Here is a 72,089-nt window from a genome sequence, read left to right as displayed (position 1 = left end):
TTTGAACGAATATTGCATTATTAGTCCAGCTACCCGAATGATAACAGACACTTACTTTAAACTTCATCCACGTTCAAGTTCCATGGGCCAATGTTTGAATCAATAATAATATAGTGTTGTTGATATCAAACGATATCTATGTGTGTGGTTCACAATAATATTTTTGTAGCGCCAGTTTTGCCATAGGATACAATATTATTCCCAAGTACAAAAAAAAAATCCCGTCAAAAACTTTATCTATCGCACTTTCAAAGATGCCAATGTATTTGTGCTGATCTTTAACAAGACCATTTTCTTCACAACGATCATTTTCACGAAGTTTTATATCATTTTTAAGTGAATAAAATTTATAATCAATTAATTCTAATTGCCAGATATTGTAAATTTGTCCTACCTGGTAATTATATTGTAGCAAATGAAACACCCAATTCAGGTTGAAGGACATGTCAACGTATATTGCCGTACCCCTAAGGAATAAGTAAAATTGTTGACATGGGATTGCTACCGAAGGATATTATAAATCTGGTTATTGGTTAGCTGAAAATTAAATACCGAATTCAGGTTGAAGGACATGTCGACGTATATAAAAAAATAAATAAAAATGTAGACATTTATATAGCGCTTTATGCCGTAAACAGCCTCTAAGCGCTTTACATTTATTCGGCCGTCATTAGAATATGTCGGAACCACGTTTGCAGCCTACAAGTGGCGCAGGGTCCATCAGTACAACGACTGTGACTACCCCTAACAGCTTCCCATTGCACCTGGGTGGGGTGAGGCAAGCGAGGCAAACCGCCTTGCCCAAGGGCGCAACACGGTGGTGGGACGGGGAATCGAACCCACGCACGTCGAGCAAGCTCTCAGATTATGAGTCCAAGGCCGTAACCACTATATATTGCCGTACCCTTAAGGAATGAAATTGCTGACATGGGATTCTGTACCCAAGAGTGCACGGTATTTACAACAGTCTTCTATCACTAGGAGACAAAAATCTGTGATCGGTTGAAAAATCCGTGAAAAAATCTGTAATCCAATACAGATTTTTCACGGATATTTCAACCGGTCACAGATGGGTAAACGTGAGTAGAAACTGATAGAACGATATTATTTTAACAATGTTTAATATTTTGAACATTTCCATATTCATTATTTTTGTTAATATTTGTATAAGAACACTTATATTTCTTCTCTGTCAAACGATAGCCTTTAAACTGTGCAAGTTAATATAACTTGTTCAGATCTCTCAGGTATATACAAATTTGTAATAAATGTTATTTCACATTAATGTTCCACTTATGATCATGACAGGTGTCATATAAGATTTGGTCAGATCATATACTTGACACTCTACTGAGCCTAGAACCGTTAATAAACATGTAAAAAGCCAGAGGACACGGCATCTTCAATAGATAAACCAACACCGAGTTTAATAACCATGATATCGTGAGCAAATGCATACTTTTTTACATTGGTGTACAATATTTCTGTTTCCTTTTGGTTTTGATCATTTTACGGATATTGCGTTTTACAAACGTAAGAATAAGCACATTAGGGGCACCATAAACACGAAAACGCCTTGAAGATGTCCTTCCTTCCTTGCAGTGCTGACTTCTGCAAGTGAAGAACAACGCACTGCGGTTGAGAGCGTACTTCAATAGATGTGTTGCTGCCCAAAATACAAGTTCAAATTGTATATAGACAGTAGAGTGCTGGATAAAAATTACTGTGAGGGAGGCTGAAAACGTCACCACCCAAGGCATCAGGGATGGAGAACTGGCTGGGTCCGTCTTCAGAGCATTCCAATCACGACTGATTTGGAGAAAGAATGATAAACAGTACACATTGGTGTTACATCTTGGAACCCAGAATCCAGTGTTGTGACCTCTGGTATTGTATTAGGCTTCCAGTTTTAACATCAACGAGGTTTAATCTGATCTTGTCCAGCATCACAAGTCGGCTGTGGATAAGTACTATTATCAATGGAGGCTTAGCTGTTACACTACAGGTGCGGTCGTAGTTGCCAGTAGTTGCCAGTTGTAAGCAAAGTTTGACGTACAGACTTGACATTTCAGTATGGCAATTGTTTTGTTGCAAAATTCCACGACTGGTCTGGAAGGGGTCTGCATAAACCGCATGGGCTAAATATTAATTGGGGTGTGTCGGGAGATGGTGTAAAATAGTTGTTTGATAGAAAATGTGCTTTTCATGAGTTAACATTATGGTGCTCATAATGTAGTGAATATACCTATAATTGCGGATTTAGGGAATCTGAATTTGAGCTTTGTGGGAGACACAATTTCGGACTTTATGAAACATTGTTCTGTTATTGTAGGGGTTTGAGGTGATATTTCTTAAACCTCGTCAGCAATTGGAATTCATCACAGTTGAAATACACTTTCAATATACCAATAGAGGTTATCCGTGTTCTATAAGTTGCATATCCTATCAGCAACTGCTATACCTCGTTTAGGAAGAAGTACCTGCATGTGCAACCATGACTGCTTCAAAATAGCCCGCCAAAGTCATGCAGGTAACTCCGAGGTCGTGCATTAAATTGGTTTGAATAAGGAATACTACGGAAATCAGCGCCTTTTGTTAGAAGTCACGCTTGAGTAAAGTGGATAACCTCTATGTTTGGAAAATGAAAGGAGCTTAAAAATATGGCACTTAAAAGTGATACGTACTCAGAAAGTTTGAAGTCCCCCCTGGGGTCAAATGTTATAAATGTCATATCATAATTATATTATTCACTATCATTCTATTCTATATTCCCCCTCCCCCAGTATGAACCAGTATCATTTTGGAAGAGACTGTACGTTCCTTTCAGACTACATCTTGCAATAGAAATTTATAAAACAATGAAATCATGATCGTTTCAAAACAATTATGTTACGACTATGAAAATGAAACTAATTTTCCTGGGAGATACTATTATTGCATATTCAACATATATTCTGGTAACACTAATATATATACATAAATGTACGTACAAATATTTAAAACAAACAAAATGCCATTGTAATGATAAATATTTATGAAGTCTTTTTCGAGGACTGTTAAATATTAAAAATAAAAAATATATAATACATTTCTAATAATTTGCCATAAAATTTGTATTATATCGCGAATTTCAAAAATAAGAATTATTTGATATCAGAAGGATTCCCCGTATTCAGAATGCCATTTGGTGTGTCTGATGTGCACTCATGTCCCTAAAAAATACTGTGCAAACGTTGCTCTCCGATTCCTTAAGATAAATCAGAGGAATTTTTGCACCACTAGTTATTTTTGGAACAAAGACGTTCTTCTATCATTCTAATGAAATAGAGTGTGTCTTCTATTCCGTAATCTCTTACCCTCAGCAAAGAAAGTAATATGAACTCGATAAATATCCACAGGAGCAGAGATCAGCAAAGTGTAAAGCCCTGCAGATACTGTAGGAGTGCATTGAATTTCCAGATGATAACCTTCTCCTGGCAGTTTTTCACTATTTATCAATTTGACACGTTGACTGCTGGTTAGACTTCGATCTCTATGCGTCTGGTTGAAGTATTGTACACTTAGTAAGACCCACTCATGGACAGAAGTGTGGTGCTTTGATTGCTAAGTGTTTGCTTAAAATACGTGAGACATTATAAAAGTCAATATTTTTGTGTTTCATTTTGTAATTTTAATAATTGAATACCTTGGTGGTTTTTAAGCGTTTTCAAGAAAACGTGTCAACATTAGACAGGAAATAACCACAAAGATGGCCTTGAAATACACCAAAGGATAAATCAGATAAAAGTTCATAGCAAATGGTTTATTGCTTATTGCCGTAGACTGTTAGCTCTCTTTGGGCGTATCTAGAATAAAACCAGGTCGCGAAAATACAGGTTCTAACAAAATTGTATACAACTTAGAAAATAGTATTAGGCAAACATGTCACCTATTGATTGTATTAAATTTACTTGGTTGGTATGGTAATTTCTTAAGCTACTACATATGTTTTGTTAAATATAACAAAAAAATTGGTGGTCTACAAGCGAAGATTATGTACAATTGAGTAAAGTAGTCCTAAAACAGCTTGGACCACTTTCGTGTCTTTGTGTAGCAAAAGTGACTGAATTGAGTTGAATCGTCTGGTCGGTGCTCTTAAGATGGGTCATTTAAAAAAATTGGGCATTTGAGGTGGTACAAGGTGTCCCAAAAAGAGCCCCCTCATTGCGCCCTCTTTTTCTCCTATTTTTGAAAAGTTGATCAAATATATTTTGGTATGTAAAAAAACCTTGAGTCGTTAGCTTTAATAAACCAAAATTATATCAATCGGCTCATAACTTTTGAAGATATGCTCTTTTAAAGATGTGTACCCGTTTGTCACTCTGTCCACGGATAAGGTTTGGCTACTTCAAAGATTGAAAAGGAGTACACATACCATGCATGAATATCAAACATTCCTCAATGATAACTTTATAAAAATAACTTTATTTATGGAATGGGCTTTACCGGTGGGTTTATGGGCACTGGTTTTTGTTAATAGTGTCATTAATTTGTGGGTAAAATGGATGCCGAATGGGACTTCTTTTGCTTTACTTGCAATTACTTATTTTTTCTTGGCCTTTTTGTTTTATTATGTTTCTTACTTTCTTACTTTGTTGTTTCTTGCTTTTTTTAATTTTTATTTACAACATAAGTCATTTCTCTTTTTAGGATAAAAGGTAGCCCTAAAAGGCTGTTTGGTTTGTCTTTGGTTCTTTTAAAGTGAGTTTACTGTGCTGCTCTGCCCTCTACCTGGTTGCCTCCTTGGCGAATACAGGTTTCAGCCTTGGTCCTCATTGCATCAATTGCGTTGCGTACCATCCATGTGCGCCGGATACTTGCGAATGCATTCAGTAATACGTTTGCGAAGATCTTGGATTTTGCCACAAAGAAAAAAAATCAAGTGGTGTGAGGTCTGGTGATCGTGCAGGCCACTCCTCAGCATGAGCTATCCCAACCACTCTGTTTGCTATCCGTGGACAGAGTGCAAAACGGGTACTTTTTTTCAAAAGAGCATATCTTCAAAAGCTGTGAACCGATTGAAATAATTGTTTTGGTTTATTACAGCTAACGATTAAAGGTTTCTTTGCATACCAAAATATATTTAATAAACTTTTCAGAAATTGGAGAAAAAGAGGGCGCAATGAGTGGCCTCTTTTTTTTTTGGGACACCCTATATTTTAATTTATAATTTTGAAATAAATATCATATTATTTATTTACTAATGTCAATTAAGTGAAAGAAAAACATGACAAACCTTTGCTTTTGTTCTGAAATCTTTGACGATAAGCACGAGAGTTCATGTTACGCTGTACAAACTTGATATGCAAAATGGGCAAAAGTGGCCTAACTCGGGCGATTAAGTAAAATCGGGCATATCGTTTGAACCTGAACTAGAAAAGACACCAAGTAAAGTATCTATTTGATGCAGCTTTTTTTTCATCCAAAATTAATGTCCGATGAGGCGACCTTGATATTCTGCGATTTGTTTGTCTCAAAGTACTCCGATTGTTAAAAAATGCTTTATTGGGAAAAAGTGACATCGATAAAGTAGACGATGAGTGTAATAGAAAAATATTGTAAGAAACAGTGAATTAAACCACTCCTTTAATAGATTTAACCTTCTCTAGACAATCTGAATGGCATCACAATGTGATTGAGTGTATCATGTTCTCACATATGTTACAGGCAACTCGACACGCATATGAAATCGTATACAAGTAGATTACTTGAGGCAAATAGAACATGAGCAACTGACAACTGAATTCTCAACGGAATTTCAGATTACGTTCAAAACACCTTTAAAGCCTTTTGTAATGCCAAAACTAAGTTGCTGAAAATTGAAGCGGTTCACTTAGTGTAAATACCGCTTTTCAAATTGCAATTACACTATCTGAGGAGCTGTTATCATGACATCATGGATGTTAGAAATCGTTAGAGTGCCGGATTTAGAACCGATGTTTTGCCGTAGCTTTTAAGTTACGGGAAAGTACTGATTTGTTTATATCTGTTGGGTATTAAGGCCGAAGGTAAATCTGAGACACAGTGTTCGAGTAATTAAAAGCACATACGTTCCATCTCCCTTTTATTTCTCGCCAAAAAAGTATCCTTACACATGGGAAAATAATCTGGCGTTAAATGGGTGCTGAAAATGAAAGCGTCTATATTTTTTCACAAGGAAAATAGCTTAGGCTGATTGGATTGTCTAAACCACGCTTTTAAATGTAGATTAACATGCTCGATTTCTCTGCTGGTGAATATTGCACTGCGAGATTTAAACACTTGTTTGGTATACTTAGATCATGTAAATTTAAATCAAGCGATTATGTTGTTCACACGATTATGTAACAAACTGAAATGAAAACTGAAACTCCTTGCACAAGTTTAAGTTTCTACCAACGGGTACAAACAAAGATATCGATAATGATGTTAATAAAGAGCTTATACAGGATAATAGGAAACCACGTGACCAAAAACAAAAACAATACTAAAACTCAATATTTGAAACGACCGACAGTAATAGCTAAAAACAACATCTTATGGTGTAACTTTTTAACTTTTAGTCCAAACAACAACAATAAAAAACATTATCTTCAGTCCAGTAGGAACCAAACATTCAGTTTATATTTACTTCTGAACTAGTTGCATCTATTGAATAGCATTTAATTTAGTAAACTTAGATCTCTGAATCGTAGGAAATGTCGGCAAATAGTTTAAAAAGTCTAACACACGTGTTTATATTTTACAGATTTTTAATTTCTTTTCATTTCAAAAAAGTGATTTATTCTAGATCATCCGATTGTCTTCACATTTCTGGGCCCTCTTTTAAAATTAACCTCTTTCCAGCAGTTAACTGCCACGATTAATTTTGCATGACTAATTGTTAACAAAACAATTTATTTAGGTAATGTTATTACTCGCCAATAACAAAGTTATGCAAAGTTCAGGTTCATTTCAGTCGTAATTGGTTTTCTATTTGGGTTATCTCCATGTCGCTTGTTTTGATGTTCAAAGTGACGAGGTGACGAGGTGGGCTCATTGAATTACAACGATTACCTTTCTCAAACACATTGTGTTAATGACATCGAGTTTAAATTACATTTAACCTTACTTGCTGGTGTTACGCTCCTGATGATTCCCATGTTTGTATACGAGTTTTTGTTCTCTTAAAATCAAGAAGAAGTCCTACTTAAGGGGGACTACTAACACCCCTCGATAAATTTGTGTCTATTTTTGCATTTTTCCTCAAAAACTAATAACACACACAGTGGTAACAAAAGTTATGTATATTATAGGGGCAAGGAATCAATTACTACACTGGAATTTCAGTGACCCAAGACAAGCGGTTCGTTATTTATGATAAGAAATAAGGTACCTATCATATATACTGAACCGCTTGTCTTGAGTCACTAAAATTTCAGTGTAGTAATAACACACTGGTGATAACATAATCACAAACATAGGAGCTCCACAGGGAGATTGTGCTAGTGCAATACTTTTCACTTTTATCGAGCTAAATCCCTACAAGCTGAGAGAGATGCAGATGATACTGAACATAATTATGCCATACCAAGAGAAGTCTCCAATGATACTCTACCATCACATATACAGGATCACTCCTATTTCAAATCCAGCCCAGATCAAACATTTCAAATTGATCAACAATATGCAGATGATATAAGCTGGATAACAACAAATACTGGACAAATCACCAAAATAAGAAAAACAGTACCACCAAAACTAAAAAAGAGAAATCTAACAATAAATCAAGACAAAACAGAACAATACAAAGTACACAAAGATGGTCCATCAGAAAAAAAAAAATGTAAATACCTAGGAACATTACTAGATACTAACGAAGATATAAAAAGGAGAAAATGTCTAGCAATAGCATCATATAATCAACTCAAACATTTCCTGCAAAGCAAAAGAGGAAACATTACAACAAAAATGAGAATTTTTAATGCGTATGTAGGATCCATTTTTCTATACAATAGTGAATTATGGATATTGACAACAAAACTTGAACACAAAATAGATGTATTTCAAAGAACTCTACTTAGAAGAACAATATCCATCACAAAACTAGACAAAATGACAAATGCTTATCTATATACAAACACAAATGCTGAACCATGGAGCAAAACCATCAAAAGAAGAAGACTAAACTGGGTGGGTCATCTATACAGACTCCCAGAAGAAACTCCAGCACGTCAAGCCCTAGCTGAATTTCAAAGAAAAACTAAGCGTCCTGTCGGACGCCCAAAACCAACGTGGGTGGCGCAAATGCAGATAGAAGTAGATGAACAAACTCTTACACAGACCAATGACAGAATAGCCTGGAGAGCAGTAGTAGCGTGCGCAATGGCAACATAGCCGGAAAGCGTCTACGATGATGATGAATTGGATTCCTTGCCCAAATAATATACATAACTTTTGTTACCAGTGTGTTATTATTTTTTGAGAAAAATTCAAAAATAATCACATGTTTACCACAGGGGTGTAGTACCCCCTTAAATCCGTTTTTATTTACCGACTGTCTGGAGTGTGTGTTGAAGTTTGCCGAACGTAATGAGGCAATAAACGATAAACAGTCGAATAATGATTATAAAGTATAAGCGTTGCTCACATATTCCAGAAGAATAAGGATCTGTTCCTGTTGTAAATAGATGACCAATTAGAACAAACTCTTTTGTTTGGCCTGCAAGTGTGGAGATATTTGGTGTACTGTAATAACAGATGGCGTACTCAAGAACTTAATATTAAAACTACTTAAGGGAAGGGGTATGAACGTTTGGATAGTATTTATTGTGGGACATCAGAGCACATCAGACATATCGAATTGCATTCTGAATACGAAGAATGTCCTTCTGATATCAAATAATTTAGATTTTTTGAAATTCGCAATGTAATACACATTTTATGGCAAATCATTCAAAATTGATATTTTTGATATTTAACAGTACTAGAAGTAAACTTGATAAATCTGATGATTTATACTTAGAGTGTATGTAGGTGGGATAGAAAGCCGACGATCAATTGAAAGTTTTGACCTTGAAGATTGAAGATATGGATTTCTTTTCCCAAAACAGCAACAACAAAAAAGGTCTTTTGGGGGAAAAATCCATATCTTCAATATGAAAGGTCAAAATTTTCAATTGATCGTCGGCTTTTCCTCCCAAATACATACACTTTGAGAATATATCATTAGATTTAATGTACTTCGAGGACTGTTATATATCGAACATTTGAAAAATATCAAATTTTAATAATTTGTCATAAAATTTGTATTATATCGTGAATTTCAAAAAATTCAAATTATTTGATATCAGAAAGACATGCTTCGTATTCAGAATGCAATTCGATACGTCTGAGGTGTTCTCATGTCCCACAAAAAATACTGTCGAAACGCTCAAAACGCTCATTCCAGATCCCTTAATGGTGTTAAAAATAATTGGTCAAATGTGAAGAGCACTGAAAATCACCAAGTTCATGAAGTCATCAAGAACCACTTATTCCCACTTTACATATCAACATTATTTCTCTAATGCGTTAGCAACATGTATCCAAAATTTTAACGAAATCCGTTGATAGTAAGCTTTCCAAAATGAAGTGAATTTAAAAACATCGGTGATGTACCACCTTTTGGCTTCTGCCTGTAAAAGCATGTAAGCTACGTTGATACCGATGCCACCAATAGAACGAGAAGATTTGCCCCTTCATTTTGCATACCACTTTGTCCAATTTTTTTCTCATTTCTTCACAAAATGCAAAAAACAGCAAAAAAAAAATGCAATTGGTGTAATACCCCCTTAATTGTGTTAAAATTGGCTAAAATCATCTCCGTGACTTCAAAGCAATATGCCGTCCACAGGCTGGACAAATAGGTTTCGCTCTCTGGCTGCTGTGTGGCTCATATATATATTTTTTGATCGGTGTAGTAGTTTACTTTTATCGTAAGTGGACTTGGCGTGTAATGGGGCTAACTTACGGCAGTTACATATGTTGAACGTAGATGTATTGCTTTGGGCTAAAAGGGATAATAGAATGTGATTGATCTGAAAATATTGCTGGAAGGAATTATACAAATCAATGAGATGTGGGTGACAATATTCAGGTCATCTGGCATCCGCTTTGCATAATATAATTTCTCGCCTAAAGAGATAATGAAATCTCTGATCAATAAATGATACCACAATTGAAGATACATTAGTCTTCATTAGAATGATCAAAGTACATCTTCCGTCTACATTCCTAAAGAAATTGACACCGAGTTATCGTGTTATTCTGCTCGCTGAATTTGGACCTTTGGGCTAATGTGTTGTACGTCTTTGTACCTGGAATAAGATAATAATTGTAAACTGAGTACATTCAACATTTGGAAATCAATTTGACACAGTTACAGTGTATCCCAGTTAATCCGTTAAATTCCTGATGGCTGTAGTTTGACTTTGGACTGTTACATAATTATAGTTAATATTTTACATGTAACTGGGACTTAATACAAGGATCTCTGATGATAAAGTTTTAAGCATCTTAGCAGTAAGTAAAATATCAGTTGGTTTTGTCAAAATTGTGCACAAAATGATATTGTTGGGGGAATACGGTAGTATTTGTTTCCTCTTATTTAAACTAAAACACAGACTGCCCTGACTAAAATTTACAATAATTATTGCAATCAAAAGTTACGGCGACAAAAACTTTCGAAGGACAGACATGACATATTTCAGACTGTTTGGCAGTTAATACACATCAGTCATCCATCACTGTCATAGCATCTGTCCTGAAAAGTTGATATCGATATATTGTCCAGAAATCCACTTAAGACCGAAAAGTCTGGTCATAAAATGTCTTGGTCTGTCCGCAAATATCGTGATCAACGAAGTCTACAGGTGTGTTACAAAACTTGCTTAGTAACACCATAGTTTTAATACTTTATATATTTAGAACATTGATTCTAAACATTACATTCAAATTTCATGGTTAAACGCAACGAATCACCCAAGTAAATGTTTATAAATATTTCATTATTAGAAGCATGTTTTCCATTATAGGTGAAAGAAATGCTTTATACATTCACAGAAATGTTACTTGTCCCTTTTAATATGTTATGAGTGAAAACCTGTCTATATAGAAATAAAGGATTGAGCTGTTTTGACATTGATATCATGTCTCTTGCGTGAACATGAAAATAAGGTAATTTCGACTTTATGGTGTATTTGTATTTCCATTCTGTAAAGTGCTTTTGCAAAAACAAAACAAACCCGCATACTATCACATAGATTGTTATAGATTCGTGTATGGAATTAAGTCGCTTGAACTATTTCAGGAGTCCCTTAAATCCTTTCAAAAGTAAATGCGATGGATTGATGTTCTATTGGTGTACCTTTTTTTTCATAATAAATTAAGTGGAACCACTTCCATCAAGGAATTACGCAGCTTACTGAAAAGACTTTTAATACGTTCCTTAATTTAAAAATTCCACACGATTGTGCTTACCAGCATCAACAATAACCTATTTTCTGTGACAAACCGCATTCTTACAATAGTAAAAATTAAACCTAATCAACAATAGTGACAATTGATGGCATGTAGGTTTGCAATGTAGCTTAAATAATAATTATTTAAACATAATAGTATCAACAGTGATCAAATTTGTCCTTTTGGGGGGCTGAACTGATCACTTTTGATACCCAACGAAAGAATTAATTTTCACTTGACTTTAGTCTTGTTGAGAAACAGCTTTGTGGGTTACAAAACGAATGGTAGAAAGATTTTTATAAAGTAAATTCAAACTTAAAAAAGATCTTTTATATACTTCCAGTAATGTATTGTAATTCCTTCAAATCTTGATATGACTGACCTATCATGATACTGATATTCGTGTGTATAAAATATTGTTTTACCAAACCCAGCTGCTTCACTTGATTCGATCAAGTTAATATATGTTTTAAGCCAATCTGCATCCGCAAATCGTCTGCGAACTTTTACGCAAACTTGCTGGCTGGAACGCGATTCTTTCAAAATAGAACCAGTCTATATCAAAGTGATACTTTATGCCAACATTTAAAGCATATGTCGGGACAAAATAATAAACAACTTCACTTTTTTCTTTATCTCCAGGACAAACTGACACTAACATATTGTATTATTTGTAATTACACCACCCTGACAAAATATTGCACGTCACTACATGTACAAAGATAGCAATTTGTCGGGGCAATTTGCCCAACCGTATTGACCTGATTTAAAAAAATTTGGTTTCGTTAGCCGCAAGGGGCAAGACAAATGGTAACAGAGCAATCTCGCAATTGACACCTGTGGCTCTATAAAGATGGAAATCGCAAAATGTGTCTTCGGTAATGTTATACATATCCTGAGTGTCCAGGTTATGTGGGTATACTCTCATTTATTGTGCCTTCTTGGTCAAAACATAACGTCAGCAATTATTGCTTATGCACGACAGAGAATTCTGTGCACAAACACTCTTTTAGTGAAAATTGGCAAATGAGCTGAACCCATGTGTACTTTCTGTTAAGAGGCAAATGAGAGTATACGTATAACTGGTCTTTTCTTTAAAGGCATACATTGGAATAACAGATGTGGAAATAGGAGTATAAACTGACCAGTAGATACAAGTTGTAGTGTACTGTATATGGCATATTGGATGGCCTAGGGGAAAGTTAATCCATATTTGCAAGACTAACCTTGCCTTCAAGGTGAAACAAACCTACTCATTTTACCCTCTGGCCATGGGCTGGCCTGGTATCAGATCTTACCCAGGGAAAGATGACATTCCAATGTATGCCTTTAAGTGTGATTTTATTCTCAAAATGTTTGAAAGAACTTCCAGAATTGTTTTAATAGCTATATGATTACAAATATTGTGCTGGTAAAAGCTGTGGCCCTGTTGGGAAATTCTGACATAAAGATTATGTGGCTAAATGTTAACTAATAAAATTAAAATTGTCAATATCCCCTGTTACCGTTGGAGTTCGATCAGGGATTCAGGGGGTGGCCCCAAGATTAACGTAAGTCAATTCATAGCTATTTTAGTGTTTTAGTGCACAGGTAGTAAAATTATTCGTAAGCGAAAGTTATATGGTACATTTATATTTTCTCTGTGTTTTTTTGTTTCTTGGAATTTTATACAAAGCTGTTTATAATTTAAATCTGACTAGCAATCTTGAATTTCAGGCCAAGATACATCTGATAAAACAAACGATTCTAACAAATATGCAATACTTCTGAACTAATTGCATTTAATTTAGTAAAAACTAGACCTCCAAATCGTAGGAAATGTCGGCAAACAGTTTAAGAATTCTAACACATGTGTGTATATTGTACAGGTTCCGCTGTTTCTTTTCATTTCAAAAGAGCTTTATTCCGAACATTTTCATATTTCTGGTGCTCTCTTTCAAAAGTTACCTCTTTCCAGCAGTTAATTGCCACTATTAATTTTGTTTGACTAATTGTGAACAAAACAACTTATTTACATAATATTATTACTCGTCAATAACAAAGTTGTGCTATGTGCCGGTTCCATTTCAGTCGTAATTGGCTTTCTATTTGGGTTGTCTATGTGTCGCTTGTTTAGATGTTCAAAGTGATGAGGTGACGAAAACAAGAGTGAAGATTTGAATTAAGGGACCGTTCATAAATACTTTGGTGGGGGGCTGGGCACTTGGAAATTTTTGGAGTCAAACTTTTTTGACCCCCCCTTCCAGAGAGCCTAAAACTTTTTGTCCCCCCTCTTTAGACATACAAAACTTTTTTTTACCCCCCCCCCCCCTCTTCCAAGAGGTTAAAAAACAGTCTGGGGGAGGGGGCATACTCCATTTGTGCAAACTCAGTCACAATTATAGGCCTACATGTTTGTTGGTATTCCGAAAAACATGAAAGTTGAAGGTGTTTTTCACATGCTGTGACTTGTATGAAGTTTAATTTCAATTTATGCATTCTAATTCTAAATACATTATGTTTCATTCTTAAACCCAATAATTAAATAAATAAAAGTAACACAAAAAGGGAAATTGACAGTGGCGTGGCTTGTGGCACCCAGGGCTAAGGATAGGTGTCGCTCCCGATTCTTGAAATAATTATTGCGCCCGGAGCACAAATAGGGCCTACCACTAATTAATTTTGGTTATAATGAAGTTGAATATCGGTCTTAAATTGATATTTCAAATGACTTTGTCCTGAAATGCGCGAAGCGCGCAAAATTTTGACTTTCATCGCTTAGAGGGGCGCAGAATCAATGCTGAATTGGTCAATTTGGCGCCCCCTAAGAGTGGCGCCCATGGCACATGCCCCCACCTATCAGGGGCATAGCCAGCTTTCTTGGTCAGGGGGGAAAATATAAATTTCGGGGCAAAGACAAAAATAAAAAGGCTGGTTGCATCATTTTGACCCGGTATTATCATTGGGATTATGGGATACATACATATACCCTTTTCTTATAGTGACTGTAGAATACATGTCAAAAGTCTTTGAGATTCCAAAAAGGCTTTAATGGGATACCGGTAATGAGCGCGTGTAGCGCTTCAAAAATTGTATTTTATACTATTTCGGGCCATAATCGGGGTAAAAAAGGGGCTTTATTGGTACAAAATTTTTTGTATGCTCTTGTTCTTTTGGTATTTTCTTGTTTGAAATTTTTGACCCCCCCCTCCTTTAGTAACCAAAACTTTTTGGTCCCCCCCTTTGTGCAACTCAAAACTTTTTGTGTCCCCCCCCCCCCCCACACACTTTGCCCAGTCCTCCCCACCAAAGTATTTATGAACGGTCCCTAAATTATAAATTATACACACACAACTTTGGCTCATTGAATTACAACGATTGCCGTTCTCAAACACACTGTGTTAATGATATCGAGCTTGAATTACATTTAACCTTGCTTGCTGGTGACACGTTCCAGATGATCCGCATGTTTGTATATGGGTTTTCGTTCAAATACATTTGTTTTTCTCTTACAAACAAGAGTAAATCCTACTTAAATCCGTTTTTATTTGACGACTGTCTGATGTATGTGTTGAAGTTTGCCGAAAGTAATGAGGCAATAAACGATAAACAGCCGAATAATAATTATAAGTATAAGCTTTGCTCACATAATTATTACAGAAGAAAACGGTAGTGGGCAGAGTGGGAGAATATGTGCAGAATAGTAGAAATGATCGGTTGCTGTTGTAAATAGATGACCAATTAGAAAAAACTCTTTTGTTCAACTCTTTTGTTTTGTGCTAGTGTGGAGATATTTGGTTGGTGTACTGTGATAACAGATGACGTACTCGTAGAAAGAACGTAATATTAAAACTACTTAAGGGATCTGGAATGAGCGTTTTGAGCGTTTCGACAGTATTTTGTGGGACATGAGAGCACATCAGACATATCAAATTGCATTCTGAATACGAAGAATGTCTTTCTGATATCAAATAATTTTAATTTTTTGAAATTCACGATATAATACAAATTTTATGACAAATTATTAAAATTTGATATTTTTCACATTTTTGATATATAACAGTCCTCAAAGTAAATTTTATAAATCTAATGACATATTCTTAAAGTTTATGTAGCTGAGAGGAAAAGCCGATGATCAATTGAAAATTTTGACCTTTCAATTTTTTTTTTCCCAAAAAGACCTAATTTGTTTGGGTGTTTCGGGGAAAAAATCCACATCTTCAATACGAAAGGTCAAAATTTTCAATTGATCTTCGGCTTTTCATCCCACCTGCATACATTTTAAGTATAAATCATCAGATTTATAAAGTTTACCTCGAGTACTGTTAAATATCAAAAATATCAATTTTTAATCATTCGCCATAACATGTGTATTACATTGCGAATTTCAAAAAATCATTTGATATCAGAAGGACATTCTTCGTATTCAGAATGCAATTCGATATGTCTGATGTGCTCTAATGTCCCACAATAAATACTGTCCAAACGTTCATACCCCACACCTTAATGGTGTTAACAATTGGACAAAAGTGAAGACAATTTGGCTAACATCATCTACGGGACCTTAAAGCAATATACCGTAGGCTGGACAAATAGGCTTCGCTCTCTCCTGGCTGCTGTGTGGGACATATGTTTTTGATTGGTGTTGTAGTTTACTTTCATCGTAATGGACTTGGCATGCAATGGGGCTAACTTACGGCAATTACACATGTTGAATGTAAATGTATTGCTTTGGGCTAAAAGAGATAATAGAATGTGATTGATCTGAAAATATTGCGGGAAGGAATGTTATAAATCAATGGAATGTGGGTGACAATATCCGGGTCATCTGGTATCCACATTGCATAATTTAATTTATCTCCTAAAGAGACAACGAAATCTCTCATCTATGTATTGATCAATAACTGATAACTGAATTGACCTTTTCGGTAAATCATATAACCCTTTGCGAGCACACCTGAGAACTCGTCATTTTACGTCACGACGACCTGCAATGCGCAGTAACGATGTTCGATAAACGATGTGCGCATCGGCGCAGAGCGGCGTGACGCAAAATGACGAGTTCTTAGGTGTACTCGCAAAGGGTTATGGGATTTACCGAAAAAGTCAATTGAAGATACATTTGTCTACATTAGAATGATCAAAGCACATCTTCCGTCTATGTTCCTAAACAAAATGACATCAAGTTATTATTCCATTTCCCTGGTTGAACTTGGACATTTGGGCTAATGTTTTGTACGTCTTTAACCTGGAATAAGATAATAACTAAAACTGAATACATTCAATATTGGGAAATCAATTTGACACAGTTACAGTTAATCGGTAAAATTTCTAATGAGTGTAATTTGACTTTGGGGTATTTTACATGTAGTTAATAATTTACACGCAACTGGATTTAATGCATGAATCTCTGATGATTTTTTAAGCATTATTGAAATATAGTATTAGCAAAAAAAGCAGTTGGCTTTGTCGAATAAACTAGAAATTGTGCAAAAAATGATTTTGCTGGTAGAATAGTACTTCTCCTACTTAAATTAAAACACAGATTGTCCTGACTACAAGTTACAATAATTATTGCAATCAAAAGTTGCAGCGACAAAAATATGTCTCATCAAAATATGTTCAAACTTGCCTGTCGAAGGACATAAACTGGGCTCAAAGAGAAACTTTTTACATGGTCATATCTTGAAAATCTGTCCATGAAAATGAATCAAAATTACACACAGGATTACTATAATGACATGTCAATATCCAAACGATTATGTTACTAACACAGATGACAAATGCACTGGCGTGGAACCGCTTGCTGTATCACCTGTCACAGATTGGAATTTTCGGCAATATAGAGTTTAACGGGTCTATTGCCATTTGGTCTAAGTCCCGTTTTGTCTATATTCAATTGGTCTATTAACAGACAGGCTAATTGCCATTTAGTCTAATAATCATATTGTCTAATGTCCATTTAGTCTAATATTGTTTGGTCCAATATCCAGTGCACTTGAAACAGTCTAGACAAATGAATACATTCCTGAGAGACTGTTGTGGCGCACGGGGACCTGTTTCCGTGTTCGCCTATGTCGGGGTGTGTTTATGTTCGTTGGGTAAGAGTGTTATTTTTGTGAGGCAATCCTGACACAGGAAAGTCCACATAGCTGTTAGAATTACTTTACACACACATCAAATTAGCTGTTCAATGTCAGTGCACCTATTGTTATGTCAGTTGGGCAACTGCTTGGTTATTGACATGTGCTTAGAGTGGAAAATTGAGGTAATCCCGTGTGTAATTTTGGTTCAGTTTTGATGGACAGGATTTAAAGATATGAAATTATAATTTCTTTTTGAACCCAGTTTATCTTAGATTGTTTGGTAGTTAATACGCAACAGTAGTCATCACCACTGCCATAACTAGAAATACGCATTTGTCCTGAAAATTGATGTCGAGTGTCCAGAAATCTACTTAAGACCGAAAAGTCTGGCCATAAAATATCTTAATTTGTCCACAAATATCGTGATCAACGTAATCTACCAGAGGCAGGACCCCGAACATTGATAGTGTTACAAAACTTGCTTAGTAAACACCATGGTTACTTTACAAATTTAGAACGTTGATATTCATTACATTCCAATTTCATGGGTTGACGCAACCAATCATCCCATGAAATTTCAATAAATAGTTCATTATTAGAAGCATATTTTCCATTCGAGGTGAAAGGAATGCTTTATAATTTCACAGAAATGTTTCCTTCCCTTTTAATCTGTTATGAGTGAAAACCTATCTATATAGTATTCAGGAATAAATGATTGAGTGGTTCTGACATTGACATTATGTTTCTTGCGTGAACATAAAAAATAAGGTAATTGGTGTAATTTTCGACTTTATGGTGTATTTGTATTTCCATTCTGTAAGGTGCTTTTGCAAAAACATAACAAATCCCCATACTGTCAGATGGATTGTAAATCATATAGAATCGTGTATTAAATTAAGTCGGTTGAACTATTTCAGGAGTCACTTTAATCCTTCCAAAGGTAAATACGATGGATTGATGTTCTATTGGTGTACCTCTTTTAAGAATAAATTAAGTGGAACAACTTCCATCAAGGAATTACGCAGCTTACTGAATAGGCTTTACGATCCTTAATATAAAATCTTCACACGGTTGTGCTTATTTTCTATTTTCTGTGACAAACTGCATTCTTACAGTAAAAGCGTAAACCAAAATTAAGCCTAATCATCAAAAGTGACAATAATAAGAATAATTATATAAACATAAGTGTACCCACAGTGATCAAATTTGTCCTTTTTGGGGGCGGAACTGATCACTTTTGATGTACAACGAAATAATTAATGTTCACTTGATTTTAGAATTGTATGGACAAAGCTTTGTGGGTTACAAAAGATGTTTATAAAGTAAATTCGAGCTTAAGAATTTTTATATGTTTCCCGGACTATAATTTCTTCAAATCTTGAAATTAATGACCTATCATGATATTCCTATGTGCAAAATATTGTTTTACCAACCCTAGCTGCTCCACTTGAGGTTTAGAACGCGATTTGTTTCAAAATAGAACCAGTCTATATCAAAGTGATACTTCATGCCAACATTTGAAGCTTATGCAAGACAAAATAATAAACAATTTCACTTTTTGGGGACAAATTGACACTACGTGTTGTATTATTTGTCATTACACCACCCTGACAAAAATACACGTCACTACATGTCTAAAGATAGCAATTTGCCCATACATATTGCGTCCTACGTGACCTGATTTTGAAGACATTTTGTTTCGTTAGCCGCAAGGCGTATGGTAAACATAGCAACCTCGCACGTGATACATGTGGCTCTATAAAATGGTAATCGCATTATTTGTATTCGGTAGTGTTATACAGATCCTGTTTCATGTTCATATGCAGCATGCGTAGCCCAATAATGGATATTTTACCCACTTGAATTATAATGCTGGTGAAACAATTAAGCATTGGAAATGATCTCCTGTACTTGTATTCTTGCGTAATACTCCTTTGAGTGTACTACATACCTTGACCGGCTATATTAGTACTCAGTTGCAACCACCGTTTATCAGTGGAAGCTGGTGGCTTCAAGTGATCGGAAGGTCGTGGGTTCGAATCACGCGTCGGAATTTGTGTTTATTTGATGTTGTTTTTTATGGCAAATCGTACAAAATTGACATTTTTAACATTTAACAAATAAACTAGACTTTTTGAATCTAATGCTTTGTACCTGTGTATGCAACTGAGATAAAAAGCCTACCATCATCAAAATATTAACGTTGACCTTTTGTATTGAAGATATACATGAAATTTCCCAAAAGATCTACATTTTTAAGTCTTTTGGGGAACTTCATGTATATACGAAAGGTCAAAAAGTCTTGTCAAAGAGTTTGTGTAAAGTCTAAAGCGTCGAACTGAAATATCTTCAGTATAGTTAGTGTTCAGTTGCATATTATCTCTTCTATTATTTAGGCCTATTGGTTAATAATTGCGCATCAGTTATTTGGAGGGCATTGTGAAACATCTTGCCTTTGGAACCGAGGATATTCCGAGGTCCAAAGCAAAATGTTGAGATTTTTTCACAATGCCTGACATATAAATGATGCAAAGTTATTAACAGAATTCATAACCGCCATTTTTAACTCATCACTCAAGCAAATCTCAAGATTTTGTTCTCTGAAATTTGTTGAAATATACAATTTTAATCACAACTTATATTTCGCCCTTCAAACATGCTAAAACGGACTTACCAATTACAGCAGTGCGCAATTACGCCATGTGCAAATATGGTACTTGCGTGCGAGTGAAGTGTTCTGGCGCAACGTATGCGCACACACGCGGAAGTCATTGTACTGCGTAATTACTCGCTACGTCACACGCGGAGGTTATTGTTGGATATCAATAATCCGCGCAGGTGACCCTATATCATCTATCATTTGATTGGAACGCACATATGGTGTGATACACGGAGGTTATAAATATTATTTATTGACCTTATTCACTTTGAAAGAATAGTGTCTTATTAATGACAGCTACCCGAACAACAACAGTTACGATGCTAACTTTGAACCCCAAACACGTTCAAATTCCGTGGGCCTATGTTTGCATTAATAATATTATAGTGTTGTCTATCTCTAAGGATACCAATGTGTCGTTCAACATATTGTTTTTGTAGCACCAGTTTTGCCATGGGATACAATGATATTCCCTAAATGTCATCACATTGTGCTTTTAGAGATGCCAATATGCGTATGTTGACCTTTAGCAAGATAATTTTCTTTAGGCGCGTACTCAAATCAATTTCACGAAATCTTATAAGATATTTTAAGTGAATGAAGAATAATCAGTTAAATCCAATAAATTGCTAAGATTGACACAGGATGTGTTACTAGTCCCTGTTACGAGGACATGGTAATTGCTACTAGTTACTACCTAAATAGAGGCTAGTGTTACGAGTCGTACTGGACTCAAGGCCAAAATCACCTTTTACCCGAACTCACACGAATGCACAACACAAATACATTGTTTGATTAAGCTAACAAAATCTTTAATTGGAAGCAAAATATGATTGGTACAATATATGACAACAAATGCACATAGAGTAATTAGTACTTAGCCAGCATTCTTCTTCTTGAAGATAACAGAGTTCTTGCAATGTTCTGGACGGCTGATGTATATAAATATCCTTAATCACTTGTCCTGCGACAATCAGCGAAGTCCTTTGTACACTTGCACTTATACATATCATTGCATATAAAATACTCACACAAAAATGGTGCTGCTTGCTCCAAACAATAATCTCCATGCGCTGCTTTCTCCAAATCTCCATGCGCTGCTTTCTCCAAAGATTAACTAAACACATTAACCTTTCCCAATACATCACTTCCTGTGGGGTTTTCCTATGGTGCAATGCACTGAACTGGGGATTCCAAGTTCCAAACATAGATCTGACTTTGTTTACAATAATTGGGGGGTCCCAAAATGACTTAAAACACCAACTCTTGCAAGTGCTAGGGGGTTTACCATCTCCTGAAAACGAAAACATTTACAGCGTAAATGTGAATAATTAGCACAATTAGCAACTTAAGCCAATACGTTGGTACACGTTGATTGAATTCTGGTCCGGCATCCCTAAACAACACTGTGTGTTGAATTCCCTCACAGTATTCCCGGCCCGATATCTTCATGGCAGAAATCACCATAATGGTTGGTTGAATCCACTAGTTCATCAACAGCCACACACGGCCATTTTGTTCCGACCTGTTTAATAGTTTTGAGACTATGGGCCGAGGGACCTCCGACTAAGAATACTGACAATAGCCTGGTCACTTTTGGACTGCATGTGGTGTATACTACGTTAGTACCATGTTATTGTCCGTAACTCTGCAGGGTTGACGAATGAGGTCAGCAGTATTTTCTTTTGGTTCTGCATAAAAAAAATCCGAATATTTGTCAGTTTTTGGTGTCAAAGCGCACCGATTTTCATTATCTAAATCAATATATTATTGAAAAATAACACTTTGATGTTTTGCAAAAGTTCATTCTACAAATCATATACTTTGAAAACTTGCTTAATTTATTATTGTAAATGAGTTTATACGTTTTACAAAAGTGTTTTTGTTTCGGCCCTCTTTACAACATAACTCAAGAACCACAGGACCTACAAAAGTATAACTGTGATATTTGAATTCTTCTACACACACGATATAAAATTGCCAATGCAATTTTTGCTAAAGCTCACTACCATTCGCAAGATCCTGTGAACTACCAATTCACAACAGTTTAAAATAGTTGCTAACCTTGAGAATATCATGTTCTTTCAACACATATATTCAAGTACACATCTTACAATTGGTTTTTACAGAAATCAAAAATGATGGGATATATTCTTCATTTTCTATCCCGGTATCCAAAGATCTATCGTCTGAATATCAAATAACAGATACACCATTCTACGGTATTGTACAACTCGGCCGGCCCGCTTCCCCTAGCCCACCTGAAATGGACAAGAGCGCCAGCGGTTACTTCAAATTATCTCATTGTCACCATGTGGTTTATTCGTTCAGGAATTCTATAGAAACAGTGTTATTAAGTTTTAAGTGTATATCATTATAACGCCCTCTATGTACTTTTATCTCTTTTTCTGTGCGAACTGCAATCGGAGTGAAACGTCTCGATTCACCGATCTACCCAGAATTCCCGGGTGTGTGAAATTTTGATAAAATTGGTAACCTAAATTTGCCTGTTTTTCATGATTTCTTCAAGATGGTAATGAGGGAAATATGATTTTTTTATATGATACCAAAAACCTCATCAACTATGATAATAATCGGAGGAATGGTGATTTCGATCGGGTTACTGACATTTAAGTATGACGATTAGGTCTACCATTTAAGTTATGAGTCATTTTATTCGACGGACTTGGGTCGTTGTTTGAATCACATTATATTACCCCAGTATAAGCCTAATCTCACTTTTTAACTCCTTATTTTTCACTCATACCTACACATCCCTTACATACCACCATGGACATCAATCCCAGGGGTCGGCAAAATGACCAATTGTTTGTTCTTTAGCCACTTTTTTTGACAATTCAGGACGATTATTGTCCCCCTACACACATTTTAAGCCGGATTGGCGCTAATGCACACCACCAATCCCCATCCCGACCCAAGCACCACAACAAAAACCTGCCGACACCCATAGACATGCACATGGTCGTTCTTTGAATCACATGCATGGTCCTCCCATACAAACACATTTAATTTTGCTTTCCCGGACTGAATAGAAATACTTCCAAAATGAAAATGGCTTTCGTTCACATACATGATAGCCTTGTATGAAAGCAACATTTTCCTACACTGAAAAAAAAATTGGTGTCACAGCGACACCTTCTAGGAGTCAATTGTAAATGACACTGACAAAGGTGTTGTTTTGACTTTAAACTTGGTGTAATCGCCAATAATGATATGTTATACTTTAATTTACGGTGACACCGTAAGTGTCCGACCGACACCTTTCGGTGATCATTTAGTGACTTACGCCAAAACCGGTGTAAGATTAATTGAAATGACTCCTAGGGTGTCAAAAAGTGGCGGGAAAAGCGCACAATTCTTTGAGGTGTCATATTATTCTGACTCCAGTTTGAGCGTCTGACAACATATTAACGCATGCTCCTTGGTACAAACAGAAGTGCCTCGACATTCTTGTCGCCATTTTGTCCATGATATCGAGCCCGGTAAGTGCCAAACTGCTACACAGTACAAAGTACTTTTGCGTCGACTGAATGAAGAAGTAAATTACAATTTCACTGTCAGAAACTTGGAATTTTGTGGATTTTGGGCTGCTGTGTTTGTAAGCTTACTCACTGGTTGAATGATTAATGAAAACAAAATCATGAAATGCATGTATCGGGTGATTTTGGATTAGTTATCACCATGATGATTATCAAAAATGTCCTGAAATCTTGCAGTTAGGTACATACAGACTAGATAGCATGGACAGAATTTCCCAAGATACGCCCCAATTAGGGTGTAAATATATTTCAATATGACACCTTATAGAGCCATTTAACACCCTGTTTTGGGTGTAATGACCTTTTTTGAAAACGGGTCCTCAGGTGGCCACCCTAGGTGTCAAAATGAACATGACACCCAAAGGTGTCAATTTCTTACACCCATAAAATAGTAAATTTGACACCTTTAGGTGGCCACCTGAGGACCCATTTTTGACACTAGTTTTGGTTTGAAAATGACACCAAATATTTATTCAGTGTATGACTCAATTTGGCCAAAATATGGATTGGGGTCATTGTTATATCCAGGTGTTCAATTACAGTGGGATCTAGGTTTATTTATATGGATAATATTCGCCTATAATTGGGTATGATCGAGTAGGCGTAGAACACGAAAAGGTTACTTGTTATTTTGAACATGGTTTTTGTACAATTTAGTTTTATTGTTATTTAATATTCGTTTGTGAACGCTTGCATTTTCTTGTGTTACTCATTCAAACGATACACCTTAAACTGTGCAACTTAATTTAAGTTCTTCAGGCCGTCTCTGAGGTACCAATAAACTAACCAAATATACAAATTGTTCATAAATGCTATCTCTTAAAATCATGACAGGTGTCAGATAAGATTTGGTAAGGTCGTATACTTGGCACTTTACATAACTTATTAAACCTTCAATGAACATGAAAACGGCCACAGGACTACATGGCATATGTGAATATAGCCACACGAATAATAACCATGATAGCGTGAAATACGCCATACTTATCAAATCGCATTTTTGTTTCTTTTCAGTTTTTTATCATTTGTTACGGATATTGCGTTTTAGATATATTATAATAAACACTTTATAAGGACACTATAAACACATAATATGTTTTAAAGGTTTGTAAATATCGTTGAATGTAAACAAAGTGATAATGATGTAACATTTGTTATCAATGCCTCTTCTATATTCCAACCAATAGGTGCCAGTGCCAGATGGGAAGAGGGCAAGTGTTGCCTTCATTATTGGAATATGTGAGTTTGGTTGCCGATCCATGCTCGTCCTCGCAGGTTTTTGTCCGGGTGCTCCGGTTTCCTCCTGCATCTAAAATCGGACCTCTTCCCATATCCCTGTCCCGTCATATCCGGATGGCGTCCCTTGAATTTAGTAGCCTCTGAGCACTATTTGGATTAGCCTGGCTTCGGCCGAATGTTATAAATAAAATAAATACATAAAATATGCGATGGGCAGTAAATAAGATTTGAAAGCATAATAGTTAAAAGATTTAAAAAAACCCGTTATTATTTTTACAAGGAATCCGGTAAGTTTAATAGCCATAAAACATGTCTGAATTATGTAATTAAACGTTCAACAGTCATTTATAGCCTTGGAGGGTAATCCCTAGAACTACTGAGCCATATTATGCAACACGGACTACGAAAGAGGATTGTTTTCCCCCTAATTTTCAACAACTATAAACGTTATATACCGTTCCATTCTCCACAATAAATAACGCTATGAAGTTATAATGTGAGGGCACACTTGCAAAATTAAGAAATTCTAAGAGAATTCACGATTTCTATGATTTTCACCGAATTTTCTCCTAAATATAAATATAAAAGGAAATAATTTCAAACTAACTAACAAGTAAAAAGTCAATATCTTTTGGAACAATTTTACAAGACCGAGTTGAAAATCCAGGATTTTACGGTAAACCCCTATGGTGGGCCTCCTCCTCCTCCTCCTCCATCCTCTATGGTCATTGATGGTCGGACCAAGCCCGGGTAAGGTGTTGGATTAACAATTGTATCACTAAAGAGCGCAAAGGGTGGATATACGATTAGCTAAAGCTGTTTGGGCGATTTTATGACAAATAAACCTTCGTAGTTCTAGTGCTAAAGAGTGCAAAATAATTTGTGTTTGCTAAGCACTTGAATTCATGTTGTCTCACTTTGTAAAGGACACTACCACTATTTTCAGATTTTTAAAACTATGAATATCATTTCAATTGTAAAAGTTATGCTTAAAGGGATCGGGTAGTAACGTAGGTAACTGGCCTAATGGGTTCGAAATACCATGCAAGTACATTCCCTTTGTGGTAGATAAAATGATTAAAGCGTTCAACTTCAACACTACACCAGGCGGTGATGGACGCGATATCGCCAATTTTGAGGTCGCCATTGGATTAACACATAATCATGAAATCTTCACAAACAATTCTAAATTTGTTATGTGGTGTCAAAGCAAAATTATCTTACTCTAAAACCATCGGGGTTCTGCAAAGTACCCCACTGCAAGTATGTTAATTTTCCATTTGTAATAATGCTAACCGTGTATTTTTGAATGGGGCTGTCAGCCCTGTATCTTCGCCAGCCTCGTACGTCACGTGCTGCGCTTCCTATGCCGCCTGCACTACACTACGTTTTGGCTAGGTCGACTGTGATGCTGTGAAGATATCTTTTGTCTACAATCGGGATAGTCCTTTTTGATGACGTCATATAATTGAAAGATGTGTTCATCTGGATACGCTAGTCTTGCCAGCTAAAACGTTCCAGATATGCAAAAAAATAGTGTAGTGCTGAAGTTAAACTCGTTAATCATGTACGTAATTCTATATTACGTGAAGTACTTATCAGCATTATCTACAGAGATGAGTGTTCCGTAGAAGAACCAACACGTTATTTATAATAAGAACGATATGTGTGTCAAGTTCCAAGAACTTCCCTTGATATTAATGAAGAGTGGAAACAGTATTTTGAAGGCATCATGTAACCTAACTAAAACAACGGCAGCAAAACAGACACAGGTGATCAGTTACTTGCTTCAAGCGTTTTATACTAACATAGTATCTTAACCTAATTATTCTTTAAATGTGCGTAAACTTGTTCTCGAAATTAGAACAAAATGGGGTTAGTAGAGTTTCCATTTACTCTGCGAGAAGCCCGGGCGAGAAGCTTTGTTCAGCATAATGCAAAAACAGTAATGGTACCAAAATAAATTCTCAGTGTTTTATATATTAAATATTATTATATTATATATCCATTTTTGTAGCACAGACCTACTTTAAAGAGACGGGTCAAACGGATCCGGTCAGTGCCCCGAGTTTCAGGGTATCAACAACAACAAACCTATCCAACAAACCTATCGTTACATATCCTCTTTTGTTACATAACGCTTTTCTCTCATGTACTTCATTTTTAGTTGATAACTATTTTTTTTGGATAAGGGAGCTGTGCAATAAGCCCTCTGACGGAAACATTTGGGGAGGGCAAGAATGTGTTGGTAAGCTAAAAGGGGGCAAGCAATTTTATTGTCGAGGGGCATACATTTACGGGCACCTTTTAAATAACACACTCTTAGGAAAAAAGTACAGAAACGTACAAATATGCACAATTTTCAGCTCGCTACACGACGAATTTTGGATGTGCAGAGGTTGAGGAGCAAATGAGCAATAAAGATTGTTGGCAGGCCGAGAGGGGGCAAGCAAATTTAGGTAAATCGAGGGGGCAAGCAATTTTTGGCGCCTCCAGCTAAAAATTATCGAAATACCATGTGAAAGAATTATTCAGTTTGCGTAGGTTCTTATTTGTTATTCACAACTGTGCCAATCAGCCAAATAAAATAAAACATTTAGTCTTCATATTAATGTATTCATGTTATCAGCCGCTGACGTAGGTCTAATCTAATTTTAAATATCTTGTATCAGAGTAACGAGAGATCATGTTCATAAAAATAAAGCAGATATAGATTCATTAGACTATTTCTTGATTTAATCGATACGCATGTTTAAAGTAATTACTAGAAACACTAGATGAGCAAATATTGATATCAGATACTATCATTTGGGTATTAGACTCCATGTTAACACACTTCGCTGACATTTCATTTCCATGAGAAATGAGAACGCTCAAAAGAGTGACTATAAGTATAACTCGACCAATCTTCAATCTCTGGTGACGTATGAGGAGATGCTTGTAACACAATAATGCACACAATACCGTCCTTCACCAACGAAATGTGTAGACGAGGACGGGTTTTGACGCTTTTGATCACTCCGTTCTCAGACAGATTCAAAAGTCAATCTCCTAGACAAGTTGTGTTTGAAACTCGGGGCTCAGGTTCAGGCAAAAGCGGCAAATGTGGAACAGAGATAGAGATGTAGTTGTCATCAATGACAATGTAAACCTGACCAGCAACAAAGTAATAGTGCACTTTAATTTTTTAATAAAGTTTTTGAAACGATGAATGAAAACTTTGAAATAGTAGTTACAGAAAGAAGTACGACTTTATACAAATTGGATCAGCAGAAATGTCCATTGCAAATTTTCTCTCAAGGAATGGAATGATTTTAGCACTATGCAGATACATTCAGTTCCCTATACAAAAACTGTACATCGTATTAACATATCCCAGACAACCGATTCGAATTCAGTATTAGCTGCAGCATTGTGAGCTTGATTAAAAAGTGGTGCTATAAAAAGTGTAATATAATTTGTATTGTGTATGCATGGAGTATGAGTGGAGTACATTAGTTTGTGCAAATGTTTTTATATAAACGGACATAATTGATACTAAATTAAGGAGACTCTGGATCGTGCCTGAACAAACCATTGCATCAATGCTATGATCTACACCAGGCACAAAAAGAAACTCGTCGGTTATATTCCTCCTTGCTGTTCAATAACTTGATAATTTTGGATTATTCTGAAATATGTGACCGTACACCACGAATGAGCCGTAAATGTCCTCAATTGTATTCTGAGTTACAGTGAAAAATGGGCATGAAGGTCATATGAATGGGTATTTCAATTTGGTGCGACGTGTATCTCATTAAATGAGGTACACGTAGCACCAAATGAGGTACCTATGAAGACGACCTTCCTGCCCATTTTACCCTGGGACTCAGAATACAATTGAGGTCATTTACGGCTCATTCGTGGTGTACGGTCACATATAAAATGGACTTTGCTTTCTCATTTGACACCCTGTTCGTGAAAAACGAACAAGAATTGACAAAGATATGCGCCTCCAAACCCTCAAACCCCAAAATGATAAGTGGCAATTTTAACGATTCAATTGTGCCTATTACATTGCGTGCTTTATTGATTGGCCTGCGATGCAACGGTACATTCCCATTGAAAATCGTTGCAACTTTTGATTTTGGATTTTGAGGCTTTAGAGGCACGTACCTTGGCCAATTCTTGTTCGATTTTCACGATCAGGGTGTCAAATGAGAAAGCAAAGTCCAGTGAACAAAATTTAGGAATAATCCAAAATGATCAGGTTGTTGAACAGCAAAGATGACTATAACTGACGAGTTTCTTTTTGTGCCTGGTGTATATTGTTCTTAACTGAACAATGTGCAATTTTCCGCTTCCATTTTAGCAGTTATTGACCTTCCATTTGCTTTGCTTGGAAATAATGAGGTGAGAAAAAGAAACCAAGCTTTACGTTAAGTTAGAATCAAATGCATTTGGTCCATTAAATTACAACGACTACCGTTCACGAGAACACATTGTGTTAAGGACATCGAGTTACAATTACTTTTTACCATGCTTGCTGTCTGGTGTTGAAATACATTTCGACTGCTTAGTGGCAATAGTGGGTAAGTATATAAATAGCTGCCCTGTGAACAGCTGGTAATTTCCCCATAGTATATTGCACTCATCTACACATGTCAGATACACATGGCAGCCATTGCACTTACCCACTTCTGGTATTAAGCAGTCGATTTGTTTGCTCCAGATGAATTTCCTTTTCCAACACTTTTGTTTTCTCTAACAAACTTGAGCGAGTCCTAGACAATTCTTAATTATTTAGGGATTACCCGTGTTGCACTTTGCCGAAAACAATGAGACAAGAAATGAAGATAAACAGCTTAGAGTGTCAGCTTTGCACAAACATCTCAGATGTAGTACAGCGGGGATAGAATGTGCAGCGGAATAGAGTCAAAGAGATGTTATATTGTTATAATGGATGTCCAATTATAACAAATTCTTTTGTATGACATACATGTGTGCAAATAGTTGGTGTACACCGGCCTACGATGGGTGTACAATGCCTGACTACAATTCAGTATCGTTTCCAAAACCAATTATAAAGACATTGTATTGTTCTATACGATATAGTGTGGATGCCGATAACTTGGGGTTTACGATTTTTCAAATATTTTAATGGGCAAAGACGTAGCCATGGGATTTGCGAGGATGCGACACATCCCCTTCCAAAAATGCCAAAAAAATATAAACACGTGTGAGTATCGGCCATTTTTGAAAGAAAAAATATTCGCAATTTTATATTTTTATTTGACCGACAAAAGTAATTTCAAAGCAAGTGTATCTCAAAATTGTGTCGATCGATATTTAGCACGACTATGCATAACAATAGAGGGTAGTCTGTTGCGTTATGAATGTATATATATAGATTAACATCTTTACTGTGTAATTCAGTTCTTTGCAGCAACAATATTGAAAGGGTTTTCTAGCAAGGCTCGTCAGCTGAATCGTGGACCACTTTGAATTTGGAGCCCTTTTTTAAATTGACCATACTTCTTACAGAAGAGCAGCCAACTACGTGTAATAAAAGGTGTTTGGGTGTTTGGTTGATATGAGCCCCGGTATGAACCAAAAACATCCCAGGCCGGAGACTCCCATACGATGTCTAAACACTCCAAGTGGACCCCAATGTAATGGCATGAAAGCAATGATCGTCTCATTTGATAAGTCTAGAATTGAAAAGGAAAACATTTTCAAAATGGCCCCCAGAGAGAATTTTGGCCCGCTTTGGCTGGAATTGACCATATACGGCAATTTAGGTGGGAGACTAGTAGTTTGATGGAAATATTTTAAGACACTCTGTATATACATGCAGTACAGGGTGTCCCAAAAAAAGAGGCCCCTCATTGCGCCCTCTTTTTCTCCTATTTTTAAAAAGTTGATCAAATATATTTTGGTATGTAAAGAAACCTTGAGTCGTTAGCTTTAATAAACTAAAACAATTATATCAATCGGCTCACAACTTTTGAAGATATGCTCTTTTTAAGAAATGTACCCATTTTTCACTCTGTCCACGGAGAAGGTTTGGCTACTTCAAAGATTGAAAAGGAGTACACATACCATGCATTAATATGAAAAATTCCTCAATGATAACTTTTTTCCAGTGGGTTTATGGGCAATGGATTTTGTTAATAGTGTCATTAATTTGTGGGTAAAATGGATGCCGAATGGAACTTATTTTGCTTTACTTGCAATTACTTATTTTTTTTTCTTGGTTATTTATGCCTTTTTGTTTTATTATGTTTCTTACTTTCTTATTTTGTTGTTTCTTGCTTTTTTTTTTTTAAATTTACAACATAATTCATTCTCTTTTTAGGATAAATGGTAGCCCTAAAAGGCTGTTTGGTTTGTCTTTGGTTCTTCTGAAGTGAGTTTACTGTGCTGCTCTGCCCTCTACCTGGTTGCCTCCTTGGCGAATACAGGTTTTAGCCCTGGTCCTCATTGTATCAATTGCGTTGCGTACCATCCTTGTGCACCGGATACTTACGAATGCATTCAGTAATACGTTTGCGAAAATCTTGGATTTTGCCACAAAGGAAAAAATCAATTGGTGTGAGGTCTGGTGATCGTGCAGGCCACCCCACAGCATGATTCATACTAACCCCTCTGTTTGCTATCCGTGGACAGAGTGAAAAACGGGTACTTTTATTCAAAAGGACATATCTTCAAAAGTTGTGAGCCGATTGAAATAATTGTTTTGGTTTATTAAAGCTAATGATTAAAGGTTTCTTGACATACCAAAATATATTTAATCAACTTTTCAAAAATAGGAGAAAAAGAGGATGAAATGAGGGGCCTCTTTTTTTGGGACACACTGTAGTAAGACTTTTAACCGCGGTATGGCACAATAACCATAATAAACACTTACAATGGATGTCTCTTTCATCGCCTCGCTTGTGCCTAATGAAGTCGTATTTATTCCCGACAACTATACATTAGCTTACCTAAAGGCTTTTAATGATCATTAGAGCTAGGAATTAATAGACTGTGACACAGTAAACCTCCTGTTTAAAATTTTTTCAGGTGACATTTAAAAAGTAGGACGAAAGTGCGTGTCTGTTTTTCTTGATCATTCTTGAAGGAGAGAATAATCATTTCACATTTCCACTAGTTGATTGAGGTTAAAGCTACACTAGAAATGTTCGCACTAGCTTTATCCTAGATACATATTTAATTACTCACATGAGAGTTCTGTGTCCCACTTCTATTACCACATTTGTTCAATTATCTCATTACTTTAAACTTGCTAGCATATCAATAGATTATTTATCAGTGTGCGATTAATTTAGCTTTTTAACCGCCTGGTGGAGGAACATTCACTGATGATGATTATTGACTGTCTTAATCCATCATTGAGGTATAGGACTTTTTATTTTTCGGAGAAGAGCAGGTAGGGCAACTACTTGATTATATTTCTACATGTTCATACTACATACTCTGAAAATTGTAGAAAATTCGCACGGGTCAGTGTTTTTAATCACATTTTTGTTCCTTAAATGGGGGTTATAGCGCCCTCAACGGGCACTCTCTCCATAGGTCTACATGTAAAGACCAGTTATAGACAAATGGCACTAAAATAAAACGGACTTGTTCGTTTTTCGTCAAATTTTGCATATGTGTCGTTGCTGCTCTTCTAAATTCATTTATAAAATGTCCGCCCCAGACCACTGTAAACTGCAAACAAATATATATAAGGTCACAACTCAACAGTTGAGCAAAAAAATAACATTGAGCTCATGTTGATTAATTTCTTACTCATTTGTTGAGTTGTAACCTTTTTACTCAATGTTAAGTAAATATTTTTGCAGTGTAATATAATGCATTTGAATTATTGATCAAAAGCATTGGATGGCAAGACTTTGCAGCCTATTGGGCTATTCTATTTAAACTACACACTACCCCTGTGGAAGATTTAGCTTAAGTCTGCTTTCACATAGGGCGTATCAATTTTGAATAGATATTTTCACTTTAACACTTATTTTACCAGTTTGTCCTTTCAACCCAAATGAATATATTTATATTCAGCACGTGTAACCACCTCAAGTTACCGCCATTACATGCCAAGACCATTTATGGTGAAAGCAACTACTACACTGATCCACAATAATTGTGTTCTATATAGCGACTAGAGAGGAAAGCTTTTTTTTTTTTTTTTTATTTTCTTTTTTCTTGTTGTTTTTTTGGAAAGCTTATTGATCGAGCCTAAGGGATCTAAAGCGGTATAGTTTTATAAAGATCGTTTTAGTAAAAGTTTCTTACTTTTGAACGATTTTCAACGCAATACAATATTTTAAATAATATGTGCATATCTTTAGATACAGTTGATTTTAGTTACAAACAAAATGGAATGTACAACCTAGTCTTAGTACAAGTATTTGGGATTGATTGGCACGTTTTTTTACCCTATTTCAGAAAATTGGTCAAATATTTAAATTTGACATTTATTGCCAATTAGAACTAACTAAACAATTAGCATTTAACTTCTTTTTGGCACAGCAGGATAACACTACTGCTGTATTTTTCTGGAACAAGGAGTAGTGAGTTAATGTAAGGGGAAAGCAGGTCAAATGCGATATGACTCAATCGATCATCTTGTCGGCGCAATTTAACACTATTGCTGACTTTACATGTAATTTACCATTTTGATTAGATTTTGTACCATATTGACTTTCCTCACAAGGGCCACCATTTGACACTTGTCTTGTTCCTTTGATTTGGAAAATCATCCATTTGAATTTCCAAGAGACTCAAGTTTGTTTGGTTTTTGGTTCTTCGATCCTCCCCAGTTACCCTGCTTAACGTCAATTGCTGAATTGTTTTGCAATGTACACAGCAAGTGTTTACCGTCGTCTTTATGGGGTTTTTTATTGGAAGAGATCGAAAATTTTTAACTTATCTTATCTTATCTTATCTTATCTTAACATATCGTCAAATCAATCAAATCACGGTTTTGCACAATAGACAAAGTTTCTTATACAAAATCATCAAAATACATTGGAACTAGAAAATCGGGCAAAAACTATTTGTACATGTTGTATGTGGCTTTATTATTCAAGAATGCCGCTAATATTGGACTGGAATTGTGGTTAATCATTTCATTAAAGTTATTTGTCAAGACCAACTGAAAAACTTTTTTGTGTGTTGACAGTTTCACAGTTGCTGGCTTTCTCAAAGCGTTGACGATGTTGTTGATCCATCTGCTCTGGAGGTGAAAACTGGACATGATGTTTGGTTTTACTGGAAGTGGTATTCCTATCACCAACGTTGGTCTGGAGTGGCAGAATAAAATTGTCCGTGTCCTTGCCCCTTTTCGTGCTGTCATCTTCTCTCCTATCACGCGAATACTCATCACCCCCAACACCACCACTGCCACTGCCACACCCCGCACATAAACACGGATAATACATCTTACTATAACGGGGAGGGGGAAAGTACTAAATTATACCTCGTTTTTTCCCCCGGTCCATCCATTGCAGTGGCGCACCAGGCCGCTCCTACAGTGTGGGTGTGTGTGTGTGGGGGGATTGGTTGCCCTAAAAAGATGAAAAGGTTGACCCAATATTTTTGGATGGTTTGAAAAAGTGAAGAGCAAAACAAAATAAAGATAATAGGCGCTAGCAACCTACAACCTAAAAAAACCTTTTTTATGTATAAATAATTGCATTTGGTTCTCAATTGTTATAACTTTTTCTAAATAATTCTTTTTGCCGCCCCTTCTTCTTCTGGTGCCCCTTCCTTTTTGCCGCCCCCATCTTTTAGCGCCCCTAAAGCACCCTCCATAATACCCGCATGCATTGCGCTCTTTTTAACCGAAAAGAGCTACCACATTACCGGGGTGTAAAGTAGTCAAACAGACTTCGACAGTATGGGTGCTCAGAACCAGTGAATTGTATTTAAGCGCTTACAAAAATATGAGTAATATATTGAGTTACAACTTGATATTTAGACCAGAATAGTCATATTTAGCCAAATATCTGTGAAAATAACATGTATGATTTTCTTTGGGCTAATTGGGCTACGTGTTGTAATTTGTCAGAATTTCTCAATTTTGCGAGGGCGCACTCACATGACTTCAGAGCGCCATATTTTAAAGCATGTTTATTTCACAATGTACAACTGCCTACTATACTGCCTTTAGGAGTTACAAAATATTTCTTTGCCTAACTTGACATTCATTTTGTTGATTTGAAAAATTTAAAAACCTGTGAATAGAGGAATCCTTTGCTACCATACCAAAGTTATCCTTTCTCAAAATCCTTTTGTTTTGTTCAAAAATAACCACATTTTTTCTAAAAATGATGGTTTAAACTAGCACTTTCCAACATTCCATACATGTAATCTATGATGTAATGTTATGATTGATTTATTTGTTTTGTTTCCCTTCACGTTTCTGTCTCTGATCCCTTAGTCACCCATGCAATCATCATGAAGTGCAAAATAATGATTCCTTGAAGCTAATTTTGACATAAATGAGGATTTCATTGAAGTTTTTAATCAGCAGTTGTCCCAAAATGATAAAATCACTGGGAAGGAGAAATTACTTTGGGATGGTGGCGAAATGATTGTTCTATTCACAGCTTTTGAGTTTTTCAAATCAGCAAATGTACGTCAAGTTATGCAAAGAAATGTTTTGCAATTTTATGGGGGGATTTCTTTTGAACCCTGTAATTAAATTATTTTCCATGTGGTATTAGTTTCTGCTAATGCGACCTAGAACATGATGACGTTATGACGACGATGATGGCGATGATAACGATGATCACGATGATGCCGCTGATAACGATAATAATCAGAATCGTCGCCGGCGACAATTGCGTTGATTATACGTTAGCAATTTCAAAATGACCCCTGGAAAAGGAGTATTATAGAAAAAAGAGTGTAAAAAACAGTGAATGACACCACTCCTTTAATAAATTTCACCTTCCCTAGACAATCTGAATTACATCACAATGTGATTGAGTGTATCATGTTCTCATATATTATTTAGGTGCAATGCTACAGGGAACTTGACACGCAAATGAAATTCTATACAGTTAATCTCTGAGGCAAATAAAATAGTTATATGACATGAGCAACTGACAACTGAGTTCTCAATGGAATTTCAGATACGTTCAAAACACCGCTTGTGATGCCAAAACTAAAATACTGAGATCGGTTAGCTTAGTGTGACTACACTTTTCAAATGCCACTTAAGTAAACTATCTGTAGAGCTGTTATGATGACATCATGAATGTTAGAAATTGCTTAAGTGTCGGGATCAAAAACAGAAAACGTTATTTGATCATGTATTTATGAAAAAAGTCGCATATTAAAATATGCAATGCAAGTACCGGGTGACCTGAATATTTTTACCACATCTCATTGATGTCTAACATTTCTTCCAGTAATATTTTGAAATCAATATCGTTTTATTTCCCCCATATAATACAAGCAAATATATTTACATTCAACATGTGTAGCTACCGTTTGTTACACCCAATAACATGCTAAGAACAATAAGGTGGGCGCAATTTTTACACGGACCCACAATATTATGTGCCACAAGGCAGCCGACATTTAATAATGTTTAATACATGTTCCAGGGTGAAAACATCAAGAAAGATTGTGAAATATTTGTTTTGGCCCCTGAACACGTATAAAACATTACCAAACTATACGAAACTATACGCAACTTAAGTGTTGAGGGGCAAAGTGGACTTAGAGAGAAAATCATATCGGAAACATTTTGGTTCATGTCTGGAATTAAAGATTGAATAGGATGACATGAGAATAGACTTGGATATTTTGATCTTTCATTCTTTGAACCTGTGTGGGTGTTTAGTTTATTTGACAAACGGGTCAGCCTAGTTTAGTTATCGGTGCCGATCAAACCTCTGGAGTCGACTTCGGTGGCAATTAACGAGCCATAGTGGCCATTATCTTATTTACATAATGCTAATAATAATATTGACCCCTATTCACGAGTGGTGATTCAATGTTTATTCATATACCTTTCTTAAATTTTCTGTCGTTGTAATGTGTGGTCATACAGGGGGATATTATTTAATGTAGTCCTACTGGGAGACATGTGTGACAGACTTACAATGAAATACGGCGGGAGGAGGGAGGTACAAACATAGGGGAAAAGTAGGAGGAGGAGATCGAGGTTTTTTACGGTCAATGTAGTCCTACAGTGGAATTTTATTAATCCTACAGGGAGAATATTTATAGATTTAATATTAGTCACAGTGCAGTTGTACGGAGTACTTTTACTGTCTACTGGGCGGGGCTTACTCCTCTCATGCCGTCAGCAATTTCATCTTTCATTTCCCACAACGTGTAAAGATTTCACGTACAACTTGCATTTATGAACCGCGACGGGTGATCTGCTAGTAAATATTAAAAACTTACTGGAAACTTGACGGAATGGTCGACGTCGGCACACCTGCTCTATTTTACTTCAATATATGAAGAGCTTATTTCCGAACCGTGTTAAGTCCACCCACCTTCAAAATTGAGATTTTGATGAAAATGGGTAGTGAGTAACTAGGGCTATCCAGCAATGTGTTTGTTTTTTCCCAAAATTAGTCAAGTTCCGAAATATTGACACACAAAGTATCGAATTTTTTCCAAAACGTGTTAAGTCCAATCCAGTTTTGTAGCAAACTGTGTTAAGTCCACGAACACTGCCCTTGTGGGCAGCTCGTAGGCAAGTAGCACGGCATAGGGCTTCCAATAGTTAATCGCCAAAGTTCTTGTTTGGTCCTGAGACTAGTATACATGAATTTGGTCTGCATAAAAAGTTGTTGTTGTTGTTTTTGTTTTATATTAGTAGGCTTAGTTTGTATGGGATTTCTGAAATATTTGATAGATACCTCCAGAAAGACATGGATAGGGTGGGAAGAGGGAGAGGGAGAGGCTGTGATGGTAGAATTAATGTTAGAGGATGGTGGTAGAGTTAGTTTTTGATATTATTATTTTGTATGATTATCAAAATGTGCTACGGTACTAAATTCAAGGTATAATTTTAAAGTTAAAGGTATAAAAAAACTTAGGACTTAAAAACTTACGACTATCAATATGGGATTAGGATGGCAGCATGGGGGGAGGGGGAAATTGCGATAATGTGATAAAACAAGTGGATATTTCAGGGCATCACTTATTGTCAGTGAAATGATGTTTATTCAATTCTGAGAAATGCAATTCAACTAAGTTTTGAATTTTGAATTATTTTAAACGTCGAATTTTTGTAAAAAATGGGCAGTAGGAGGGGTTCGAGATGCAAGGTGTTTTGTGGCAAAATTGTGTTTTATAGTAGATAGAATCACATTTTGTATGTTTTTAATAAATTTGTTATCTTTTAAGACTAGTTTGAGAAAAATATGGTTAGTTCTGTGTTACAGATACTATGTTTTGTGTCAAAATGTGTTAAGTCCATGCCAGAAATTGCGTTTTGTGTCAAAACGTGTTAAGTCCATGCTATTTTTAAAACAAATTAATTCATTAAAAAAAAATCAAAAGTCTCTAGATTTTAACTTAACATGTTTTGATGGTCCTATATATGTCACCTTTACTTCACTGTAATTTTATAGAAATCGAACTTTTTTTCATTGCCATAAAGAAAATTCCTGATTTTCTTCAAAGTGAATCTTGTGGACTTAACACGGTTTGGAAATAAGCTCTTCATATATGGAAATAAATTGAAATTAATAGATTAATCCCTTAACTAATTAACTCATCTTGAACGGGTATTGTGAGTTTAATTTGTCTTGACTATTGTGCTTCTAAACCCAATCGAGGAGCACGTGTGGCCGAGTGGATAAGGCGCCCGACTCACAATCCATAGGTTGCGAGTTCGAGCCCCGCTCGTGCCAACGTGTTGTGTCCTTGGGCAAGGCACTTTATCCTCATTGCCTACGGGGAATGGGGTGGGGTTGATGTTTGTATAGTTGTTTGTTTCAATGTTGCAATATTGGCGCTGATTAAGCTGCTGCCTGCAAAATTGCATTGTGTCTGTTCAAGTGTGTATAATGTAAATTCTAGCAATTTGACCTGTGGGTCACCATTAGAGTTTGAAATAATAAAAAAAAAGATTTAGAAAAAAAAGATATCGACCCACTTTGAGTACGGCATTTGATGAATTGTTTTGCAAAAGACACAGCAAGTGCTTATTACCGACAGAACACGTTAAAAGAGTGTAATAGAAAAATAGTGTAAGAAACAGTGAACTAAAATACTCCTTTAATAAATTTCACCTTCCCTAGACAATCTGAATGACATCACAATGTGATTGAGTGTATCATGTTCTCATATATTATTTACGTACAATGCCACAGGAAACTTGACACGCATATGAAATTGTATACAGTTAATTCTCGGAGGCAAATAGAAATAGTTATATGACATGAGCAACTGACAACTGAGTTCTCAACGGAGTTTCAGATACGTTCAAAACACCTTTTGTGATGCTAAAACTAAGATACTAAAAACGGTAAGCTTAGTGTGACTACACTTTTCAAATGGCACCTAAGTAAACTATCTGAAGAGCTGTTATGATGACATCATGAATGTTAGAAATCGCTTAAGTATCGGTTCAAGGAGATACCGTTTGACGTACTGACTTTGAAATTACTGGAACGAAGTGATTTATTTATTCATATCTGAAGTGGATAAAAGATAAAAAAAATAAATAGTAAGGTATTGTGTTTTATAGAGGGTGGGGTGGGGATTACTCCTTGTACCCAGCTTAAATCCTGGCACTATATCATAGTAGAACCGCCATCACACGAGTATTTTTCCCGTGGGGGGGGTATTTTTTCTGACATACCCGATGAGATTCGGTGTTTTCCCTTCTAAATTATTAACATTAACTTAACAAGAGCATATATTATCGATTGCTTTTGTTCACCCTCCTCCTTGAATTGTAAGTGTTAAAATTTTATCAATATTTTAGCTGAAAAGAAGACAGAGTAACTTATAAATAACTTATTCTAACGTACTCTAGCCACAAAAAAAGGGACAAAAAAATTCCAGCTTGGCACCTGTTACCAACTGACAATATTTAATAACTAATACTACCCCAGGCGAAAGTCACTTACTAAACAAGGTCATCTGATGTAAGTGATTCCCTCTGGGATTTTCATATCTGGGTCATTAAACTGTCTCTTGATCTGCATTAGCCCTACTATAGACCTGTATGGCAATTCCAAGAACCCGCGTATTAACATATACAGTGACAACTTTGAGTTAGGACTAGACTTCTCCGTAGTCCACTTGCCCATCGTGCATACTCTGAAAACTCTGATTTAATTAATTTGTGCACAATTGATAGATTTTCACATCTGATCACCGTACTCCCTCTGTTTGTTGGCTTCCCAAGTGATTTTTAACTCGGGCTTTCGCGAGTATTAAACTGATAGATTCTGAAATTAGAACTGTTCAATATTGAAGTGCCATGATAAAATGTAGCATTCAATAAGCCTACGTATACTTTACTGTTACTGTCACTATAATTATATATAAACATTTTTCATAACCATTTACTAGTATTTTGATGTAATAAAATAATATTAGTATAATATCGAGTTCAACTGAATGCGTTCATAATGATTAAATAACATATTTTTATTTATCAAAAATCGACTATTTTTTACAGATGGCCTGGAATTTCATATTTGCCCGAAAAAGGTGGTATGTTTTTGAAAAGCGTTTCCGCTTGGAATGTAGATAGTTATTGCTGCTATTACGCGATTTTAATTTATGCCCTCTTTAGCCGACAATTTTCAATGCATTTTACACAATAGATTTTAACAGTATCGTTTTTGTTCACCAAAATACCATCCAAATTAGTTCTCAAGACTTTGATGAAACCATAGATACCAAATCGGACTGCATGTGATGAACATATTTTAAACTAGAATCAAAAGAACCAGCTTAGGCCCTCTCAAAATGTACTTTTTAAAATATCGCGTTGTGATAAAAATGACTGCCTTTTCCTTGTTTTTTATAACAAGGAAAAGCTTTACTTACCTCAAACTTCACTCGTAGTGTTGTCTCAGTGTCCGTTACTGGTTGGTATTATTCAGATTAAGCGATTTTCATGATTTAGGCCTACTTAGCCTACATTTGACCAACTATTTGTCCACACCGTGTACGAATATATTCCAAACATGGCGCTGCATTCAGTATCACACTAACGACAAGGTTATACTAAGATGTGTAAGACTTTCTGACACTATATTCACGGTTTTTCTAATGGCTATTTAAACTTATGACAAATTTGGCTGGTTTGGGTTGTTCAATACCATTTCACCCTGATGTGACAGTGACGTCACATCCGGGGTCACGTCAGTATAAAGCTGGTTTCATACTACCCTGCCGCTTGCAATGAGCGGCGTGGCGCACGCGCATTGCAGACAATCGGACACAATCAAGGCTTGTCATTGGTTGAAACGCTCTGCCGCTTGCAGGAAAGTATGCTGGGGACATTATACGAATTTTATTAGGCGCAGCATCACTCGCTGGAGTTCGATGGCACTGGTGTACATACGCACTCGCTTAAAGACACCGCATAGATGCGCGAGAGAAACAGCTGTTCACAACGCGTTGACATCACTGCCACATCGGGGTGAAAAATGGTATAGGTAATAGATGACTATGAAACCTCAAACTCGCCCCTCGATAAAGGTTGGCAATTGAAGCAGGCCTCAGTTTAGCGAACTTTGTCTAGTTTAATGCGATGCGAGTGCAAGCGCCGCTCGGACTGTGAAGGTTTCTGGATACCGAATATGGGTTTAGATTAGGCCTATATCATGTCCTCTAGGCCATATAATTTATTTTTGGAAAGGAAAGTTTAATCTCGGAGCCTATTCAATTGAGAAGGGACTGAATTTTGTCATAATAATATAAAAAATAATACTTGTCGTCCATAACAAGAAAGAATACCTCGCGATTTGTTTGATATCCAGCCATAGTATTTTAATTGATTTTATTTTAACTGAACATGAAGCTATATCTTTACTAGCTTCATGCACTAATTTGCAGACCTGCCCGGCCTTCTTCATGTAGTGAGTACCACATTAGATTGTGTTTGCAAGAAATAAGAAGCGCTGCCTCCTCGAAATTTCTTATGCCAGCAGCTTTGATGATTAAATGTTATCTATAACCAGGCACCTGTGTTCAAGGCCTTTCTTTTATCTATTGACCTCAAAAGAAAGGATAAGAATGATCAGAATACCGTCCCTGACCCCTTTCCACACATTAATAATGAGTCGGTAAGGGAACGTGCTCCCGTTATACTTCAGCGAGTACGTATGGCCACTGCACAGTTCAATGGCCTTATTGTGATCTGGCGGGCGTTTTAAAAGCACGGTCCCTGACTGCGTGGGCATATTTCCGGGCAAGGAACAATAGAGACCAATTGCCTGGCAATGACGTCACATGTAATCCCAGTCTATAGTGTGATTAGAACATTATAGGCTGGTGGTCACTATAGTACGATCAGTACGAAAAGTCCAATGCGATTATTAATGTATTTTCTAAAATTAAAAGAACCACTTTTTAGCGGGAATTTTTGTAAGTTACACAGCTGAAGTTGTGAAAGGGTTGAAAGACTACAATATTACGGCATAAACAAGAATTTCTTTGTTTGGTCGTTATTCCTATAGGCTCATCCCTTAAATTTATTCAGCGTCATAAGTTCTTATTCCAGGTAAAAGATTTACAAAGTATTATCCTTAAGACCAAAATAAATCGATAATGATAATAAAATCTGAGGTCATTCAAGGTCAACGTCATCAAACCGAGGGCATCAAGGGTCAAAGGTCATGGGCTCAAAAGGGTCAAACAGTAGGCCTACATGTATTGCTACCATGCTGCTGATGCTCTAACACAGCTCTGTATATTTGTCAACTATTCAAAAAGTATGTGATAGGTGATATGTTCCTCAACCACATCGGTTATTTATTTATATTTGGTTTATGGCTTAAAATACCAAAAAATTCAGTTCCTGACGATAAAGTTATTTCAGAGACACCCTGTATACTATCTTGTTGAAACGAATCACTACATCCCTGTTAGTCAAAATTTCCGTTAACATAATACCATCCTGCATCCTTATTGATTTTTAACATTCATGATTCGTGTCAATAGCTCTTCAGATAGTTTGAATAAGTGCCGTTTCAAAGGTATCAGTTGTTAATATAAAAGAACAATGTTTCTATTTGCCGCAGAGATTCCTGTATCAAATTCATATACTTACGTTTTCCTGCCGTTTTTTTATGTCAATAATAAATTAAAGGCCCTTTCAGTGATTTCACAGGAACATTAAAAAAAATGGAAATTTGTCAGAGTTGCTTAGAAATAAAGAATAAGTCTACAGAATTTCATTAAACCACTTTTCCCCTGAGTACATCGACAAATTAGTCAAAAAAACAGAAGTTTTAGAAAGGTTTTCTACTTCAACTCTGAGAAAATCGAGATTTTCGTACAGTGCGCCACCAATCGACTGGAAAACTTCCTAGTCCAGTGTTTCTAACACGGGGAAGTAGAGTCTAAATTGATTTAAAACAGACGCTTTTAAGCTACAATTTTGTAGTAGAAAACAAAATAAGCAATTAAAGATCACCGAGGCAAACTAACGGTCAATTCAAATATGAAAAACAGTTAAAATTGTGTATTTTGTTTAAAATAGTAGCTACTGATGTAATAAGTAGTAGAAACAATACGCAACGCGTGTTGGTACGTGGAGAGTGAGCTTCTTTCGATCTCGAGTCGGACTTTTTGTACTGTCAGTATCAAAAGTCCAGAATCATGCAAATGCTTTATTTTGTCTAAAATACACGGCTTTCGACCGAACCACTAGCAGGCTATGTTAGCACATCTATGCCAATTACAAAGGTACCAAAATCTGAATTTTGATGATTTTTACGATCGTCCGGATGAGCAAATCACTGAATGGGCCTTTAAGTGATACCATGACACACCCAATCACACTGTGATATCAATAGGGTCTTCTGCATAAGGTTTAAAATACGGTGGTTATATAAAAAAATCCTTCTTTATTCCACCATTGTTCTTGTTGAAATAACTCTTAACTATTTATTTATCCATATGTCAAAAAAAGTTCGTTTCCTGTATACATGTAGCTCGCGCGCATTGGTTTCTTGGGGTCGCTTTTTCAATATTTGTGTAAAAAAATAATAAAAAGCAGATAAAAGGAACGATGCGAGGGTTGGTCAGTATTTAATGAAAGTTGACCAGCGACTCCGTATATGGATTATTTTAAAATAATACCACACACTTGATTACGTAACAGCATTAGCATAAAATCAATGGTCTACAGTCACTGGCTGAGTCGTTTTTGTTAAGGAAATAAGACGCTGAAATGAGGTATTGTTGCATATTTTAAATTTTCAAGGAATTTTAATCTTTAGTTTTAAAAGACATGGCGAGTGCTGCCTTTTGAAACAGTAATATAACACAAATTTGCACCTCGTGAAACTACCTTTGTTGAGCTGGAAAGGTTTTAGTTTATGTATTGTTTGTTGTCAAATATGTGTCATTTTTGACAAAAACAAGAATAACAGACAAATGGATTTTGAGTAGAATGAATGCAATCTGTGACATGGAATTTGGAAACCATTGACACAGGAGGAAATCCAAATTCCCGTGTGGGAAACTCTTCTTCACGTTTTGTTTCTTCAATTTTCATCAGGTCTTTTTCAATTTCTTGGTTTTTTTTTTTGGTTTTTTGTTTTTGGTGTTTTTTTTAATATCATTTTAATTAAATCTTGGGGCTATATCTGATATTATCTAATAGAAGGCTAGTGTACTTTTTCGACTGTCTATGAGAAAATTGTTCAAGGATAATGCGGGTCATGGAACCCAATTCAAAGTGCCATTCCCGATCAGTCATCCAGATATACTACAATGAACAGTTAAGGTTGATTGACATTTTTTCTCATAAGCGCCAAGCAGTTAAAAAGTTAAGATAGATAAGATTATTAAGGGTACTGACTAGGGTCCAAGTAGGATCGCGTTTGGCGGGAAATTTCTATAATTTATTTTACTGTACTGTAAAGTAACAAAGACAAATATTTGAAATTAAAAGGAAATATAGATACAATAAACATTCTATGATGTTTCCCGCCAAAATTATCTTTGCTACTTTTGAATAGAGAAAATATAATTTCATGCGCGTATCCTTAAATTCGTGTAGCATGATCTTCGAATATTTCATCATAGCCTCATTGCCATGAAAGAAACTATAATACCCGATGAGATTCGGTGTTTTCCCCTCTAAATTATTAACATTAACTTAACAAGTGCATATATTACCGATTGCTTTTGTGCGTTTTACCACCTGTTTCATAGAGACATTTATTTTCAGTGATGATAAGCCTCTAAACTTGATCGGTTTTTTCTTTGCTATAGAAATATCTTTAACATGTAGGTTTTTTAATCTTCTTTAAAGAAGCTATTGGGCGCCCTAATTTAGCGTTTTAGTGTGTTTATCATAACATATAGAGTACTTGAAAAACACGTATTTGTGATTAAAGGTTCTCGATTGATTGATTTTGGTAGATTCCTAAAATAGCCTTTGGACACTTTGAGCTTGTTTGTTTTTATTCTTTTCTTCATTGCTTAAATCTATGGCCACAATAAAATAGTGAAACCAAGAAACTGTATCAAAAATATTGTTTTTTCGAATCGAGAAATTCGAAGCGCACGGTTTTTGAACGACTTGGTTTAATTCTTGACTAAGAACTCATGTTTTATTTATCCAGAAACCATGCTTGTCTAGATTCAACTGTTTGTTATTACTATTAGTCTAGTCCACGACGAAAGTATATACGTTCACGACGGATACCCAACACAAATCCGTCAGCGATCGATGGTATATCCGGCTCTAGTCGTTGCTGAGACAACTGACTACACCATCGATACGGTAAATTTTGGTCTAATGTTTTCAAAGCAGGTGTACATACTTAAGGGTAGCCGCAGTCTGTGGCCCTCACAGACTTAGCGAGCGCGTAACGCGAGGCGTTCAACCGAAGCGCTTTAGTTGTTGACGCAACCTCTCTGGATAGTATATAAAAGCAACAGAGCCCGAAAGTAGGGCTAACTTAAGGGTTACATACCTTATAAGGGCTATCATGAAATTGTTGATTACGTAGAAAACGTACAAACCCTCACTTTATTCAATGCACAGTTTCCACCTCAATACACCTGAGCAGACAATTTCATCCAAGCAGGCAGTGTCTTGTCTCTACACAGTCTGTGTTTACACTACACAGTTGATTGCATACAATCATAAGAGTAGTGTGAGCTTCTAGCTGGTGACTAGTGGAAAATACGGCATCTGTGATTAGTTTTGTGTTTACACTACACGGTTGAGTGCATAGCATCATAAGAGCTGTGTGAGCTTCTAGCTGGTGACTAGTGGAAAATACTGGATTTGTATTGGTTTTGTCAAAAACCCGAATGTTCCCTTTATCCAATCAGAATTTGTTTTATATCGAACGAAAACTAACATTTGCCGCTAAAACACATTTTTTCATTAGGTCAACAGATTCAATGCAATTCAATGTTTATAGCAAGGCGAATCTGTTGAAAACGACCTATTAACGTACAATGTTTGACCAAAATGTAGGTTAAGTCAAAACCTCGAGTGATTCTTACAATATTTTCAAATTTTATGTCATTAAATGAAAGAGCACACCTATAATGATAAGCAATGGTCAATTCTCTTTAAATTGCATATATTGTACGAAAAGTTACTATTTTCGCCTGTTTTGTCATATGGTTGTAAATTCAATGAACGATGACTTTGCTTAAGGGGTGTGCCTATTTTTGCATTTTTCTCAAAAATTATAGAGCATTGGTGGCATATAAGATATGTATATTATAGGGGCAAAAACTACAACTACTGCACTGAAAATTCAGCAACTCAAAGCAAGTAGTTAAGCAAGTAGTTATTGATTTATTGATCAAATATTGGTTTTCTCTCATTTTTGGCTGTAATTCCACAACTGTTGTCTGTGCTGAAATAAAATTTCCAGTGCCGTAGTTGTAGTCCTTGCCCGTATAATATACATATCTTACTTGTCACCAATGCGCTATAATTTTTGAGAAAAATGCAAAAAAGGCACTAAAATTGGGCAGGGTGTAGTACCCCTTAAAGAGCGCTTAAAAATTGATTCAGTAAAGTCTGAGACGAAGGTATATTCGTCTCAGAGTAAAGTAGTATACATATGCAACAGTGGCGCGCGTAGCGTGAGTCATCCTATGGGGTCACTAACCATGACTGGGGCCAACGGGCCTGATTGGAGGACACAAGCCGTTTTCGGCAATGTTCCTATGGAATTTTCTAATTTTTAAAATCGATTGGGAGCACGTGTCCCTCGTATCCTTATGACGCTACGCCACTGATAGCCAACAAAGGCATTACGCAGTGATGAAATCAATAATTCAAATAAACAATCGCCTGAAACTCGTGTATTACAATGTTCCTTGCGTTCATTGGCTGAAGAGGCTAAATATAATTGCTACAATCCAAAATTGCTTTGATCAAAATTACACTTTAATATCTAATCAACAAAATAAGAAAATACTATGAAAAAGAAATGTTGTTAATATACATTTTGATAAGACTTTGAAAAGATCAATACTTCAAAATAATTTGAGATTATTTTTAAAACCGCACACTTGTCTTTTATTGTCCGTGTGTAAATTCTAAGAATTTCAATGATTTCAAGATGTCAAATGGTTATTGAAGTATATGCAAGTAACAAAAAAGATTCACACTTTACTTCGTAATTATGAAGAAACAGTAAGCCACTATAAGGGGTTGTGTGTTTATATGGTACGATATTAAAAGGATATAAAGTTCTTTATACTAAACCTTTTAAATGAATGATTTAAAGGTGTGTTTTTAACCCACCTTACCTTCGGGGATGAAGGTTTTATTTAACCAATTATGTCAAAGCATCAGATACGCAGATACGATGAAATATTTTCATACGATGAACCATTTCCATGAAAGTGCTAATTCTTGGATCACGTGTGCCAGTGTTTCTAGATGAAAATTGCCTAATTTTGCTAATTTGGACATTTTTTGCACGGAATAAAAACAATATGTATTTCTAGTTGAAAATTCCCTTAAGGGGACTCGATCTTTTTGTGTATATTGGGCCAGGGGATTCACTCTATCATTAAAAAAAATTATTTGAAGAAGTCAAAGAGCCCTAGGAATAAAAACTGTAGTGTAATTCACACCAGATACAATTTCTTTATACGACAAAAATTTATTTTTGTAATCGATCAAAAAATAAACGTTTTATATCAATTTTAAATTTAGCCTGAATCCGTAAATATGGTACCTCTCGCCCTTTTTTAGGTCAAGGCTATTTTTACCATTATGCAGCGAACCATTGTTGAAGCTATTTCACATACATGTAGAAAACATTCTAGAGAAAGAATGAGGACATATAATGTTGAAATATCTTTTGTTGTTGTTGATTTCGAATGATAATGTCATGAAGTCGTAAATTTTAAGGTCAAATTCCTAAAATCAAAACAAAACATTGCGACACAGATAATTCCCGACTTACGCAATTTCATTATCACATCAGTGTCTTTATTATTTGTTTGAAACCTTTCCCAAACGTTCGTGCTATTTATACATAAAACGGCTAATCTATCTTTACAAAACGCGTCTTTTTTTAGTAAACAAAAGGCTAAAGATGGCATTATGAGATTTATCTTTTATCATTACACTCATCTGCTCAACTGCCACGGTGGCCGAGCGGTAAAGCGCTAGACGCGTAATCGAAGAAAGTTTAGAATCGCTGGTTCGAGTCCCAACGAAACCTGTGGAATTTGTTCATGATCGCATTCCGAAATGAGTCACTTGTCGGTAAATCATGTATCGTATCCTTAAACATTCGATAGATTCCAATGTGACATGACATTTGAACTCACCAGACATTTTGTATATTGTTCCTTTAAATTAGAACTACTATCAATTTGTATCGATCTAGAACTTAATCTGATAAAATGAAGCCGTTGAAGATGTATTATAAGGCCTTCAGACTATCAAAATCCGTGTGGGATTTCAATCGTACTGTATAATCTACATTTTGTCTTTTGTTAGATGTCAAACGCACTACAAGTAATTCCCGCCAGATATATATTCTAAAAGAACGACCACTAATCTCTATCGAGATTTCATCGCCTGTGTTAACGCCTCCAGTGACCACAACCTTTTTTCCACTGTATTAACTTACCTTACATGAATGTAAACAGATTAAATTGACTTTCGATGCAGACTGCGATTAACTATTGTCTCATGAAAGCGCTTGAAAACTGTAGTATGTTTTGAAGCGTTGCAGTTCCCAAGCGATTCAGTATATCGCAGTACATACATTATGGTAGCTTTAATGCGATGGTTTGTTAAGACATGATCCTGAGACATAAGAGTGTCGTCAATTTAAAGGGGGGTAACCCTATTGGTTTTGGATATGGATTGTCTTTAAAATTACATAATAATATCAAATATCGCCCCCTTTATGCTGCTTTGTGAAAAAACGAGAGCATTTTCGGCGTAAATGTGAATAAATAGCCAAATTTGCAATCCAATACCTTGGTATACGTGAATTGCATTCTGGGTAGGCAAGCAACAACAACCATTTCCGTTCGTATGACGAATTTAATGCTGACACTGCTGTACAATCAATGCCCGGCCCGTATTGAACGAAAAATATTTGTTTTTTTCGTACCGTTTCAGAAAAAAAGGAAACAAAATATATTTCCCCTTGCAATATGTACATTTCAAATGAATATAAAAAAGTTTGGGTTAAAAATGGAGAGGAAAAATAAAACATTCCGACACCGGATTTTGAACCGGTTACCTTTTCGGGTAGAAACATGAAGCGCGCGCTAACCGACTGAGCTAATCGGCCCGCTGCCTCCATCGTGGAAATTTTATAATTAAATACGGCACACCGTCTAGACGCGTCTCCTCAGCAGTTAGCGTGGTTCGCTTTTTTCACAGAATGTGTATGAGCGCGAAACCAAAGTAGCTGTTGAGGCGACTGATATTACGAGCTATTTCGTTCATAATTCCCGGCCCAGAAATCAAAGTATTTACCATTGTTTACAAACTGGTATACCTGTAAAAGCCGCTGTGTTTCATGATTTCTCCGGAAATACATCGACTTGGAGCGTCAAATTTCAGGATAGTAATGAGAAAAATAGTATCTATTATGTGATACCAAAACCTCATCAACAATGAAAAAAATCGGGGGATGATGCTGTCGATCGGGTTACGGACCTTTAATATCAATAGCGTCATATTAGAGTCACGCGGTAGCCGTGACTAGCAAGTTTAAAAAAAAGACTGATAAAGAAGACTAATAACAGATGCTCCCGCGAGACTATATTTACACCTAACATTAAAACACTTGACTTCTATTGTTCGATGTTATTTTTCGCTGGGTACAAAATGTATCTAAAACCATGCTAAATGTTATTTACAGTCCCAGATGTAATATCTTGACAACTCATTAATTCAAAAAGGGCCACCAATCCTACAGTCAATCATTGTTCATAATAAACACATATTTTTGCTTCCATTTCACCCGGTATTTCATAGCAAAAATTAGTGGCAAATCATACTGATTCAGAATTTTTAGACACTGCTACAGGTCTACCTGGTTAGTACCTTCACACTACTTTTTCAGATTCACTTCCAATTATACCCTAGCAATTTCTGAAATACCGTACATACAAATTCCGAACCCCATTCGCCAAAAAATCAAGTTTTTCATAATTCTTTTGTTCTTTTCGGACGACACATCAATTCATATAATAAATTACTATACATCGACACGCTATTTCACAGCCGAGTCATGTGGTCTAATTGTTAAGGCATTTGACTCCTATTCCGGGGACTCGAGTTCGAAATCCGATGACCAACTTTTTTTTTGTACAATCTTTTATTAAACAATTAATTTTCGTTCATCAAGGATAACGTAATTTTAAACATCCGGTGCTATTGTGATATTATTTTTTTTATTCTCAGGGAAATTGTTTATTATAATCATGGAAGTAAGAGACATGGAAGCTGGTCAAATACTACATCAAAGTGAGTATCATACTTGCCGCGATACTGAACAAAAGAAGTACAGGTGGAAGGGGAACAATTGAGTCAACGCATGGTCAACGTGTACCATGTCTAAAATCAAAGTTCCCGCTTAAAAATCAATAGCAGTACGAAGTCGTGTACTAAGTCCTGACAATGGGCTGTGTATATTACCGCAGTGCATGACTAGTTTTATGAACACAAACAGATTTTATAAAATCCCTACGTAATGATCAGAATGCTATCGGTTTAATTTATACAATTTTATTAAAAGTATGTAATTATGTAAAAACCTACCGATTAAATGTATATATATGCTAGACTCTCAGATAGCAGTTTTAAAACAGAAAATTAAATGAAATACAATTTATTTTACGCAGAATGTAAAAATAATACCCGGCCCTGGAACATTCTGGTCAACAGCAATTTCGGGCAGCCCCGGGCACACAAATAGATGCGGGATTAAGTTTATAATGGAACGTATGTGCCAAGTGCGCATATCAAATTTTACGGCTAATTAGCGGTTTAGAAGTAAATGCATGATTTCCAATATTTTGAAATTTAAGAAAATCTGTAAGTATAGGGTTGAACTCGATATTTTGATTGGATTTCTGTAATTATGGATTACAAATCTAACATCCCTGTCACTTTTTTCCGAATATAAACAGCATACTTGAAACACAATCAAGAAAAAACACGATTTTTGCTCATAATAATAAACCTGTAAAAAACGAACTGGCAATAAAGGCGGCAAGTCTGATCCACATGAAAGACACGCTGACTACATTGTTATCACAATAGCTTGATACGTACCCTCTATAGAATGTTACGTAAATAATTCAATAGGTGTTGGATCGACCAGCTTCCATGTCTCTTACTTCCATGTTATAATTAAGAACCTATTTAAAAAACCACCACTGCACAGTGTCATACAACATCATCAATGATAGAGACCAGTTCTATGTATCCATGTACTGTAGCCGTTAGCGAACAAATAATAAAACAAATCTGAATAACACAAGAAACTACATCAGGATAACAATACTAGGATATATGCAATACCGCGACGTCACTAATTGCAGAGTCATTCTCACGTCGTGTTCACACGGTCGGAGTCACGCGGTAGCCGTGACCAGCAAGTTTAAAAAAAAAGACTGATAAAGAAGACTAATAAACAGATACTCCCGCGAGACTGTATATACACCTAACATTAATACACTTGACTTCTATTGTTCTATGATATTTTTCGCTGGGTACAAAGTGTATCTAAAACCATGTTTAATGTTATTTAGAGTCACAAATGTAATATCTTGACAACTCATTAATTCAAAAAGGGACACCAATCCTACAGTCAATCATTGTTTGATAATATCCAAACATTTATGCTTCAACCAAATATGGAATACCCAAATGCCTATTGAAAGGAGGGACTGTCCCCACCACAGACATACGGAACCCCCGATAGAGAGCAGGGCTTGAAGAATGAGGGAAAAACACAAACCGCGAAAGACCGCCAACAACCGCCGCTCAATAGGGATGTCAAACTAGATTGCCCCACATGGTTACAAAGAACCACAAACCGCGAAATATGGATATCCAACAAATTAAAACCACAAACTGCGAAAGACCACCAACAACCGCCGCTCAATAAGGATGTCAAACTAGATTGGCCCGCAGGGCTACGAAGCACCACAAACCGCGAAATATGCATATCCAACCAGTTTAAAAGACAAATTAGCCACCGATAGAGGCCAGGGCCTGAAAAATTAGAGAAATTAAAACCACCCGCACAAGAACGCTTCAAAATCCGCTGCTCACTAGGGATATCCAACTAGATAGGCCCGCAGGGCTACAAAGAACCACAAACCGCGAAATTTGGATATCCAACAAATTAAGCCCACAAACTGCGAAAGACCACCAACAACCGCCGCTCAATAGAGACATCCAGCTAGATTGCCCCGCAGGGCTTAAAAAACCACACACCGCGAAGTATAGTTATCCAACAAGCTTAAACTATAAATTAACCACCGATAGAGGGTAGGGCATGAAGAATGAGGGAAATCAAAACCACTTTGAACCGCGAAAGACCGCCAACAACCGCCGCTTAATAGGAAATCCAACTAGATCTATAAATCTAAATAACTATCAACCGCGAAATTTGGATATCCAACTAGATTGCCCCGCAGGGTTACAAAGAACCACACACCACGAAGTATAGTTATCCAACAAGCTTAAACTATAAATTAACCCCCGATAGAGGGTAGGGCATGAAGAATGAGTTAAATTAGAATTGCCAACAACCGCCGCTTAATAGGGAAATCCAACTAGATTGCCCCGCAGGGCGACACAGAACTATCAACCGCGAAATTTGGATATCCAACTAGATTACCCCGCATGTCTACAAAAACAACAATCATTAAAACATAATTATCTTGCTAAGTCGTGGCACTTAGACGCTTCCATAGTATAAGCCTTGGTACATATACGCGCATTTCTCAGTTTAAATTGTAAGTAAATCTGACTGACTCTGTGTCTCGCTGGCATCGTCAACATTGGGTATGTGTTGTTCATATTTACATTTTCTTAGTTGCCTTGAATAATTAAAGTATATTAAAATTTATATGTATCCCTATTAACATTACAGTCACCCGGTAGCTGTAACCAGCAAGTTTTAACGGCTGATAAAGTTTTATTAAATTATTTACTGTCATAAAAATTAATCAAGGATAACATAATTTCAAACATCTATTTTTCGTTTTATTCGTTTTATGGAATACTTCGTAACCCAATGACTTTCCAAGCTTAGAGCTGCTTGGCTACATTCATAAAAAGAAAGAAAATCCACCAAAAAACGTTGACAACGTAAAGAAAGCAGCAACTTTAAAAAGCCCCCACCTCGGCTCACTTTTTGAAACTTGGTCCCATTTTGAATATCAACAGCAAATCGGTGTTTTTAACGTTTAAACAATAGCATCATTGCCATTAACATGCCTACTTGTTATTCGTTTAATTCAATCATTGATCATGAACTTAATAAATATTATAAAACAAAACATATAATTATAGGATATTGGCCAAGAACAACATAATAACCTTTCTGATCGTTCCAGAATGCTAACAACTTAATATCGCATCGGCACATTAAAGATACATAACACTTCTGGAAATGTTTTAAGTTGATAATTGTAACAAAGTTTAAATCAGTATCTTTTACAAATGGGACCAAGTTTCAAAAAGTGAGCCGAGGTGGGGCTTTTTAAACTTGCTGCTTTCTTTACGTTGTCAACGTTTTTTTGGTGGATTATGTATATACATGTATATGAATACTTTTAGACTAGTTCTAGTTTCTCAAATACAACATGCGTTCAGCATTTGTATGGTCACTGCTGAATACATGGAGAGTGGGAGAGCGTGGCGCAATGGTTAGGGTACTTGCCTTTAGTGTATGAGGTCCCGGGTTCAATTCCCGGCTTTGCTGGGATATTGACTTGAAAAAAAAGAAAGTCTGAAATTAATTGGCAACATTTGTTAAATTAAAATTCAGACTTCCGCTCTCCCCATGGTTCATTTAAAAATTGGGTAAATGAATCATGAAAGTACTCCGTCCTTCGTAGGGGACGTTAAGCCGTCGGTCCCGTGTGCAGAGAGCCATACCTAGTACATGTATTTCGCAGCCAGTTTCGAAAAGAGTAGGGTGTTAACCCCTGACTGTTCCCAACCCTCCCCGGTGTTCAAATGGACCCCAATGGAAATACGCTTCAATAGAGGCTTTCTTGGGTTATCAAATATCCGAACAAATCAAATCAAAACATAATACATATAGTGCTTTTTCATCAACATATTTCATAAACTGCATGGTTATTACAATTGAAATCAATATGTGACGTGTCATGTCAAAAGGAGACACTTTTGGGCAGGATCGTAAATGGAGAAATAGCCAAAAATCTGCCCGAGGGTAAATTGCTCACAATTTGGGTTTGTTGCAAATTTGTGATGTTAGTAATGTTTAAAATATTGTCTGATAGTTTCAGACCGGAATATAACTGGCATCTTGTATTTTTAGAGACATTTTTCAAGGTAATTCCTATTCTCAACATTGTCAATAATATTTTTAATGGCCGATATCTCAAATTCCAATTTTATAATACCATAACTTACGAACTCAATATCTTCGCTTAGGAATGTCCGATTTAATTGGGGAAAACGGTGTTATGGAGCAAAATATCTCTATATTTAAGATATGTAAAAACCTCAAAATTTTTAACCTGCCCAAAAGTGTCTCCTTTTGACATGACACGTCACATATATCAATATGGAAGACAAGACCTGTGAATTTTAAATGGAGTCACCTGTTAAGGTAATCCAATTTGAAATTCACTTCAAAAGAATGAAATCAAGATTCATGTAACTTGGTGTTGTTACCATTTAATTCACATAAAATGACACACAATTTACAATAACTTTAATAATATCTTGTGCAAGCAAACACAGTCTTCTTTTGGTTCTCTGGTTTGTCGAAGAATCCAAGTGATATCACTTTATATGGTATAGCTCCAAAAGTGACTCCACATGTTTCAAAAATCAGACGTCCTCTATTAGATGTCAATGTCACAATATATGGTTATTGTCAAGGGTACAAAATAAAACTGCTCAAAAACTCGTACAAATGGTTACAATTTGTTCGTCTATATCAGAATTAGGGTAGAAAAGTAGCACTATTATCTGTAATATTAAGTTACCAGAATATGAAGTGGCAAAGATCAATTAGCCATTGGCTCTCATGTGACATTTAGATAACGAAGCTTACATTAACCAAACATCAACGATAGAGCAAACCTTTTTCTGTTTCTTTTTCCTGTTGGGAACTATATAGAACAATTTGCATCATTTTATGCAAATCAGAGCATTTTCTATCATTTTGAACAACCTGGCTATTTAATGTTCACCTAAGTATAAATTTGATAATGTTCTTCATATTCTTTACACCACAGACACCAGGTAGTCCACATGCTGCCTTTATCCCTCAGATCTCAGGCAGTCCAACTTGAGCGTCTCTCATCCAAGCTGTAATTGAAAAACTCTCTTCCTGTATCAAAAGGATAAAACAAAAAATGATTGTGAGAATAGGGCTCTTGAGAGAAAAACCAGTGAGTATATGATAATGTGTGACAAAAATCGCTTGCCCCTCATTGACAGGCCAAACAATGCCCCCTCCTGTTTTTCCTGGCTTGCCAAAAAATCAAATCCCCCTCCATGTCTCCATGCCTGTAATTATTGCATAGCATAACACATGTAGGTAATACATGGTCATAACTGCGCATAATTGTTGCACAGCCCCTTACCACATGTACATGGGCATAACGTGGTCTATAGAGGGTATACAATACGACGTCACTCATCATGACAGAGTCAATCTCATTTAAATAAAATTCTGTTCTTCAGATTTACAATAATGCAATAAAACAGCTGATAGGTATGAATTGTTGTGGAATCGATCTAGAGACCTGCCCCTCTGTCATCTTAAAGCCATACTGTACGATCTTAAAATATGATTTTTTTTCTTCATGCTTGGAACTCCGTTGTATACGCACGTGGGTCGACAACACAACGACGCAGGCTCTTCACCTACCTGTCACTGTGTTAACTGCTACTTCCAATAATGCTTTTCTCAACATGATTTTCACGGCTTTGCTCGGGTGAGAGAAATATTATTCGGAAATTCGTGTTTTGCACTTTGTTAACTAAATCTTTACTCAACTTATTACTCAACATGCTTTACTCCCTACACGGAGTATAATAATTTTAGAGTGTACTCTCCCGACGAAATATCTTTCCGCAGTAACAATAGAGTACCGAAGTGATGACGTCACATTTTTTTTTGAATTTCAGCATTTTCATGACCATATTTCAGTAGAAGATGATGAAAAACATCCACAGTCCAAATTTGGTGGGAATCGTATCATGAGGGTCCGAGATATGGCCGCATGAATACCTAATTAGCCTCATTGAAATCAGTGTAAATTGGCCTGGTTCATAACTATTTGGAACCAGGCCAATTTACACTGATTTCAATGGGTCAAAAAGAAAATCCCGGATTATTGGTCCTTACCCGTGTGGTATGACACGATATCACACAGCTCAGCGTGTTATTTGAACCAATCGGAGGCGCATAGCAACAACGAGACTGATCGATTTTAAGCCCTAAGTTATTTCCTTGCAAAATGTAGGATTTTATTTGATTAAAATTTATAATACTTATGATATTTTTATGTGAATTGAAGTGTTTAAGAATGATAATAAAGGTATTGTTTTTAGCCGCTGTCGTGCATCTATCGTCTCGTATAACACGGGTGAACTCGACGAAAAATAATGATGTCGCCCGTGTTATGAGACGATAGATCAATCAATCAATCAATCAATCACTGACATTTATAGAGCGCCAAAAACCAAAAAAAGAATTTGCACTAAGGCGCTATAATCTAGGCACAAAAAGCAATGAATAAACAAAGATTATACAATGAAGGTGAACACCCTGTGATACATAGTACTACTACAACAAAATAATCATTAAGAGCGAAAATGTCATTGGTTGTAAGCAATAGTGAAAAGATGATGTTTCAAGAGTTTTTTGAATATATTCAAAGATCCAGCAAGTTTGATGTGATCTGGCAGTTGGTTCCAAATGCGAGGAGCGTGGCATGAAAATGACCGGTCGGCAAAAGTTGTGTGTTGAGTGCGAAGTTGAACAAATTGAGGTGCAGATGAAGATGTGGAACGGAGCCGTCTGGAACCAGTATGAACTTGCAGCATGGCAGACATGTATTCAGGGGTTTGCTGGCGGATGGACTTGAAAACCAGAACAAGGACTTTAAAGTCAATACGTTGTTTGATGGGAAGCCAATGCAAGTCGATGAGGTCAGAGGTGATGGGATCATATTTACGCTTCCTGGTATTAAGGCGAGCTGAGGTGCGTTGAATGTTCTGAAGACGTTTTAGCAGAGTGCCAGTTATACCAGTTAGTAAGCAGTTACAATAGTCCAACCGAGATGTAACGAGGGTATGGACAGCGAGTTTAGTGGCCTCGGTGGTGAGCATTTTGCGGGCTCGACCAATATTGATGAGTTGGTAATTGGCAGCTTTGGAAATATTAGCGACTTGAGCACTCATAGTCATACCGCGGTCAAACATGACCCCAAGGTTTCTGACATGGTTGCACTGAGCGGGAATGTCAACACCAGTGATTTTCACAGAAGGTAAGTCAAATTTTGCCAGTTGGGATCTGAAACCACAAACTAGAATCTCAGTTTTGTCCGCGTTAAGCTTTAAGAAATTTGTAGACATCCATTCCTGAACTTCATTTACACACTGTTCAAGTTTGGAGACAGCACATTCAACGCCATGAGCAGATGTTGGGCACACAGATATATAAATTTGTGTATCATCGGCATAGGTATGCAGTTCCATATCATACTTGCGGATTATGGGGCCAATGGGCAGCGTATATATCAGGAACAACAGAGGTCCGAGCACGGACCCCTGAGGTACCCCGTAGCGAAGCAACTGAGAGTCGGAAAAGGCCCCATTGATGCAGACACGTTGTGTCCGACCAGACAAGTACGAATTGAACCAGTTCAAGGCAATGCTATCTACCCCGAGAATATCTTGAAGTCTCGCGATTAACAGTTCATGGTCGATGGTATCAAACGCGCTACTTAAGTCCAATAGCAGCAGGATAGTAACGCCCTGTCTTTCCATGGCCCACATGATGTCATTGTGGACCTTTACAAGAGCAGTCTCTGTGCTGTGATACTGTTTATAAGCGGATTGCAATGGCTCATGAAGATGATGTTTTGACATGTGCTCATTGAGCTGTTTGGCAACGACACGTTCAAGCACCTTGGAGATGAATGTCAGGTTGCTAACTGGGCGGTAGTTTTTAAGAGTGTTATGGTCCAAACTACTTTTCTTGAGCAGTGGGTTAATGATGGCAGCTTTCAAGGAAGCTGGAACAAAACCTTCCATTAATGACATGTTAACAATGGAGGTAATTGCAGGCAGCAGAACATCTAACTGTTGCTTAACCAACCACGAAGGTAGAGGATCCAGAAGACTGGAAGGACAAGGAGACTTTGTGATAATCTCACTGACATCAGCAACTGACACAGTGTCAAAGTTACTGAAAGACAAATTGCAATTATGCTGACTACTTGAGATACCAGTGACATTAGATTGCATATTGGATCTAACTGTCTCAATCTTGGACATAATGTAATTGGCAAACTGGTCAGCCAAGTCACTGGAACAGTCATGATCAGGAAGTTTTGTGGTTTTCTTGTTGTGCAATACCTCACCAATAATGGAGAACATGGTCTTATAGTTATTACCGCACTCAAGAATCTTGTTGTTAAAGAATGTGCACTTTGCATGATAAAGTGCAACATTATACTTGTTACGGGAGCGGCTAAAAACAATACCTTTATTCTCTAATTGTCAGTTGTCATCGTCATTTTCATCGAATTTGTGATCGATTTTGCACGGTTGTTTGATGGCATGTAGAACTGTATTAATTCTGTTATGTTTTGCTAGAAACATTAATAAATGATCACATCAAACTACCGTGTGTGAATAAAATCATTATTAACATCATCATTGCCATCATCATTGCCATCAGGTAAGTATAACCATCATCGTTATCATTTTATCAGTCACTTCATCATCGACGTTATCATCCTCAACATCATTTTAAAACAATCATCGCCTGATTTTGCTCACCATTATCTTTATTTTAATCTAAACACCAAAAATATGTGTTCCTCTTCTTTCCTAAAAAAAAAAAGAAAAAAAAATCCTCCTAATTTTCCTCTTTTCACTTTTTGTATAAGTGGCATTCGGGTTTTATTTAAGTAAACAAAAGGGAAAATATTAAAGGCGTACTTTTTAAGGCTTTACGGCTTTCGTTAAATTATTAAAAATATTTAGTTCATATGAAAAACCGAGCATTTACTTTAATTAACGTGTCACCCGTGACGGATTTCAAGCAAACACCTGCAAAAGAAATACCACTCGGAATTTACTGAGTGGGTCTTAAGATGTGTAAAATACCGCAGCCAGACACATACATATCCAAGTCTAACCAACAGTAAGCGTGTCAATCTGAGACTGATTTTACTTTAAATGGCGACTAAAATGCCAGAAGAAGGTTATTATCAGGAAATTCAATGCCTGTCGAATATCGATAAGAACCTGCAATGTCTACGGGCTTTACACTTTGCAGATCTCTTTTCCTGTGGCTTTTTTTTCTAACATATTCATTGAGTTCGTATTGCTTTCTTTGCTGAGGGTAACCGATAATTGAATGAGCATCATGCGTTTCCACTTAAATAAACAAACTAGCCACAACTTGGAAAGTTTTGTTATTTCAAATGTAGTTGTAACGCTTTCTCTCTCTCAATCTCCTTCTCTTTGCTTCTCTTCCTCTCTTTTCCTTTCCGATGCACCGCTGGTTGGTTGTAAAATGTATTATAAAACAGATACTAATGTTTTTCAATATATTTATTTCATATATCTATTCGCAAATGTATTATTTGTACGCGGAAAAGCCTGTTTGGAGCAGACGAACGATGTGAGCGTAGTGTTACGGTCATTAAAATGACCCAGGCCAAAATCACCTGCTACCGAGTTCACTCAACACCGAACACGCAAATACACTGTTTGATATAGAACAACGTATGATTATTTATTAATTAGTGAAGTATGGCTATTAATTAAATCACATTACTAAATTATACAAGAGTTAGAATTTAACTTACAATTACTAGAAAGATTTCCTTTTGCTATGGTCACTTAACTAAACCTGGCTATCTTGATTGGCTGACTTTCTGATGAGATTCCTTTGATGGTCTCAGTTCTTGATCCAAGATCAGGCAATGTCCAAGATCCAGTCTACCCAAGGGAAACCCCTGGTCTACCACGTTCTCAGTCCAAGCCCTGAAGACTATGTTCTCAATATCCTAGCTGCTATGCTAGTATTTTCCAAATGGTCTTCTATGTTGACTACAAGCTCCTCTGTCGGAGATCACTTGAGTAAACTATCAGCTCCACTTGACAGTCAGATACCACACTATGTTAGTCCAGCAAAATGCCATAGTTCATTGATGGAGATATTTCAGTCTGTCACTTTTTTGAGTCGAGAAGACAATCAAGCACTAAATTAGTGCCATTAAATGGTTTTTACTACGGCCTTTGGCGTATTTTCTTCTCTCCGACACACAAAAATCGCAAACCGAAGTTTGAAGACTTCACGCAATTATGGTAACTTTTGTACCACTAATGGCTAACATAAATTTCACAGAGTTTCCTGTTATAGCCGACGGACACTCGTTTTTACTCATCCCTTTCTATACACGGTCGAAATGGATTTGTTTATACAAAGCGATGTTATATTGTGATATCATAGGAACCAAAGCAGTTGCTTATCAGTTTAGTCCACGACGAAAAATACATTCGTAACGGATAACTAAATAAAAAGTCAGCAACCGACGGCATATATCAAGCTGCTCCTCTGCAAACACAAAACTTTTAAAGAAAACGTTTTTAAACGTTTAAAAATGTCGGGTTATATAAACGGTATGGAAACGTTTTAATAACATTTAAGCAACATTTTTGATGCAAAATATAAACAGAATGTTATTTATGTATTGACAAAAATATTTGGCCAAAATGTTTGCCCAAAATATTTTACAATAACGTTTTAAAAACGTTTTCATGACCTTTATACAACCCAACATTTAAATGTTATTAAAACGTTTTGAATTAACGTTTAAAGAACAATTTTATGTTTGCTGGGTGGTTGCTGACACAACTGAAGCACAAACCATATATAAGGTAGAATTTGGTCCGAAGAATCTCAATGAAGGTCTTCATATCTTTAAAAGTTGCTACCATCAAGTTGTTGATTACGTAGAAGTTATATATTTTACTAGCATAAACATTGTGTGAATGTGCTGTAAATATGATCAATCATTCACCTCCATACACGTTTTTGAAGGTATTCCCTCGGTTATCGTCATTGTCGTTGTTGATTCAATAGCTATGACGCAATAGTTTTCAGCAAGTTGGGTGCCAAAACGTTCTCCTGGTGTAATTAAAGGAAAACAAGCTACACTTTGATGTCACAGAATAAAATGGAAACCAGCTATCGACGACAGTTATCCGTCAATTTCAGGCACGAATATATTTTCGTTGTTTATCATTTTCATTAGTTATTTAAATGAAATTTATAACACTGAACAACGGGATTCTGCAACATCTTAGTGGTTGTGATATTATCATTGTTATCGGGTTCCCACGTTGAATTGTGTACTTTTTTAAAGTGTTTGAAGTACGCATTATTGTTATCGGTTTTCCACATTGAATTTACGTACTTTTTTTAAAATGTTTAAAATACGCAAACTTCATGGCTATTTTTAAAAACAACTGCATTCAGCTTTGACAAATGTCAATTGCTGACAAAGTTCAGGAAATATCACCACAAACCCCAATACATTTAATAATAGCAGAACAATGTTGCATAAAGTACGAAATTGTGTCCCCCCACAAAGCTTAAATTCAGCCTCCATAAATCCGCCAATTTAGGCAAATGCACTACATTACGAGCACCATAATGTAAACTCACGGAAAGCACATTTTCTATCAAACATTATTTGACACCATTTCCCGACACACCCCAATAAATATTTAACCCGTGCGGTATATGCAAAGCCCTTTCAGGTTAGTCCTGGCACTTCGTGAAGAAATATTCCATACTAAATGTCAAGTCTGTAGATTTCTTAATTAAATAATGGAACTCTGCGAACAAAAAATGTTGCGGGTTTTAGGAACACACTATTATTAAGTTTGTTTGAATGTTGTTTTTAAGTCCATATGAAAGTGACCCTATAGCATATTATGGTTATATCATTTTACAGAACTAAAAACCTTGATGTGAACGTTAACTTAATTAGTTTTCTAAGTTGGCTAAAATACTCGGTGCCAGTGGCATAATGGTCATTGGCCACTACGCTTACCGGACTGGGCAACAATTTAATAACTCGGGCAAAAATCAATTAATAAAGCGGCATATTTTAACAAAAATAGTACACATAGGCAACAAAAACATATTCCGTAATGAAATCAATAATTCAATGAAAATCGCCTGAAGTTCGTGTACCGACTCGACAAAACAATGTTTCTTGCGGTCATTGGTCTGAAATGGCGGACGAGGCCAAATAAATTTGCTACAATCAATAATCACTTTGACCAAAATCGTTATAAAAAAACTATAATCACTAAATTGGTCGGCATAGTGATATTTTGAAAATGTATTTGTCACACACAAGGGGAAAGCGGGGAAGGAGAGAAAAGCGGGAAGAAAATAGAGGAAAGGGGAAGAAAAGGAAAAGAAGAGAAAAAGGAGAAAAAAGAGGGAAGAAAAAGGGAAGGAGAAGAGAAACAAGGAAAGAAAGAGTGAAGAAGAGAAAGGGAAGGCTTATCTATAACTTTCATTGTGAAATTTGTACTCTGAAACACTGATTTTTTAGCGTCTATATGCCAAAAACCAGGAGCTTCCGGGCGTTCCGCACCCTGGACCCTCGCTGATACTTTGCCCTGGACCAAACCAGGGCCCCTGGACCCCGCCCGTTTTACGCTTCGCGGATATCCGCGATTTGTTTTAAATCTTACCCCACCCCACCGGAAGGTCAGGTCTGGTTACGCCACTGGGTGCCATCTAATTTCCGGATCGTATTATTCTCCAGAATCCGGAGAGTTGGTTCTCCAGATAGGAATAGGCTGTCATGTGCACAACGGGCCACGGGTAAACATAACACGTGGTTCAGGTTCGCAGTCAGTGTATCCCCCCACCCTCTTAAAAAGTAAATATAAGTCATATGACACGAAGAACAAAAGAACGGATGTACAGAACGGAAAACTACATTATCATTCTGGTTTTGTACTTCTGCGTGTCCGAAGCGAATAAATAAGACACACGTTTATGATTGAAACGTAATGACAGAAGTACATGACATCATATGGCATGAACACTTTTTCCTTTTTCCAACATATCATTATTGTCTTTTCAGCTTACGAAACATTATCTCTACTAATTGATGTTAAAAGCGAACGGAACCGATTTGTACAGTCTCCTAATGTGTAATACGGCAAACTATTCTGGTCACATTGTTTTGGCTACAGTTATACCTGCTGCTGCTTGTTATTGCAAATTGAGGACGATATTTACATATTTTAAATTAATATTTTTTAAATTTAAATTAGCCAAATAGTATGAGTTATTTCTTACATTTTATGATAAAAAGTGTTTTTCTGATGTTCTAATTACACAAGTGTCTACCCTTTTTAAAGATGCAAACAAGATTTAAGATAAATAGGCCATCATTGTTCAACTGTACTTAAAATTGACTACAGTTAACATTCCATCAAAACTGTGTAACATTTAGGACATTCACAACGGATCCAAAATTCTGTTCTCATATTGAAAACTTTTATTTATATTTTTATTTACTCGATCACAATAAATATCCAAAAGACGTATACCAATAGACAAAACAAAAAAGGAGCTTATTTCCGTCAAGAACACAACTCTTAAAAATCACGACTCGACAACCTTTAACGAAATTAAATCGTGTACTTATTCTTATCACGACATTCGAGCTGATATTTTCAATTTGTTTTAGTCATTGCATGTACAATTTGTCAGCTTTCTTTATCAACGATCTGAAGTAGGTAACAGCAAGCCAGGAGTAGGTAACAGCAGGCCTCGAGCCCTCTTCCATCAGCAGATCACGATATGACTCTTAATGCTTACTACTACCTATTTCCATAATTGATTCTTTCTTTGGATATGCTTCAAGACTTCCTCCTTTCGATGATAGTGAGGCATAGTACCTGATAAACCTCGTGGCGTATTTTCTCTTTTTTCCCAGTAGTGTAAGCTTGTTTCAATTTGTTCATTTTCAGGTCACCCACGTGCGGATAGCGTATAAATCAGGGAAAATGCCTGCATCTACATTGTTAAGGCAATGTAATGGTATGTTTTAAAATAAACTACTAATGCAATAGAATGTTGTCTTTATCCTCTGGACATGCGCTAATACTGTATGCAACATTCGATACCTCAAGTGCTGCTGCATATCCTCAATAATCCTCAATAACAATACGTTGTTGTCCTTATTTGCGCAGACCTGTTTTTGATAAGCGTTCCTAGAAAAGAATGGAGAATCGTAACATTTGGATACATGTAGTTACAGCCAAAATCTCCTGAGGGCCTCATTTTGGATAGTCTTCATGTATCCTAACCTGCACCTACACATGATCTAGTATTTGTGAGTAAAGTTTCAAAGCCAGACCAGTTAAAGTATTGTTAGTGTCGGCCAGTACACAGTTTCATGGACACGTCAGTTGCAAGTTGCAACGTCACACCCTTGAAATAAGTGTACAAGTATAGTGTGTTGTTTAATTTCAAACCTATTTATTCTGCAATGAATGCAATCATTTAGATTGTATAGTGGTGTAACATGATATGGGAAGGGGTATGAACATGCTTCCTCAGTCAGTCAGAACGCCTGCTCTCTACTTCCCTCTTAAATGACGAATGAGCTGACAATTTATACATGTATGTCTCCTGTGGCAGCGTGTACCTCCTTGCGCCGGGATTTGGTTGGACAAATATCTTTGACACTTACTTCAAAGTACATGTATATTGTGAAACTCTTCGGTCGAAAATCGTACAAATGTACAAGAACACCACCCGTTATATAGAAGGTCACTTCGAGACTTACTGTCTATAAGCTGTTATGGCAGCGCGGAGGTGGTAACGTGCGTATCTATAAATACGTATTTATAAATATAGTTGAAGCATACTGGTAAATAACACATACAGGGTGTCCCCCAAAAAGAGGCCCTCATTACACCCTCTTTTTCTCCTATTTCTGAAAAGGTGATTAAATATATTTTGGTATGTAAAGAAACCTTTAATCATTAGCTTTAATAAACCAAAACAATTATTTCAATCGGCTCACAACTTTTGAAGATATGCGATATGCCCTTTTGAATAAAATTACCCGTTTTTTCACTCTGTCCACGGATAGCAAACAGAGGGGTTAGTATGAATCATGCTGTGGAGTGGCCTGCACGATCACCAGACCTCACACCAATTGATTTTTTTCCTTTGTGGCAAAATCCAAGATTTTCGCAAACGTATTACTGAATGCATTCGCAAGTATCCGGTGCACAAGGATGGTACGCAACGCAATTGATGCAATGAGGACATGGGCTGAAACCTGTATTCGCCAAGGAGGTAACCATGTAGAGGCCAGAGCAGCACAGTAAACTCACTTCAGAAGAACCAAAGACAAGCCAAACAGCCTTTTAGGGCTACCCTTTATCCTAAAAAGAGAATGAATTATGTTGTAAATTAAAAAAAAAAAAAAAGCAAGAAACAACAAAATAAGAAAGTAAGAAACATAAGACAATAAAAAGGAATAAATAACCAAGAAAAATAAGTAATTGCAAGTAAAGCAAAATAAGTCCCATTCGGCATCCATTTTACCCACAAATTAATGACACTATTAACAAAATCCATTGCCCATAAACCCACTGGAAAAAAGTTATCATTGAGGAATTTTTCATATTTATGCATGGTATGTGTACTCCTTTTCAATCTTTGAAGTAGCCAAACCTTCTCCGTGGACAGAGTGAAAAATGGGTACATTTCTTAAAAAGAGCATATCTTCAAAAGTTGTGAGCCGATTGATATAATTGTTTTAGTTTATTAAAGCTAACGACTTGAGGTTTCTTTACATACCAAAATATATTTGATCAACTTTTCAGAAATAGGGCGCAATGAGGGGCCTCTTTTTTTTGGAACACCCTGTAGCTTTGAAATACTTCTGGCATAAAAGTATTCCACCATTGATATGATACGTGTCACAAAAAGTCACTAAAGCACTTGCTACCATCAATCTCCTTGGACAAAAATATAACACAATAAACAGAAGATTATGAATTTTATTTTTTATTTTTGCCGACTGCCAAAATATAATGGCCTCCACAGTAGACATTTGTTTTTGTCTCATCTGGATAACAGATTTTTAATATCTACAACATAAGCACAGACCATTTGGCAATGTTATTTTGATATCCAATGTTGCAATATAATGCCTCGTTGTGTCAGTTATTTGCGTGTTAGGCCAGAGAGAAGGCACTTCAACTTTGTTTTTATGATACATATAATCCATTGTGTCCACACAATTGGTCCCAATAACATATATTGCAATCACATACACACGTTTCATGACCTGATAAAAACTTTAACTGACACCCTCCGGTTATTAAAGGTCCGGCTCTATCCCTTTTTCAAATTATCGTTCTGTTATTTAAGTACTTGCTCCGGTTTTCAATATTAAATCTGCCATACTCAATACATGTTCACCGTCGAAAAGGTGCCCTAAGGAAATTTGCAATGATTGCTGCCCTGCATTTCAAATATTAATTTACATGTCATTAATCTTAAAAGGAGTGCGATAGTTTCATTTAACCTGGAAAGTAAAATTTTCATTCACTCTTAGATAGCGAGAACAAATCAGAGCAAACGTTAAAAATGCGAACCATGCATTGCTTATGTATAATGCACGTGCGCGCACTAGACGCAGTGCTTTCGGACGTGTTCATTTATCTTTCGGGTTGATGCATTTATATTTGCTTGTATCTCCAACATTTTTAGTGACTAGTTTGTTAGAAAAGTACCAAAAATCATAGGATATTTTTCTCGTATATGAAATAGGTAAATCTGAGATGTTAATGCGTCTAGTGCACTCCCTCTGCGGGACTCGTGCATTACACCATCACCATCTAAGTACGCGTGCAATTTTACTCCCAACAATTGATACGCATTTATATATTTAAGAAATAATGCATTACCCTTTATACCCAAATAATGTGTCCGAGGCAGTAAAAACGTAAATAATTATTTAAACGTTTTTACTTCTATTCTATTACCAAAAAATAGTGCGATTTAAAGAGAAAATATCATTTTTGGCACAAATATTTTAAGTTGTTTACTTTCAGGTGGAGCGCGTACGCGTAAGTAACAGCGCGTATACCGGAAATATTGCACGCGTAACCAAGCTCAATGCTGTGCGTAGAATGTGTTACAGCGCTTGACCCATTATTGCAGAATAATGGGCTCTCACGTGACGTGTTTTAACAAATCACAGTGCACGATTTTGAATAATGGGTCGTAAGAGTAAGAGAATAACCTATAAATATATAGGTATTTCTTTCATCTGGCGCTGTTTGGTACTTTTTCTATTATGTTTACAATGAACATACATAATAAGTAATTGGTTAAATCCTCGCAAGAACGAATTCTGTACATAGAATCATAAGTTCTTAGTAGATTATAAGTGAACATGATTACAACTGATTTTAGATGAAAAAAGCACCTTCAATTGAAATGGAAATGGTCACGATGAATATTAGAAATGACAACGTCGGTAGGAAAAAAAAAGAAATCCCTACAATAAAAACCGATACACGTAAGTTGGTCAAAGATTTCAAATAATAGTTTTAATATTTGTTATCATAGCTACGACGAAACAAACTCAGAAGTCCGATATTTTTTCAGAATATACCTTTTTTTTCAGAATATACCTTTATTTTTTTCCAAAACCGATTATTTTGGCATATTTGTAATATTTACACATGTTCCAACTTACATCTATGAGCAAACTTTCAAATTCGCCCTATTTGTAGTAAAACGTGATGATTTTCTGTTGGTCCGACATATTATCATAATATTTCAGATATTGATAATATGTCGGAACGATCGCAAATCTTTATCTCCTACGAAGCCAGTTTGGTTACGCTACCTCCACACATATGCAGGGAGCATAACCAAACTGACTCCGCACTCGGTGTCCTAATCCAAAAAGTGTGAGATATTTCGAGTGATAGAGGTGAAGTTTATGATGTTGTTTCTTTGCAAATTTCCAATGTTTTTTCGCGTCCAAATGCATTGGGAACTTTCATAATGATTTCATATTATCATTTTGGAAGAAAAAAAGAAAAATCTACATTTTTTAAAAAGATCGTACATTAAGGCTTTAACAATTTAACTTTAGCGTCAATATTCGTAGATATGATGCCATCAGTGAGTGATCACAATTCTGATTGCCAGAAAATTAACCTTATGGTTACCGTAATCCATGTATGGCGCACTTCTCCCATATTCATAGACCTCTGCAACCGTTTATAACGTGTTGAAATATTATTTTAAGCTAACTTTATGAGATATAACAACAATGACTTACCCTATACGATCTTGCTATACCGGGCGTAATCAAATTCTCAAGTTCAAAGGATGAGAGTTAAAGAGAGAAAGAGAAATATATAGAGAGAAAGGGCCTCAAGGAAGTAGTGCAGTAGTTGTAGTCCTTGCCCCTTAATATACATATCTTACTTGTCACCAATGCGCTATAATTTTTGAGAAAAATGCAAAAATAGGCACAAAATTGGGCAGGGGTGTAGTACCCCCTTCACTGATTGAGTGTACCAGGTTAAAGAAGAAATAAAACAAACAAACAAACAAACAAAGGGGGTGAGAATTGTAAGTGATGACATGGTTCTCGACATCTCACAATGTTTAATTATAAACAACTTCAAAAATACTGTAAGTTTAAAAGTATATTCTACAGATAGGATATTACAGGATTTAATTTTTTTAATATCTAAAAATATTTGCAATGTGTAAATTTTTAATTAAATAATGGATCTCTGCGAAAAAAAATGTTGCGAGTTTCAGGAATACCCTGTTGTACGAAGTTTGTATGAATGTTGCTTTTAAGTCCATATGAAAGTGACCCTACAGCACATTATTCAGTCTGGGACTAGATTTATGCTTCATGATCTCTACCTGTGGTCACAATTTGGTTATATCATTTGTGTGAACGTTAACTTAATTAGTTGTCTAAGTTGAGTAAAGCACTTGGCATAATGGTCATTGGCCACTACGCTTACTGGACAATTTAATAACTCGGGCAAAAATCAATAAATAAAGCGGCATATTTTAACAAAAGTAGTACACATAGGCAACAAAAACATATTCCGTAATGAAATCAATAATTCAATGAAAATCGCCTGAAGTTCGTGAACCGACTCGGCAAAACAATGTTTCTTGTGGTCATTGGTCTGAAATGGCGGACGAGGCCAAATAAATTTGCTACAATCAATAATCACTTTAATCAAAATCGTTATACAAAACTATAATTACTAATTGGTCGGCATAGTGATATTTTTAAAATGTATTTGTTACACACAAAATTGTACTTCAAAATTGCAAATGTTATTGCGTAATACCAATATTTTACTATCTAGCCGACAAAGAGTACAGATAGCAGCAAAAATGAATGGATTAACATCACGGATTGTCTATGTACTCAATTTCACAGGTTCACAGAGTATGTCACGCATCGGTGCGGTACATATCAGTATTTTTCTGAAGATGGCACAAATGTATCTCAAACTTATTTTAATATGTGAAGTGCTCATTACTCTACCTGTGTTAGTTTGGTAAGATTTACTAACAACTTTAGAACATTTGAACTAATATTCAGTGAGAAATTAACCACACAATTTACAAGGAAGTGCCTAAATATTAGGCCTCAATTCTTTTGCTTGTATAATGACCAGAGAACAATCTGAAATTAAATGGTGCCATCTAATTCCCGGATCTTATTATTACTTACTCCAGAATCCGTAGAGTTGGTTCTTCAGAAAGGAGTAGGCCATCATGTGTGCAACGAGATACGGATCTTACACCATCGTTGGTTTTGATATTATTTATATTAATATGATCATAAAGCTGGTCAAATACTGCACGTTCACAAATTTTTGAAAGTACTGGGAGAATGGCAATTGGCCTGTAGTTACCAGGATCCGTTTTTTCACCTGCACCTTTGTAAATAGGATTTACTCTTGCTTTCTTCCAGCTTTTCGGAAAATGCCGGTCTTCAGAGACAGATTGATGATGTGCGTGATAGGATCAATAATTGCAACGCCTGCTTTCTTAAGTAACCTTGCCGAAATGTTATCATTCCCAGTTGCTTTACTTTCACTTAATGTCTCAATATATTTACGGACATATTCATGACTTACAGGCTGGAAAGAGAACTTGTGGCTATCCACACTGTTAGGTATAGTGTCTACACTCTGTTCACACTTACTATTACTATTTACAACATTATCATCATTATCGTGACCATTTTGTATATTCTGAGCTAGAGTTGGGCCTATGTTTGCGAAGTACTCATTAAGGTTATTTGCAATAGCTTCAGGATCGGAACTTACACCATCGTTGGTTTTGATATTATTTATATTATTAGACTTATTTTTACCAGGTACAATGTGTCTTAGATGACTCCAGACTTTACGCGAATTTTTACCGCTCTCTTTGATACCTTGAAACAAAAATAACTTTTTACTTTTCTCAATTTCCTGGTTAACACGATTACGCATTGTCCGATAAGCATCCCAGATGTCATCACAAGTAGTTCTGATCGCCTCTCTTTTTAAATCATCGCGCTCGCGCATCAAGTCAATGATGTCATCAGTCAGCCAAGGGGATTGCACTTTACGTACTCACTTTGTTTTCATTGGTACATGCTCATCGGCAATTTGTAAAAACAGTTTTTCAAAATTATCAATACATTTATCAACATTATCATGTTTTATAGAACGCCAATTAGCCTTACGGATGTCATTTACAAAGTCATCTTCGTTAAACTCCTTGAAAGACCGAGTTGTTTTGTACTTATGCTTATGTGTAGGCTTTTTCTTTATCTTGCCCAAGTTGACATAGATCATAGAATGGT

The sequence above is a fragment of the Amphiura filiformis genome, chromosome 9 (assembly GCF_039555335.1).
Source record: "Amphiura filiformis chromosome 9, Afil_fr2py, whole genome shotgun sequence".
NCBI lineage: Eukaryota > Metazoa > Echinodermata > Ophiuroidea > Amphilepidida > Amphiuridae > Amphiura > Amphiura filiformis.
Note: the sequence above shows the minus strand (reverse complement) of the source record.